Source organism: Aplidium turbinatum, chromosome 4 (genome assembly GCF_918807975.1).
Source record: "Aplidium turbinatum chromosome 4, kaAplTurb1.1, whole genome shotgun sequence".
Classification (NCBI taxonomy): domain Eukaryota; kingdom Metazoa; phylum Chordata; class Ascidiacea; order Aplousobranchia; family Polyclinidae; genus Aplidium; species Aplidium turbinatum.
The window spans coordinates 40,028,475-40,100,563 of record NC_137475.1 but is presented as its reverse complement, the minus strand read 5'-3'; the positions used below and the strand labels follow the sequence as shown (position 1 = coordinate 40,100,563).

Below are 72,089 nucleotides of genomic sequence, written 5' to 3'. Positions count from 1 at the left end.
TTGCGTTACCGATAGGCCATTTAACTGGATCATTCAACAACACAGGCAATTGTAGCCTAAATATATGAGCAAAAATAACGAAATCAAAATTTTGAAAATGTTTACATTTAATTTTGATAGGGTTCGTCATACAAAAATATGTTAAAAATTAGGAAACCACTGGTTTTGTCTGTTTGATTGGAAAGACACTTTAACATGCAGATATCCAATCCATGGACTTCTGTCCAATCTAACCACGAACCAATGAGATGCTACGTTATCTGTCCAATTGTGACCATTCCAGCATTCAGCCAGAGAACTAATTATTACTTTGAACTTTGTTTGGTAATTACAGAAGAAAAAGGAGCTGTAACAGAGGTGGGAATCAAACCCACGTCAATGTATTGAAAACCACCGCTCTAACCCAATGCGCCAAGTCAACCGATGCCAAGGCATTAATTTAATTTAGCTAGAATTTGCGTTTTTCCTTTATTCTTCCTAGACGCAACTTTGATGACGTCATGAACAGCGTAGCTTCTGATTGGTTCGTGGTTTATTAGAAATCTGCTTGTTAAAGTGCCTTAAAGTGCCTTCCTAAATTAAATCAATGCTTTGCCATCGGTTGACTTGGCGCATTGGGTTAGGGCGGTGGTAGTAATTACATTGACGTGGGTTTGATTCCCACCTCTGCTATAGCTCTTTCTTCTTCTGTAATTACCAAACAAAGTTCAAAGTAATAATTACACGCAAAAATAATGAAAAAGGCAATATAACGCAAGAGAACAACTGCACGCCCAGCAAGCTGATGCAAGAGAGAGGCAAGATAATTACGTGTAGGCTAATTCTCTAGCTGAATGCTGGAATGGTCACAATTGGACAGATAACGTAGCATCTCATTGGTTCGTGGTTGGATTGGACAGAAGTCCATGGATTGGATATCTGCATGTTAAAGTGCCTTCCGTTTGATTGGGGCTTGGATACAGTATAATCTAGAATAGGATACACGACATCTTTCTCCAACGACTTGAGCGATAGGCTTTTTTACAATAACAAAAATTGTCCACTGATATGAGTTGGTGACGAAATGTTTTTCACACAATTTTTAACAATTCCCGCTTTTTTTAACCTTTCCACGTGGCTAGGCCGCATTTTTCCATGGATGTGCACACTCCCAACGTGTTCCCACCCTACCCGCGGCATTGGAAACGGCGATCCTCCTCCCCACTTATCACATGAAAAGGAGTCATGTTGTAATAAACTTTTCTGTGCCATTGGCCATATCACTTTGTGTAAAAAATTCATGTCCTCCCAAAATGATTGATTCGTCACATCTGTCAGCAGTTCAATCATGTTTGGAATTGTTTTTGAACACCACATTCCAGCCATCATGGAGTGTTTTGAATGCGCTGGATGGTCTCTCATGATGTGAAAATGCTTCCCAGATTTTATCCATTCATCAACAGCAGCTTTTTCACGCAAGGATAAGCGCGAATCAATGTCTCTGGAGCAGGAACGCTCTGCGTCCACAACTCCTTGAAAGCGCCACGACATTTTGTTCATTACGGAGCCTGTCATGTCCACGAGCTCTACATTTGCTTCTTTTAATTGGTTGAGGATGTTTTGAGGAACAGTATCGTCATAATACACACGCATTGTCCATCCAGGGTATACTTTTTTGCATAATTTTACATTCACAAGTGCTCCATCCATGTACCGTAGATCAGAGCCGTACAGCGAGTAACAAATTATATTTTGAGCTTTTCGCACACTGTTGGATTCATATTTGTTCTTGCCATAGCCACCCAACCGCATTGCAATTGGCTGTTTGTAGGTGGCTTTGTCCCAATCGTTCCAAATGTAACTGGACGTGGGAAACAGTCCATTGATAAAAATCCCAAATCCAAAGCTCAACACACATATCTGTATAGGCAGAAAGAATTAAGTGATGGGAGAAGGATGGAATTACCTTAAGTTTCAAAAAAGAACACTGGTAGGCGGTAGCGTACAGATTAGGCCTATGTAGGCGGAAAAAAATGATTAAGTATAATAGCCAATTATAAAGTTTCACATCATATAGGACTGAAACAACATAAATTCTGAAACAACGAATGTCTAAAAGATACAAATCTGGAACAAAATTGAAGTCATTGGAAACCTGTTATAGGCAGGGGCGTTGACAGGGGGGTCCAGGTAGTACTTTTGGACCCGGGCCCGAAATATTTAAGGGGCCCGGATTTAAAAAAATCCCCGCGACTTCAAACATTATCAAGATCTTAATATAATCAGATCTAAAGGAATTGCCATCAAAGGTTAAAACAGCCATTTCAGCGGTCTAATGGTAAAGTACCGGGCTCCCTTGTGGGTACTGGGCTCACTTCAGCTTTCTTGTGGTAAAATAGCCACGAAGCAGTAAAATAAGAACTTAGTCTAAGATAGTTATAGTGATTTCCCTAACCAAGAATATTACCCGAAACACGAATTTCAAAATAAACAGGCTAATATTTGTTTAAACTGAAAAACTGAAATAGCCCAGATTAGAAGATTGCTTTCCCTATTTCTGCAGTAAAAATTAGACCAATACCCAGGGCCGGATTTAGCTGATGGAGGGCCCGGAGCACTTTTACATCGGGGGGCCCTCCGTGCAAAAAAAATTTTTGCGCCTTCGGCGCGAAAAACTACTTTTGCGTCTACAGTAGGCCTACCATTAATCCTGCACTGCACAGCATTTTGTAGAAACTTCAAAAGCTAAAAGAAAAAAATCACACAAAATCACATTTTTTCCACGTCGGGGGGCCCCTTCAAAAGGGGGGCCCGGGGAACCTGCACCCTCTACCCCCCCTAAATCCGGGCCTGCCAATACCAATTTTCAGATTGCAGCAATCAGCAAATGTTTGACTGAGGCCCAAACAACTCTCCCAAACCAATTTTCTGACTGTCTGCACTACCTTTGCTGTAAATTCTCTTCTGGTGAGCCTAGAATGACCAATGAAACATCAATGGAATCGGGAAGTAATACTCTCGCGCCATGTGACAAATAAAAATTCAAAAAAGCAACCGCTAGACAGAGATAGTAAGTTTTGCGGTTCAAGAATTGCGTTTTAAGATTGCGCAAGATTTGTTAAATGACGATGCTTAAACGACATCAATAAAAGTTTGTATACAAACTTTATATTCATAAGATTGTTGATGAAGGGGGCCCGAAAATAAATTGGTACCGGGCCCGAGAAATCCTGTCAACGGCCCTGGTTATAGGCTTTTAGACATTCGTTGTTTCAGAATTCCGTTTTTTCCGACTCTCTTTTCAATAAAAAGTGGAATAGTAAGTAGCCTAACAGGGCATTGTAGGCTACAATGTAGCCTACATTTACAATCATTTACTTTAAAATTCGATTATATTGCGCTAGGCTAATTGTCAATATAGCCTACACATGAGCCAACACAATATAGGCCACACATCAAAGAAGCTGAACATTAATAACATTGCTATTCGTAACAAAAAAAAACTACCGTTTTCTAACCACTTACCAGCACAAACGCTTTAAACAGGGGCTGCAACCATTTCAAGCGTTGTTGTCCAGCGTTTCTCATTTGTACGCTATATATAAACAGGTCAAAGTAATAAACATTCAGTCACAGTCGGTTATTCCAGATGCATTGGACTTAGGCTGAGGTGACCTGATTTTATTTTTTTAACTTAATTGTTTTTTCTGCTGTCAAAATTTTCCGATTTAACTTTGTGCGTAACTTTCTCAAAAAAGAATTTTGTAAACCTAGAGCCTATAGGTGTTTGAATAGTAGCCTCAGCTGAAAAACATAGGCATCGTAAATACGAAGGCCTTTTTTATTTCTTTGCAAGTGCCAAGAACAAAACTACCCTCTTGTTTTAAACCATTATGACTGACACAAAATATGAAAAAATGTTGAACTACGGTAATATTTTCAATGTCTCCAACAAAAAGTTAGTAAGCTAGGTCTATAAGCTAACACTAAAAAGATATTTTAAATTAAGTTTAGCCGAATATCGGTCCCATCCCAATAGACCAGTGGTTCCCAACCTGGGGTTCGCGGACCCCTTGGGGGTCCGTGAGAAAGCATTTGGGGGTCCGTGATTACCTTGATGAATTTTGAAAAAAAAAAACTTTGTTCTATATGCACGCATGGAGCACCAGCTATGCTCGGGAACAAACACGGATTTGCTGCTTAGTAAAAAACGAAGCTCCTCGCGTGGCTGTTACCCATTGCTTCTTGCACAGGTACGCCTTAGCAGCAAAAACTTTACCAGCAGGTCTCAAAGAAATTCTGACGCATTGCGTAAAAGTCGTTAATTTTATCCTGTCAAGAAGGAGGGTCAGATTACGGAGTAGCCTACTTTTGTATCATCCTGAGGTACGTTGGTTATCTAGAGAAGTTTTAAAACGACTGCAGCAGCTAAAAAATGAGTTATCAACTATTTTTAAGCAAAAGGAAGTCCCCTCTAAAAATTGTTCGAGCTTAAAAGTTTTCTATACGGCAATTACGGTATGGCCTACTTAGCCAATATTTTCGGTCACATTAACAATGTTAATCGTGGCATTCAAGGACCAGGTGTGACAATAATTGATGCAGCTGAAAAACTGAAAGCGTTTTTAGCCAAGTTGCCGGTTTGGAAACGCAGATTAGAAGCAGGTAATTAGGCTACGTTAACTTTCAATGTTAGAAGATCTTATCTTGATGGATGAAACTCAAAGAGAACGTACTCTTTTGATCTCCATGAGAGAAAAATTTTGCGCACACTTGAAACCCTGCAAATCTCATTTTAACGTTATTTTAATTTAGAACACCTGCCGAACGAAGTTGAAACATTGATTCGATTTCCTTTTCTTTTTGACTTGAACAACATTAGCGATGACGATCTCAGTAAAGATGACCTAATTCAGCGTTTCTTAACCGGGGGTGCTAGCACCCCTTGGGGGTGCTGAAGTAGACTGTAGGGGGTGCTAAATGCATGCAGTATAATATAAAAAAAATTCCATTTTACTTTTCAGCATTGTTTCGTCTTTCTGCCAGCATCGGCAGTGGTCATATCCAGTGGCGTAGCCAAGGGGGTGGGGGGTTTGGGGGTTACAACCCTCCCCCCGTTGGCACGCGTGTGACGTCACGATATTGAGAAAGATGCTTTCAGTCTAAAAAAAAATTGCCTAATTTTAAACAAAACTGCATTAAAAAAGCGAGTTTTGCCAATACCAAGCATTCGAACATCTCAGCCAGGAATTAGCAACAAGAAAACATATAAAGACTTAGCTTTATTTCCGAAAAATGCCGAAGAAAACATGATCTTATCCTTTTGCTATGCTACCGAACAGCACCATTTTACAGAACATTCATACCCACATTTTTGTTGAAAATGCTCTCAGAATGCATCAAATTCAAAGTAGTTTTTCAAAATTTTCTGGGGGAGGTCCCCCGGACCTCCTGCCGCTGGGTCGTCAAACCCCCCCCCCCCCCATTCAAAATTCCTGGCTACGCTACTGGTCATATCAATGATTGCTGTTTCGAAGTAGCCTACCGTCCTTGGTTTGTTGTTATTGTAGTCATCTCCCAGTCAAGTACGCAACTTGATCCTGAGTAGTTTGTGCGAACTTACCTGGTGGCAGGCGCGGATCTAGGAGTTTTTTTCGGGGGGGGCCAGAAAATTTGAAAATCAATTAAAAAGAAAGAAAAAGATAAAACACATATGAACAATGATACTACGACATATAGCCCAGATATGATATAAAATAGACATTAATTAAAACAGCTATTTTCATCAATTGTGAATGTTCAAAAAATAAATTTTGCTTCAATAAAAATTGCTAAGCATGCAAAGTAAACTTGAAATCTGGTTTAAAACTCTGCATGTAGTATCCATGACCAATTGGATATATTTTATGTTTGCAAGCATAGCATGCTTGCAAAGCTATAGCATAGCAAGCATAGCATGCTTGCAAGCTATACGGTAATTGATTGAAATTATAATGAAGACTAAAAACTATAAAACAGCCATTCCAGTGGCGTAGCCAGAAATTTTGAAAGGATTTTTTTATGACGTCAGGCGGGCGAAGCCCACCGGCGTGTTCGTCTAAGACGACACCCAGCAGCGGGGGGTCTGGGGGGGCCCCCCAGAAAATTTTGAATATTTACTTTGAATTTGGTGCATTCTGAGAGCATTTTCAACAAAAATGTGGGTATGAATATTCCTATAAAATGGTGCTGTCCGGTGGAATAGCAAAAGGATAAGGTCATGTTTTCTTCGGCATTTTTCGGAAATAAAGCTAAGTCTCTATGTTTTCTTGTTGCTAATTCCTGGCTGAGATATTTGAATGTGTGGTACGGTATTGGCAAAACTCGCTCTTTTAATGCAGTTTCGTTTAAAGTTAATTAAACTTTGTTTTAGAGACATAAAGATACTGAAAACATCATTTTCAATATCGTGACGTCACACGCGTGCCAAAGGGGGGGGGGTTGAAACCCCCCAACTCCCTTCCTGGCTACGCCACTGAGCCATTCAAGGTTTCAGATTGTTTCAACTGACGCCATTTGGTTCAGCGTTGGTTTCAGCTCCAACAAATGTTGCTATTAAAATGTATTTGAAGTTGTATGAAAGAAAAAATAACGGAGTCTGATCGATGGATAATTTCAACCATAATAACAAAAAAACTATCCCCCCCGGGATAAGTTAAGTCCGCCGTGGGACTAACATCAGCTGTTTAGAAGCATATCAAACCATTTGATGCGGAAACATACTATTTCAACAATTCCTCACAAAAGTTCGGGGGGGGCCCGGGCCCCCCCCCATAAATCCGCGCCTGCCTGGTGGGTGCTTTGTTGTAATATTACTGCTCGCTTCTAGCAACCACCATGGCAAAATACGTTCCCACAAATCACTCCTATCCAGAGTGGATACAGCAGCCCTTCTTGGCAGACATGAGTGATGATAATAGACTAAAGGAGGAGCTGATTGACATGCAGGTGAATCAGATTTGTCGGACAAAATTTCGTCCTTCCGCTTGCTGATTTCTGGTGTGATCAGTTGACAGCATATCCTGCATTGGCACGAGCAGCATTGGAATCGATCTTTCCAATTCTGACTACCTAACTGTGTGAAAAAGCGTTCTCCACCATGCTCCAAATCAAAATAATTGACAGGAACCGCCTTCAACATGGGTTGCTCCACGTCCACGATATGAGAGTGGCTTTGACCAACACTTAGCCTCGAATAGAGCAATTGGTCACACATAAGCAACAACAGAAATCACATTGATACATGTGTAACTAGTTACCCAGCTGAGTAACTTAAGTATGCTTAAGTTTTTCCATGGTCTTTCACTATTCTCGGGTTTTCCTATTTCTTTATCACCAATGACGACAGTAGTTTTGAAGAATAAACAAAACGATTAGTTTGTATATCGCTTTCTTTTCAATAATGCAGACCAAAGTTTAATGGCGGCGCCGAAATTTTGACATGCTTCTTGATCACTTGCGGTATATTTTGTATTTTTTGTCGCCTAACAAACTGTGCTGTTGTTTTAAGAGAGTTGATTCTCTTACATATGGTTATAATTGAATTTTTGTTGATGAATGAAAGCCAAATACCAAATCCTGAATCAACTTGGTTAAAACAACTGCAGAGTTTGTTAAACAACAAGAGACTTCATTACAAAATATATCGCCAGCGATCTAAAGGCATGTCAAAATTTCGGCCTCTACTAAACTTTTGGTTGGCACTGTAGTAGCCTAGTCGTATGCCAACGATAGTTAGGGGGTGCTAGACTGTTGAGGCCTGTTTACAGGGGTACTAGAGTCAGAAAAGGCTAATTGATTTGAGATCAAAAGAGTTATTACGCATTGAGTTTCATTCAAAAACTGTGGATGAACTTTGGTGCTCACAACTGCAAACCTACCCATTCTTGGCAAAGCAAGCGATTATTGTTTTGTTACCGTTCATAACCACTTAACCTTTGTGAGGCAGGATTCTCAGGTCTTGTTACAATAAAAACAACATCGAAATCGCCTGGACAGAGGACGTTGAAGATGACATGCGTGTTGCATTGTCAAAAACTCAACCACAGTTCAGTCGTTTAGTTCAGGAAAGGCAACAACAGCCCTCTTATTAAATTTGCTTACGTTGAAAAAGTTTCGGCATGGCACGTTGGGTCACCTTAATATTCAAATACTGCTGACACTTCTTGAACAATCCATTCATTTTCTTATTTGAGCAACTGTTTAACCTGATATTTGCCGCAGGAGTCACAGCGGCAATACAATATTATGACACCGCACAGTAGCTGAGTAGCATAATTATTACAATAGTCAATAGCACTATGATTGAACTGACTCGTGTGAAGATAAATTTCTTTGCAATAGTCAATAGTATGTTAATTGAGTTTCAGGCAAAATTTAGGTAGGGGTCCGCAGAATTAATAATTTGTCTAAAGGGTTCGTGACAACAAAAAGGTTGGGAACCCCTGCAATAGACCTATGGTATCTAAAAATCTCCGCCGAAAATTTGCGTTGCCCTTCTTAATATATCCGTGTATGCTACCTGGGTAGCTTACTTGTCACAGATCTTCACCAGTTAGGCGTTGCAAGCCTTGCAAAAACTAAGTTACAAAACTTCCTGCGTAATCGCACGAAAACGGTAGCCTAGGCCTAGATTATATCAATATCTGTCAATTAGATCGTATGCATTCTATCATCATGTTTTTGCTAGAAAAAAGATGGCATAGATGTGCGAAAGATGCTTTTTGCATTGTTATGTTTTTTTGGACAGCTCAAGAACAAAAAGCCTGTTTTCTCATGTCGCAGATCATATAAAAAAAATCATCTCCTTAGCATTCCAAAGCTTTGCATTCTTTAAATAGCTAAGTGTAGCCTACACTATCCTATTTACATGGTTTATTTCGGTACCGAGCCGTTACAATTAGTAAGTAGGCTAACTTAGATTATAGCCTATGGCCCTAAACCGTCACAACCTCCAGATCACATTCGTCGTGATCACAAAACGTATGAATCACGTTTCAAAAATGTCAATTTACAGTTGATGTATCGCGTACTGTGGGCCTACTACAACTGGATTACTTTGTGTTCAAATTTTATAAAAACTGATCAAAAAACGTGACCACCCAAAGCGTGACCCCAAAACGTTTTTTTTTTGCTATGTAATTCCATCCAGTTTAACAAAAGTAGGCTATATTTCTGACCATCACAGAAAAAATAAATAACAAGTCTAGGCCTAGGCTACATGCCAAAAGTTATTTCAAGAAAACGTCATTCAAGTCTATTTTGGGGCACACAAAGTTTTGTGAGCTGACCGATAACTACATAAAAATAGCCTACGTTGATATCGAGATATTGCAGAACACTGGGCTAGGCAAATGCGTGACAAAACGGACATGCGAGGCAAAACAAACATTTACTTTTTTGACAAAACTACAAATAAAAATAACATTTTTTTTCTTTATCTTCTAAAATAACTTAAATGAATGTGGGGTTCCGGTACCACACAAAAAAAAATTCTGAAACTTTCGTGCCACACTCGGCGACAAAGAAGTTGAAATAGCTGTCTCAGACTCTCAGCAGCCTACTTTATTAAAAAAACTAGTCTGCTAATTCTATTTAAGTGTTGTTTTTGTTTAATTTCTGCTTCTCTTTTAGTTTTGAACATTGGTGGATAATGGATCACTATCCTTAAAAAATGAGCTTTCTACATATTTTGGTTTTGCTTATAATTATAGACTTTTTTAGGTCGACCTAAGAATTGGTTATCATACCTGACTGTTTTTATTCGTGAGTAGCCTATTCATTCTAACAAGTTTAGAAAAAATCACTTGATCTTGTCGACTAATTAACCAAATGTGCTTCGAGGCAAAGCGATCATATGTTAAGTTTATATCCAGTTGCGTGCGCAAAGGGGGAAGAGTGGGGATTAATCTACCCATTGAGCTTACCGTCCTGGACAAGACGTCAAAACTGCATCCATTCTGTAGCTTACCGTCCTGGACAAGACGTCAAAACTGCATCCATTCTACAGTCACTCGTTTAACTACAGTCACGTGACGTTGCAACAACTTTTTATGCTCGTGTTTATGTTTTATGCTCGTGTTCGTGGTTAGCGCGTTGGGCTCGCAGTCGAGAGCCTGCATGTTCGACTCCAGCCATCCGCACTTGCTGTTGTTTCTCTGGGCAAGAAACTTTACGGTAATTGCCTCTACCCAGTGATCAATTTGGAGTAATGGGTAGTACCAAATTTAAGTCATAGCCTAAGTTGAGTAGACAACCGGAAACAGACATTGCAGTCGGCTGCAGCGTGGGTCAGGTGTAGGCTACGTCGGAAGGCGTACACCGATGCATAGCGCTCAAGTCCCCTTTCCCGCAATGCAGGATAAAGATATAAAAAACAAACAAACAAACAAGAGCTTGATACCGGTATTTGAAATTTTTGTATTGTTTAGCCTATGGCTTATCATGGCTTTATTTAAATGCGTCATGCTGTAATTTTCTTAGGTTTTATCTAAATCAAGTTTTGTAAACACGTAGCCTATTTGTGTTGTGATAGGCCTACAGCAATTAGCCTAAACTCTAAAGGCTACCCCAAAAACTACCTGCGACGAAACAAAAAAAAGTAAAAACATCAAAATTTATAAATTTTTTGCTTGTTTTTGTTGTTTGTTATTTCACATAGGCCTACAAAAACATTTCAACAACAACCGAAACTTTACTCTGTCAATCTCGAAATGACAGGCCTGTGTCAGTAGTTCAAAGCCTCTACAAACAACCTACGGTCTACAAGTAGGCTATATGCAACACTGCCAGGATTAAACTGAAAGTTTTTTCAATCCCACCAAAAGCTTTTTCAATCCCAGAGTAAATATCCTCACCATGGATCTTCACAAGCAGTCGATCAATCAATAAACTTAGCAGGGGTCTAGATAAAAGTAAAAGAGATACAGATAGCCTATCGTAGCCTATAATAGAACAGCATTTCTTAAACTGGGGTAAATTTCCTCGTTTTGGGGGGTAGGCTGTAGGCCTATGAGCTACGGTACCAATCAAAATATCCACATCAGGCTGATGGAACAGAAAAATTGTGCCAGCTAGCTGTAGGTATTGGTATTGTAGATATCATTTCACCGCTTGACGCAGATAACTGGAGGTGATCTCATTCAAACCTTGAAGGATGACATCATTAGCTATCTTCAAAACTTGCGGGAAGAATTTGAACGATATTTTTCCGAGATAAATAGCCTAATGCCTAGGCTACTGGCAGCATTTTGATAAAATCAACGAGAAATCCTTTTATAAGTTATGTAATGTAAAAGATGTTCCTCAAGCAATCCAAGAAAAATTTATAGAATTAACAAACGATTCTTTTGCAAAAGATGAGTTTCACACTTGCAACCTAGAAAAGTTTTGGGTTAAAATATAAAATTGCTATCCAAGGATAGGTATTCAAGCTCTGAATATTCTTACGTTTTCTTCAACTTACCTATGCGGCTTCTCTGCATTGCTTGCTATCAAATCTAAACCACGAAACCAACTTCATGTTGAATCCGATATTTGTTGTAATGTGCATTAGCCTAGCTACTAGTTTACCAGACATTGAACAACTTGTTGCCAAAAAGCAAGGGCAGCCGTCGCATTGAATATAACTGATGTAATTTGTTACTTTCGTTTTTTAATAAATGAGCATCATTTTATATATTGGGGGTAAATCTGATATTCATCTTTGTTAAAAGTGTAAAGCATACAAAAAAGATTAAGAACCACTGTAATAGAATATAATAGATACAATTTTAGACATGTTTTTTATGATTATGTAGGCTACCAATGGGTCTGTTGTAAATTTTTTATGTTATGTAAACAATTTTATTTTTGCTGCATTCTGTGTAAAAAAAACTGTGTCTGTTTTAAATACAAGCATCGTTCTCAATAACCTCCATGCAATTCCTTTCAATATCAAAATGCTTCCAATATTTTTGTTACGCATCAACAATCAGACGTTGGCATGGTAATATTTTATCTTGCACCATAGATTCTTCTCTGTTTGAAGCATCATTGCTTTTTTTTGTAAACTTCAACAGTAAGATGACTCGTGGCGGTGTGAAGTCATCTAAGTCATCTCGTACACGTAGTGTGACGAAGGCAGTAAGCTCATCTCATGTAAGTGTTTAAATAAATGTGTCAAGAGCAGCAATATAAACAGAACAATGTGTTTAAAATGCATTGAGAACGGATTATAATTTCCTTTCGCATGATTTTATTTTCAATTATCAAATTAAAAGATCGAAAGTTATGTGTTATGTTTTACTCTGTTATTTTGGTTATCTTATTATTTTGAAGTCAGTTCAACTGTTAAATGAACTGTAAAACAAAGCAATCCGTAGTTACAAGGAGAACAACAGTGCAGGAAAACGCAAATAAATAAAACCAATATATTTCAATCGTTCATGTACAAAAAAGGTCGAGAATGTTTATACTGTTTCTTAAAGTTATCTGCTTTTATATTTTGTAGTTTTTAGACTTTTTTGATGCTTACATTACTGTGAAGCTAGCTGTTGAGTTTTTTATATGTGTTGGTGCTTTTATCGATTTGAGATATTAGAAAAGTTTCGCATATCTCTGAGAAAAACCTGACAATAGTCACTTATGCATGTTTTTTAATATTTTTTAATATTATCAGCCCACAGCAAAATGTCATGAATAATAACACTTTGCTTTGGAATACTTTGCAGGAATTCTTCCATCCATTTCTGAAACACATCTTGCAAAACCATCATGTTCTTCAATCGTTAGCTGATTAATTGGTCAATTTCTACAGACAATTAAGCAAAGTGGTTCAAATGTTTGCAGTTGTGGAATTATTCTTTTTTGTTGAGCATTTCCTTCCATTCTCATAATCGCACATAGAACAGTTTGGTCCACTTCTTTGTTGACTTCAATCCTGTCACTTCAAGTGACGACGGTGGCTTGAAAACTTTTGCGTAATTAACGTATGATGATTTAGGAAACAAGTATGACTTGTTCAGGGATTCATAGTATTAGTATAGGGATCGCCAACTCGGCTAGATTTCTGACAAGCGGAGTGTAAAAGTGATGCCAGATATTTTTTTATTTTTAGAAAAACTAATTCTTTGACATTTTTAAAGAGTAATAGTCACCCAAAGCATGTCCATTTAAAACTAACCTGAAGTTTAAAGTTGCACAAGCTTGAGTTAAAGTAGTTTATAGTTGTGCTTTGCAATAAGAATGTGAATTTATACACAAAATTTAAATAAAACTTAGAAAGAGAGGTTAAATTTGCAAAAAATGATATCATATACAGTAGAATTCGCCTATAACGGCACCTCTAGGGGATTTGCAAAAACTGACGTTATAGCCGAATTGACGTTATAGACGAACTACTGCAAACTATTTCCAAAACTGTCTTTTGATTAAAGAAAGCTAGGTGTTGAAGAAAGAGATTGTTTGCAATGATGACCTCGGAATTTCATATTCTTTTGCAAGCTCTGATATGCTTGTAGCCTTACCGCTGTTGAATCGGCTAACAATTTCATATTTTTTCCAAAGAGGGAAATGTCTTCGTTTGTTTGGCATTTTGCTTCAGAGATCTCTTTCGACAACTGTAGGCTACTGTGTAACACTGCGGCTTCTAGTTTATACAGTACTGCACGTACAACTGTTGCTTTGAGAAATAGTTGTTCACGCGGGAAAAAAAAGTTAATTCAGTTCATTAGTTTATACATTACTGCATGTTACAACTGTTGCTTTGAGTTGGTTAAAGGTCAGCTGTAGAGCTGCTTTTTACACGTGATAGTTTTTCACGCGGGAAAAAAGTTAATTCAGTTAATTAAAGTCCCTGCTGCGAGCGACGTAGTAAAATAAAGGGAAGACATTTTGCAAGCAGCAGCGCCAGGGTTGTCGGTATTTTACCCGACCCAAAAAAACCCGGGTGGTTTTTTTTTAAAAAACCCACTTAAAAAAACCAAAAAAAAAACCATAAAAAAACCCAGAGCATCATATTTGTCCAGTTTTTATTAGAAAATTTAAAAAAATGAACAAAAACACTGCAAGGAACTTAAAACAAACTTTAAATTAGGACTTAAGGATGTGATTGTGAAGTAAATTTCCAAGAATAAACTGAAAACGCAGTGGATATTGTACAGTATACAAAATCAAGTAATGCCACTTTGTGTATACTACACTAAAGCTTATTTATGCAAGAAGGCCTTATAGTTAAACTGGTGAAAGTACTACTCTACTGTAGTCTGTATATATGATGTGAAATGCAATTTAGGAGGCTATTTACCAATTACAGATTCTGGATTCTAACGCATGGCTGTTTCAGAGCATTTGCCTAAGTGGCCATTGGCCACGCAATCACTCAATTGCTCATCCATTGCTATATATATAATATATTTATATAAATGATAAAAAATATTTAAACATGATGGCATAAATGCTCCTTGCCTTCAAATCTAAAGCAAATGATGCAATAATGTGATTTCTACCACGGTAGCATCAACTTGGTATAGAAATCAGTGGATGATGCAACATCCAACTTGATCTTGAAATTAATGGATGATGCAACATTCAAGCAACAACAACCCTAGTGCATTATTTTATTGAGTTATGCAAGCATGTACTGTGCGTGAAAGGCACTTCATTCGTAAAAAGTAGTTTAGAGGTGAAATAAGCATGAATCTACTTTTTTTTGCGTCTTTTTAAAAAAAAACCAATAAAACCCAAAAAAACCCAGGTTTTTTTAAAAAAACCCGGGCGGGTTGGGCTTTTTTAAAAAAATCCGGGTTTTTCTCAACCCTGAGCAGCGCTAACAGGATTAAAAGACTGACCGTTCGTGGTGAGGGTGATGGCTTAAAGTGACACTATAAACGAACAAAAGACGTCTGGGGACCAATAAAGGGTGCTGTTACATGCGAATTGACGTTATAGGCGATGCTGTTGTAGCCGAACTACAATGTACGTAAAAAATAGGAATTCTGCCGGGACCGAGCGAAATGTGACGTAATAGGCGAATTGACGTTATAAACGAAGCCGTTATAGGCGAATTCTACTGTACATAGTTTGATAAGTGAATAATAAATTGCTTTAGATTAGTTTTAAAATAGTTATTTAAGGGCAAGTTTTGGGCAACTACTAAATTTAATAATGCCAAAATAATACTTTTTCTAAAAATTTGAAAAAAGCTGGCAACACTTTTACACTCCGCTTGTCAGAAATCTAGCCGAGTTGGCGATCCCTATACAGTACTATGAATCCCTGGACTTGTTGTTGAGAAATCTCCTTGCCTTGCACAATTTCGATGTAATGTTCCAGTGTTGAATTCAGTATTTTACGTACATCATCCGACCATATGCCTCTTACCACGTTATCACATATCAGACTGTCGCGTTGATTGCCAAGCTTACAACAACCTGAGCTATCAAACAGAGATTGTTAACAAATGAATCAAAAGGTTCATCCAGTCCTTAACTTTGAGTGTTTCCTTATGACATTCAACGATGATGTTCTTTCTGAGCTCATAGAACTGCTTAAATTTATCCAGAATTGATTTGGGATTTTTTCTTTTGTCTTCTGTCAGTGTGCAATGTGCATGAATTATACATGTCATGCCCCTCTGATCCAATAGAGAGTAGCAAGTAACTGCATTTTTCAATGTTTGACTTCACAGAGAGAGGCTCGCTAATTGTTAACTCGGCCATCTGCCTCCACTTTTTTAATTTTCTGCAATATTTCCTTGTTAGAAGTTCATCTCTGACTTTATTGCTTGCATTGAATCCATCTCTGAAATCATGCACTGTTACACGAAATCCTTGATTTCTAACTATCTCTTGACAAACCGTCGTACACAAATAAATATCTTTATTTAAATCTCAATCTGTACTCAGACTTCAACATAAACTAACAATGTAAACTCCTACATGGCTGTGGCACTAGAACGATTGAACTTAGTATTGCAATTAGAATTGGAATGCAGCAACGCTGTCAGGAAAGTGTATTTAACAGCGGCCAATTATGAGGTCATGGAAAACGCATAAAGAAAAATGCAAAACACAGGTACAAACTTAAAGGGAAAGTTTTCGTAAAAATTAAAAGCTTAAAGGTATGTTTCCAATATTATAGTATCCAGAGATAGACATATGCTATTTTGAAACTAGCTAGAATATGCCAAAAGAGCGGCGTTCTTGCTACCTGTTGATTAAAGTAATACACTCTCTCTACTTGGAACAAAAGTAGCGTGTGCTCCTGCTACTTCTAGTCTTTTTTCTTGAGCTGACACTGGAAAGCTTTATTTAATTGCGGCACCTTGTGAAGTCAAAATAACCTTGAAAACAAGTGATAACAGGTTTCAGTAGCACTTGCACTACCATGTCAGCTTTGTAATGGAAAACACATTGTAGGTGATATTTTATTCTTATACATGTTTTCACGCCATTGTTTTAATCCAAAATCTCTTAAAAATTTTTTTTTCATTTTAAATTGAAAAGTGGTAGGTAGTGGAAATACATTGAAGCAAATGTAGCGCTTTACTGAGCATATTAGAAAAAAGTAGGGATGCTACTGCAGTTGCTATTCTAACAAAACAATGTTGCTATTGCTATCAAAAAAGTAGCAGCGCTACAAAAGTAGCTAGTAGCTACTACCCACCTCTAATAGTATCTGGTTCTTTAACAGTCTTGCATCTTCATGTGCTAGTCTAATAACTCCCTTTTTATATTTATTTGACTATTCAACTTCCTTAATTTTCACTTTTTTTATTTTCGTCACACAGACAAATTACATATTCACATAAAAGAAAACAATACAACAAGGCAATAAATAGCTAATCTAAGTGTTACAGTAAACAGACAATGTTTTTGTGAAGTGATTAAAATATTACGCACTTTGTATAATAAGAAGACATAAAGACTTTAACAGTTCAAATAATAGTTTAACTTTCTCTACTTTACATGCACAGTTTAGTCTAAATACCTGGAGCAAAGCAAGCAAATAATAAGTTTGCTCAAATAGTTTTAACAATTATACGTTTCTGTCAAGTTTGACATCAACTACTATTTCTAATCATTCAAGAATACTACTGTACTTGTTGTATGAGCAAAAGAATAAGCAATTGATTTTATGTTAAGTTGGTAGTTTTTCTGGAACAAACATTATGGTAAGTGCAATCGGCTATCAGTGTAGATTTTGTTTTAGTGTGCATGGATATGTGACAAACACATTCTCCAACTAATCTCTGGAATTAAAAATAACTTTTAATTTTAACTGATGTGTGTTTTCCATGCATATGATGGTGTGAGTGCTGGGCATGTTTTTTCCACTAGTACAGGGATGGCGAACCACTGACCCGCGGGTCACGAAGTGACCCATCACAGATTTTCAGTGACCCACTTGTCTTTTTTAAAATAATGAAATTTAAACAAATATTTCAACAAAGAATGAATGTTTCACTAAATATTTGTAATAAGGCCCCACCATATTTTAATCTAGTACCGTACCGAATTGCCATATAGCAGTCTGACACAACTTAATTTGTGGTAATGTTTTACAGCGATTTGTTGAATTGTTGGAAGAAGTACAACTTTTTTTAACTGAAAAAAATCAAAAATATCCAGAGTAGCGAAAGTACGTGGTTGAATGATTTAGATTTTTTCGCTGATTTCACAATGCATTACAATAAGTTAATACTAAATTGCAAGGCTGTGGAAATATTGTATTATCCATGTTTGGGCACATTAAAGCATTTGAGAAGAAACTCGCTACTTTTTCTGTAGACCTTGAACAAGGCCAGCTGAAATATTTTCCTCAGTTGTTGAAGCACTTTACCAGCACCAATTTAACTTATGAACAAAAGCAAACTGCACTCAACAAGTATGTTTTACTGACGAAAGAGGCCAAAAACGTAATGTCAGAAAGGTTTACCCAGTTCGAAAGCTAGATACTACATTGCAGTTCATTCTTTTCCCGCATGCAATTCAATTTGAAAATCTTGAACTATCAAACTTCAAATGGCTTCGTCTTTACAACTTGGAAATGGAAATGATAGACTTTTCAGAAAGTGCAGTTTGGAGAACAAAATTTGTAGACTTAAATCATCTCCTACAAAAAATTGAAATGAAAACGGATATGGATGGTTGTGACTTTCCTGCTGTTGAAACCATGCTGAAAATATAATTCTTACAGAGTGGAACTCCCTGCCAAATTCGTTTGAAACTATGAAAAGATTTGCGGTAGCTCTCAACGTTGTTTGGTTCTTCATATTCGTGTGAATTTTTATTTTCGCACATGAAATTTATACAATCAAGCACACGGAATCGTCTCAGCTCAGATATGAGTGCTGCATGTGTGAAGCTAAAAACTACGGATTACTAACCAAGGATAATAAGACTTGCAGAGAAGATGCAGCAGCAAGTTTCGCATTAACATGTAATTAAACGTATGACCCACTTTTGCTTTTTCAAGGATTAAGGTCTCTTTTGTGACCCATGCACTAAAAAAGGTTCGCCATCCCTGCACTAGTAGCTTCTGTGTCTGGAAGTTTGTTATATTTTGATGAAATGTTTTTGAGAAACATCTCTTGGAACATTAATTTGTGTCCCTTGAGTAGGTGGGATGTAGACGATGGCACTCCGTCGCAGAATTACCAAACCATAAGTTCATTTGCCAATAGTTTAACTCATTCATTAAAAACAAAAATAACACACTATGAACTGGAAACAAAAGAAGCACTTTGAAAACTTTGTGCATGGGTTCTGTTCTTAATAATGGATTTTCATTTTAACAGATTTTGAGTTTATGTTAATGGACATTATTTTTTACTTTTTCTTTTTTATTAATTTATTTGCGATTTATTTTATTGTTGAAAAATAAACACATTTTTATGTAATATAATCAGTTGAACAAATATTTTTGAACACCGTTTTTTGTTTTGAACCATTAAATATGTATTGTAGGCTATGTTATATAATAAAGTGCAGCGAAAAATAAAAATTTTTGAATTTCAAAAAAGAGCAGTTCAGGTTACAAAAAATTTGTTACATGACATATCTTATTTTTGAATAGTTCGGTTCCCCTAACCCTGTTTGTGCAACCTCGGGGGGTGTGAATCACGGAATGGCCCATTTCGGCGAGTCCAATTCGGCTAATCCGATTCAGCTAGTCCGATTCGGCGAGTTCCCTATTCGGCGAGTGCCCTATTCGGCGAGTTTTTGAAATTTTATTTTTGAAAAGGAATTATCGAGTACCGGAGCCTAACTGTTTTCACATCATTTTAACGTCGCTGAACATGCAGAAAGGAATAAAAATAAAATGTTTGAACTATTAAATTAAAATTCGTCATGTCAGTTCAGTTGTATTTATTTCTGACCATCATATCAAAAACAATACACGTCAACATAGCAAAGGTAGAAGCGACAAAACGCGAACGCTAAAACGTGCTTGAATTCGTCATGTCCGTTCAGTTGTTTTTAAGGTAGAAGCGACAAAGCGCGAACGTTAAAACGTGCTTGTGACCAAAGTAAGTTATTGAGTTGAAAGAAATTTGGCACGGTCGCAACACCTTCAGAAAAATTTAAGATGTGAAGTGAAAATAAAAAAAAAAAAATGTTACAAAAAAAAAATCATGTTTATATCTATAAGTTAGTACTTTTGATAGTTACAATGATTAGTTTGGATCAACAAATGTGTGGCCTACAGCTTGGATTGAAAGTAAACTATCGGGTACTGTAGCCTAGTTATCCCTACCAGCAAAAATTTGTTCCAAGAACCCAGTTAGCCTAACAGTTCATTTTTACATTGTAGTAACAGAATAAAAAGGCTAACCAAATGTGTGGCCTATCGTTTTAACGTCGCTGAACGTTGAAATCGTGTAGAAAAGAGAAGTTTGATGACTAGGATACGTTGCAAGCCTTAAAGCAGCCGGCGGCCATGGCCGCTAAGTAGTGCTTGAATGACCGCCTGTGCTACCTCCTCCGTCGGCCAAGTTTGGCCGCCGGTTTCTTCTAGCCAATTATTTAATTTCGCAATAGAATGATCGTGGATTAAATGTCGAAAATATGTAGTATCAAAGAGTGACGCAGAATTAGGTCAGCGCGTCATAGTCACTACTGTTGTATTGAATATATCCAGCTGCGATTACCAGCGCTGTAAGTCTTGTTTGCAATTCCCGATGTTTATTTTAACGAAGTGTTAATCCGAAGTGCTAATTTACATCGGCTGGCAATATTGTCGTTTTTATATCGATTCAATGTTGTCGGACATTGAATCGTTGTTAAAAAGGAGAACTAGGTTAGCTGACATCCGTGGGTAAAACACGTGTCTTCATAGTTGAGAACGCTGTGGGTTGGTGACTTCACACCCTCAATAGTGACATCATAACGGAATAAATGGTCAGGTTTTATGAAGGGCGGTATGCAGTTGAAACAATTTGCTGAGTTGCGAGCAGTTAAAACAATTTAGCGTCGTTAGATGGTCCCGCAATACCGGATTACAATCCCGATATTAAAGCATTTAATGCGTGGTACAACGATTCTATTGCAGGACGTCGCCCAGACTTCAACAATGCTAGGTAATCATTTTAACATGGTTGCAAGTTTAATGCTATTTACTTGTGCTATCGTTATTGTATTTTGGCCTCCAAGCACGCAGATTTGGCCGCCGAGAAGGAGCTCTCGGTAGGCCACGATGGCTGCCGGAAAAAAACACGAGTTTTAAGGCCTGCGTTGAAACTGAGAAACATTCACAGAAGCCCTTCGATACGTTGCATACTTTGCATTTTTAAGATAATGTATTCAGACGTTGAATCAATGTACAAATAAACTGTTAGGTTAAATGGGTTCTTGGAACAAATCGAAGGTTTCTGTGAATGTTTCCCAGTTTCAACGTATCCTAGTCAGCAAAGTTCTCTTTTCTACACGATTTCAACGTTTAGCGACGTTAAAACAATGTAAAAACGGTAATTTCTGCTGGTCGGGATAACTAGGCTATGCTACCCGATAATTTCCTTTCAATCCAAGCTGTAGGCCACACATTTGTTGATCCAAACTAATCATTTTAACTATTCAAAAGTACTAACTTATAGACATTAAACATGATTTTTTTTTTGTAACATTTTCTTTTTTTTATTTTCCCTTTATTTCTTAAATTTTTCTGAAGGTGTTGCAACCGTGCCAAATTTCTCTCAACTCAATAACTTACTTCGGTCACAAGCACATTTTAACGTTCGCGTTTTGTCGCTTCTACCTTTTTCTACATCTTTGCTATGTTGACGTGAATTGTTTTTGATATCATGATCAAAAATAAAAACAACTAAACTGACATGACGAATTCAAGCACGTTTTAACGTTCGCGTTTTGTCACTTCTACCTTTGCTATGTTGACGTGTATTGTTTTTCATATGATGGTCAGAAATAAAAACAACTCAACTGAACTAACATAACGAATTTTAATTTAATAGTTCAAAACTTCAAACATTTTATTTTTATTCCTTTCTGCACGATTTCAACGTTTAATCATGTAAAAACGGCAATTATAATTAGGCTACGGTACTCGATAATTCCCTTTCAAAAATAAAATTTCAAAAACTCGCCGAATAGGGCACTCGCCGAAAAAGGCTCTCGCCGAATCGGATTAGCCGAATCGGACTCGCCGAATTGGACTCGCCGAATCGGACTCGCTGAATAGTAGCAGACCCTGTGAATCAAAAGGGGGCAAATCCATAAAACTGATATAACTTGTAAACTTGAAAGTTGAGACCAGTTCTATGCATAGAGAATTTTTTGAGCTGTTGCCTGTATAAATATGTAGACGATGACTAGTATTTTAAATTTTGTGATTTTGCATGTTATTTGCACTGAGGATGTGCATTGTCATGGTGCGCAAAACGTCACTGAAGCAATAAATCAACCTATTTGTTGTTGCGTTTACTTTCACTTTCATCAGATGGACGTTGCAATAAGTGCTAAATACGATAATTGTCCTGATGAACAGTCCTGAAGCTTTTCAGTATTCAGCTGCTAAATTAGTTATTCAATTTGTAAAGCAAAATGGCATTTGCAAAGTCAAAAAGATTTCACTAACAGATAGATTACAAACTTTCTACTCATTCACTATATGAAACTCTACTGACTACGATCATCTCGTAGGATTTCATTACATTGTAACAGCCGTTAATATTGACATTAGAGTAGAAGCGATGCCAACCTGCACACTTGTGTGTATCATGCATCTTTTGTAAAATTTCAGGGGTTATATCAACACAAAAGAAGAAATAAAGCAGTGTCGTGTATTTTACAGATTGCTTTGCTGTGTTTTTGTGAAAAATTGAGATTTTTTCCAAATTATATAAAAATTATAGATTTTAGAGGAAAATTTCTTTTTAAAGCTGCTAGGAACATAATGTTTTTGATTCCATAGAGCCAAAAATTAGTTTTCAATCACTTGTATACAGTTCACAAGTTATACCAGTTTTATGGATTTGCCCCCTTTTGATCCACACTCCCCCAAGTTGCACAGACAGTGTTGGGGGCAACTACCCAAAAATAAGATATGACATGTTTTTAGGTCTAGGCCACCATTCTAGAACTACTCTTCTTTGAAATTCAACATTTTTTTATTTTTCACCGCATTTTATTATATAAGTATTTAGGTCAAAGGTGTCCCGAATAATAATGTTGTTTTTCGATAGCAGTAAAAGTGCTAAAATGGCAACAGCTTCCAACTTGTTAGAGCTTGTAAAATGATGAATACCGGTACATTTCATGTGGTGATAATTAATTGGATTAAACTTTATTAATGTTGTTAGTAACAATTTGTGACGTAGCAATTAGTGAAAAAAGAATTTGTTGTAGTAGCTGAAAACCTGTAGTAACAACTCACTTTTATTGCACCATAAGTTTGCTCCGAGCTCGCTTTTGCTTATTTTGAAAGTTTGTTTTTACAAAACTTTATATGGAATCCTTCACAGCCGCCAAAATCTGCAAATAGATCCGGTAAATCAACTCCAACAAAAAGGTCTCACAATGACGGACATCATCACCATCATCACCATGATGAAGAAGCGCTCAGATTAAAAGCTGAACAAGAAGAAAAAGATCGTTTAGCTGCTGAGGTTGGTGAAGATTTATGTGTCAAACTTCGAGACTTGTTTTGGAAAGTTTGTAAAACTTAATAGTAGTAAAGATTCGTTGGATGGTAAGATGTTTCACGCTTCGACGTTGATTTAAAAGAGGTTATCGTGGCAGTTGTATTCAGTCGCTTAAGGTTTTACTCTTCCTCTGGCTTTGTCGTGGACTGTTTGAAATTTCTCTGCAACTATAACTACCCAAAATAGTTTCAGTAGGCCTACCTAACATGTTCATGTTACTCGGTATCTGTACTGAAGTGCATCATTTCCACGGAAAATGTACAATTTACATCGTAGCTTAGATGCTTTGTATAGTTCGGCAACCACCTAACTCAAGCAAAACAAACGACAAAGTGCAAATTCAAATTATGTTTTCTAGGCCAAACATCAGTTGGAGTTGGAGCGTTTGGAGGCACTGAACAGCATCCGAGAAAAAGAGGAGCCAGAAACTGAAGAGGAGTTGGATCGGTTTCGGGAAGCGGTCGAGGAAGTGGAATATGAAAGAAGAGCCCATGCAGATGTTAGTGAGCTGACACTGATTGATTGATCAATGAGTTGCTTTTTGCAGCTGAATAATTTTACGTAATGCTCCTAATTACGTATTCGAGAAATTGCTGTGCCATGCTCGTGCTGTGCTTCGCAACTCAAACTTATGAAACCGATTTAAACTACATGGTTAAACATATCAAAGTTTACTCCGGATCCACCTTCACGTACCACAATCGTCGACACCCTGCGTCCATATCGATCTGTGCAAAGCGTCCACTCTTGTCAAGCTAACCTTGCTGCTTTCCTTCTTAACCTGCTATTACACGTTTTCTTTGGTCTTCCTTGTTTTCTACGATCCTCCACTTGCAACTCCAGCGCTCTTCTCAAAACATCATCTTCATCCCTTCTCCATACCACTTCACTCCATTCGCCTTCGTCAACTTATCAACATTCTTATTTAACCTACGCAAGTTCATAAGTTCCTCGGTATTTCTTTTGTCCATCAGTTTCACACCACACATTGCCTTCACTATAGCTCTCTCACTTCTTCTTAAATTCGCTAATTCGTTTTCCCGTAAGCACCTTGTCTTACTTCGGTACAGCATTTCAGATCTCACTTAATTAGTATAAATTCTTCCTCTCTTTTTCAACGAAAATCTTCTACCACATTCTCGACACTCCCCGAATTTCACCTAACCAAATCTTACTCTTGCATAGTTTAACATGAATAAATAAGTCAACGGGTCAGAAGCCTTTGGACTTCCATGGAGTTCTCATTGCGAAATCAAAGTAAAAAAGTCATTCTTTGTTTTATTTTTATTTTTTTTTGCACTTGTATATATTTTCTTTAATTAGCTCGGCTTGGCAATCAGCACTCTTTTTGCTGTGTTACTGATATTTATTGCAATACAATAACAATAATACAATATGCTAACGACGCATACAAGCTGCTGCAATAGCATCAGTTTGAAATTTCACCATTCCAAGTAAAAACCACAAACTTTATGTCTTGTTTGCAAAATTAACATTATGAGATTATTGTACAGTAATTGATCCTGAATTGTTGTTGTCATAGTGGAATCGCTTCATGCGCTGTGACGGCCGACCCGATCCTACGTCGGTGACTGAGATCAACACCTACATTGCTCTGTGCAAAGAGAAAGGGAGCGATGATGTTAACGTGGTTATGGAAGAAGCTCAACTGACTTTAATGGTAGGCAGAAACGCATTTGTAGAGGTCGAAACGTTTTGCTGGCATCGCGCGCTGTTGGTGCAGCTATTTCAGTGCTGCCGAGGAAAGATGGAATTAATGTCCCAGACAGCAAAATGTGTCATTTTTACATTCAGTAATAAAGACGGATTTTGCTGTCTCTGTGGTGTTATTACCTACTTGCGAATTTGAATAAGTGCAGTGATGGACGGACAGGAACGGCTTAATCACTACTCCGCAATTTTTCTGCTGTTGTAGACGGATTGCACAAGGCTTTTTGCTTGCCTAATTCATGCATGTTTGGTTGTTTACCAAAGCAGATTTTTGTTGGCAATCGTTCAGCTATAAGTATGCGGTCTTTTTTTTGAAATATTTTATACATCACTAAAAAATAGCTTGCAATTTTAAACTCTGTTTTAAATTTTAATTCTGAAATGGATTTTTCAAAATCTATGCTGCAACATATATCATAAAAACAACACATGCATGATTGATGCTACTGTATTATAATACTTTTACTTCTATTCATAGCTGATTGAGGAACTCAATTTCATTCTGCAAGACACCGGAGATACCCTATCTCCCGAGTCAGTTGCCACGTACAACCAGACCATTCATTCGCTTGAGGAGCTGCTCAAATGTCGAAACAATTCCGCTTCGCTGAAGATCCTCAACGTTGGTGTTCGATCAATTTGCATCTTTTTAAATGCTATTTGTTTATTATTAATTTTTAGTTGTTGTTCTATGACGTTGATGCTAACGCTTGTACAACTTTAAAACTCTTGGTTATCAACAGTTTCAACTGTAGTCTAGTTTTACAAAGTCATGAGTATTTGTCGAAATCATTTCAAGGATGTTTTAAAATCGTGCAAGCCATTTTAAGGTTTGTCATTGACCGGAATGGCCCTACTTTTCATATCGCTGCTGGTGCTTGCATGCTTGATGATAAAAAGGTAAATTAATTTGTTAAATTCTATTCATTTGTTCAAACAAAGTGGAGGCATAACTAATAACTATGGTTCATTGGCATTTTTTTATTTTGATTGAACGCTGAAGGAAGCCACACATGAAGCTGACTCTGAAACTGGGAACCTTCAAAAACTTGTCAAAGGAGAGAACGAAACGTTGATGGTTTGGTCGAATCTGAACAAAAATCCTCGATTCAAATCTTACGAATTTGAAAAGGAAAAATTTCAATTTGAACTTCCCAAAGTGCTGACAATGTCCGACATATCAGGTGTCATTTTACATTATGCGTACATTTGTCATCTTGTATTGTTTTCAGTTCGTCATTTCATTTCCATGGTAATAAGCCTTTTAGATAGACACACAATGAAATTTGAAAATATCTAACATGTTTATGCGCGTATGGTCTTCACGTTCAAATTAGGCATTTGCGAAAACTTGCAGTGAAACAAAAGTGTTACGCCTCAATTTTCAAGTTTCAGCAGCAGGCTAAACTATTCTGCATCTTTTGATTTTACCTTCACTCGCCTCACTCTGAAAGTAAACCCGTGTTTCTTTCCCTAGCTGGAGGATTTATTAAACTGTACCAACGACATGCTGAGTATTCATTATTTTGTATCTTACTCAGCGCCTTTGCTTTGAAGGAAACAAAACCGGTACACTTTTTAATGAGAAAATACGAACTGTTCTACGTTCTTGTAATTTTAGCTTTGCTATTGAGTTATAAATCACTTTTGCTTCGCTTTTCATTGAATTGAACTTGTTGTATTGCAGTTCGCATCTTACGCACAAAGTATGACCACTATTCCCATCATTCCAGCAGCTTTCTTCCCAAGGTCAAAAAAGTAGAAGAAGGTACATTAAACGCAGTTATCTACCGGAAATCTGTTAAAAACAAATTAAGAAATATTTTGCAGGTTAAAAAATTCAATGAACTCGTATTGATACTTTTTTTTGTTTATCAACCCAGACAGCAAAGCAACGATTGATTTGTTGTCTGACTGGGAAATAAAACTGTCTTTTTGGGAAGATTGACTGATTGATGTCAATAAATATTCTAAATTGCCACTATTGACATTTGCCTCTAGTTTATATAAAAGGAAAGCATTTTATTATCGTCCAATGTCCTTTGTTTAGACATGGAGTTCCTAGTAGTTTAGAGCATTTTCGGTTTCAGGCGTCAAGTTACAACGTTAAATTTCTTCAAATATTGCAAGAATTTACGTCTATGATGTGACAATGAAATATGGGCGACGATTAATCAGCTTTACTCACTGGATACTGGAAATTAAAAAAATGTTCTAAAAATGTACGAAACGAAGAACGAAATGTAATTTTCATCAATGAAATTGAAGCTCATACTCTACACTGACACTGTGGATATTGACAAAGTGCAAAATACATCGTGAAAACTGATGTAGCAAGTTTTTGAATTCGTCATCTTTTTCCACTATAAGTTAGGCGATAGGCTGGTGCGGTAGTTTTTAATTTGAACGTTGCCTTGAGTTGAAAAATACAGTGTAGAATATTTGCAGTTACAAATGCGTAGTTTCAACTCAAACAAAGTTACATTTCTGCAGCGCCAGCCACTGCAACAGAAGAAATCTCACTCGCGGATGAGCTAAAAGAACCGGAAGGTGCAGTAGATGAACCGGAAAAAGAGGAAATTGAAGATAACAAATCCACGGCTACTGGCGACGGAAGAAAAGTAATAGCTTATTTTACGAATTTCCTTTCGTCTATTTGCATTGTACCGTAGATATATTATCGATTTTTTGATTGACTAAATGACTAGTCAAGTCGTGAAGTAATTGTTCGCGGAAGCTGAAGTATGTCTGTTTTCGTTTTATCTGCCTGAAGCCCGAAGTTAAATCAGTGGTTTAGTCGATGTTTGGTAATAATATAGTGCCCGTTGAGGAGCATTTGAGTGTAATAAATCATTCCAAATCGACAGCTTTCCAGCACATGGAATCATCCAAAATAACTTCAAAACAAAAATAATGGCGACCACAAGTTATAGCATACGGCAACGAAGAAATAATAATATTGAAATCTTGCTTCGTTCAATCTGCAATTCATTTTTTAACAATAACTTGTAGCTTACCTGTTCGTATTCTGCTCAACTACGCAATAACAGTCATCCTTCATTGATGTATGATCTCATATGTGACGCAAACCGCATGTTGAATTACGTCGTTTTTGCAGAGTGCAATGAGCACTGTCTCGGGCAAGGATGAGATGGACGACACCATGGCTTCACCAAAACCCGCAGGTGATCTATAAGTTGTTGGCTTATATCGTATCCATGCTTACGTCAGGCAGTTGAAGATTTAGGTTACCGTACGTGGAAAGGAAGGCAAGGAATCCAACCTTCGTGTCCATCTTTAGGCACGCTTTTAAGTGTCTTGCCAAAGGCACAACCGCATGCTCTTATGCGGTGTCGAACCAGCGCGCTTTTAAGCGTCGAGCCAGGGCTCTCACCACTAGGCTATGTAGCTGACTAGGATTATTTGTTTGGTTGATTTGCGACCTTGCCCGTTTCCCACCAGTTTGTGTCTTTTTCTTCACTTACCTGAGTTAACCAGTTGCATACTTTCCATTAATATTTACTGCTTGTGCTCTGCACACCAATTTTACCGCTTAAAAATACGTATTTTTGTTTCCTTGTTACATAATCCAAAAATTTGTATACCAGTTTGTATAGACCTATGTAGCACAGTGGGATACACCCGGATGAAGGGTGTGCAAAGGATCATTTTCCTCAAACAATGTTTGTTATGTTACCTTAATATAAGTCAATCGTCATGGCCCATTATCAGGGTCTCACCAGTCCACTTTTGAGCCAAATTTAAGGCCAAAGTTTTTGCCAAATTTAAGGACAAAACTAAATGGGGAGGAAAGAGAAATGTTGTACACATATCTTCAGGGTTGCCACACGGCATAAAATCATAAAAAATCATAAAATCCTGCCAAAAACACCGTGCAGCATAAAAAACTCATAAAAATCATACTTCATCATAAAAAGTCATAAATTTTTGAAAAATTATGGTATATGATGCTCAATATTTTTTAAACTTTTGTTTGATTGTTTCAATTGCCAATTTGTTGTGAACACATTCTTTGCATGTTTGTTTATGTGCAACGACAACAACAGTGATGACTGCAGCTAACTGCATAGTTTAACCAATTGGTTATGGATATAATATGTCTGATTGTCGGTAGGCTTGGTCTGAGTTGTTGTTCGGCAGTTGATTTGATAACTATTTAACTAACTTGATTGTGAAAGGATACTTTTATCAGTATGTATTCAAGACTGATCATGTTTACCCAATTAGCACAGGAGCACAAGAATTGTAAACTTCCCAGAACCCCTTCTTGTCCTAATTCACACAACTGCACAATATCAATGAGTTCCTGGTATTTCGGTTCCTGTGCTAATTGGATGCAGCAAAATGATTCATTTTTGTGTATTTTAGGTTTCAGATGCTATTTAGAGTAAGGTAATGGGTAAAACTAAGTTTCAATCTTCCTGGAAGGGTACTTATCCATGGATTGAACATGTAAAGAATGATGTATACCAAGCATTTTGTAAGCAATGCTTAAAACGGTTTAGGATTGATGGCAGTGGTGTTGCACAAGTTAAATCTCACGCGAAGTGTCACAGACAAGAAGGCCATTCCACATCATTGCAACGCACTTTTGCTTTGGCTGGCAATAGCACAGTAGAACTTTCTGCAGCAAAGCCAGTAGTTCTTGCTTTGGAAGACGAAGTGGTTAATGCCGAGATTCTTCAGGCATTGCATTTTGTTCAGTATGATTACTCGTTTTCGAGTGCTAATCCTGATGGTAAGAGGTTTCAATTGATGTTTCCGGATTCAATAATTGCACAGAACTATGGACAAGCTAAAACAAAAATTAAATATAACATTCAGTTCGGCATTGCTCCTTTTCTTAAAGAAAAATTGGTTTATGACGTGCGTAACACACCTTTCTCTTTCAAATTTGATGAAACAACAACTTCTCAAGTCAAAAAGCAATATGACGGTTATGTGCAGTATTGGAGTAACAAACAAAATGAAATTGTTAATGCTTATTGTGGTTCATTGTTTCTGGGCCATTGCAACAGTGACCAGCTTCTGGAACACTTTGGACAGTTTATGCAAAGCCTTTCTTTAAACCCACAATTGCTTTTGAGCATTGGAATGGATGGGCCAAATGTAAATTTAAGTTTTGAAAGAAAACTAAAGGTGCATTTGGAAGAAACGTTGCAAACTACCATGCTTAACATTGGTACCTGCTCGCTCCATCCAGTTCACACAGCTTTTCGAAAAGGAGTTGTTAGTTTGTCGTTTGATATTGATACCTTTTTTCACAACTTGCATTTCTTTTTTAAGTTGTCCAGTGCAAGACGTGAGGACTATAATCGAATGGCAGATGTAACTGATATTGCAGCACGCTATATCAATCATCACACTGAAACTAGATGGTTATCGATGAAATATGTTGCAGTACGTATATTAGAACAATATACCAACCTAAAGCGGTATTTCTTAAACTTCCTTCCGAAACAGAAAAATTTTACATCTATCAAGAAAACCGCAAGGTATGAGAGCATTGCAAATGCTTTGAAAGATCCCCTAACTGAAGCATACATTGCATTTTGTGCTTTTGCTTCTACTGATTTTGAAGAGTTTTTACTTATATTTCAAAATGACCATCCAAAAATACATCTATTGTATCAGGGTATGTGCAGATTGGTGTCCAACATCATGCGGAAGTTCTTGAAGAAGAAAGTTATTACATCGGTTGATTCAGAAGACATTCAAGTGGATGTAAGAAACAAGGAAAACCAGAAAATGATCAACTTAATTGATGTAGGAACAAAAGGAAAGATGCTGTTGGCTGATCCATTGATTTCACAACAGGACAATTCAAAATTCAGAAATGATTGTTTGAAATTTTATATCATTGCAACCAATCATTTGCAGAATAAACTTCCTTTTGATAAACCATTGCTGAAACAGGCTCAGTACTTGCATCCTGAGAAGAGAAACGTATCAGGTGCATTGAATGCCATATCTAACTTGGCCATCTCTGTCAGCACTGTGCTAAACCAACGCCTTTCCGCTGTGTTTGGTTTGAAGGAGCCAATTACCATGAAGATAATCTGTGACGAAGTCCGAAGTCAATGGCAGGAGTATCAAACTGAAACCATTCCAAGCGATTGGTATGAAGCAGCCAAGCAACCTGAAAATGAACAACCTTCATCTTCTGAGCAAAACACTTATTGGCCACAAGCACTACAGTTCTGTGGCTTAGTTAGTACTAAACCAGTGTCTGAATACAAATGCATTGATCATTATTGGAATAAAGTTGGTACCATGGTTACCGACAACGGTCAGAAAAAGTACTCACAACTGGTGGCATTGGCAAAGTGTGTGTTATCGGTAAGTCATGGCAATGCCTACCCAGAGAGAGGGTTTTCAATTAACAAGCTGCTGCATGACAGTCATGGCACCAATCTTGATGAGGATACGATCATTGCATTGCGAATGGTAAAAGATGAGCTACATAGAGTTGGAGGTGAGTTAAACTTTCCATTGACAAAGAATCTTCGTATATCCATCAAACTTGCACGCTCAAAATACAGCACTGATCTAGAACAAAAAAGAGCTGCCCAGGAAAAAGAACATGCAAGAAGACATGCAGACATGCGTGCTGCTGTTGAAAGCGAAAAAATACAGTCCGAGATGCAAAAACTTGACAACGATATTGACATACGTGAAAACCAATTAATTGCTGCAAATGAAATTGTAGATGATGGCAACAACAAACTACAAACTGCTTTGCAAAGCCATACATTGGATAGGAATATTTTGCAATCTGCTCAATCAAAAATTGAAATTGGACTTGATCGTAAGCGTAAAATTGAATTGGAGATAACAGCACTGAAAGAAAAAAAGCTGAAGTTAACCACAAAAAAGTAGTCTATGTTATCTTAGCAATAACATTGCTTTAGAACTTTGTCCGATGGGTTCAACAATTTTGAAAAAATGTTTGACCTTATGCTTAGCACTTGCTGTGTTTCTAGCTGTTTTGATTTATCAATAGTATTATGTCAACAATATCAATTGGTGATTATTAAAATTATATCTTGCAGTGATTGCTTGCTGATTTAGCAATTAAACCACGAATAAGTTGCATGTAAACACAAAGCACTACTGTGTAATAATTCACAACGGTGCACCTGACAACGTTGTCGTAAATTATTACACAGTAGTGCTTTGTATTTACATGTAACTTATGTATATGTTATACTTGAAATTGTTGTTGTTTTATTGCCTATCAAATGCTGAGGTTGGGAACCTGGCGATTTGATGTGAATTGCTAATTATTATATTTGTACTTTGACCAGTACAGTGATAGCTTTCAGATAAAAGGAGTTCAGGCAATGACAATATAAAATAAGTCTTAGTTGGGTTTTCAGCTTCTGAGATACGGCTTTATTTCTTATCCTTGAACAAGGTCAATTGTCACTTCTGCGCTGGAGAAAGGGTTTGATTTGGATGCTTAACTTGTGTATGCTTAAACCCATCAATGTCAAATGATGTGAGAAAATAATTGAAACTTTTTGTGCACTGTAGGCAGTTTGGCGCAATCAAAACTTGTATCCACTGTTCAGTGTCCATTATAGTGAGTTGCCAGTGCCCGGTACTTCTGTAACTTTATTGCATGTTTTGCCTTATTTGCATTAACTTAATACAAGAAGGCTACATTCAATTATAAATAAGCTACAATGAGCTATATGCAATTTTACTTCGCATGAATGTCGGCGGTTAGCATAAAATTTTCATAAAGTTTGGAATAAAATCATAAAAAATAGGCATAAATTTTCACTCCATTTTGTCATAAATTCATAATAAAATGTAACTTTTTAAAGAGGCAACCCTGTATCTTCTTTGCATGAATCTTTTTTCTCCAGTCTTAAGGTAGTAAAGCTCTATCTTTTTCCACTCTTAATACAATAGTAAAAGCCACTTAACCCTGCACTGGCGAAGACGCCATGGTGATGTAATAATAGGCTACTGCTTTTGATCGGGTTTATTTCAACTTTCAGATCTCCTCCCCCAAATAAAATCGGACAAGATTGAGGAAGAGGGAGACCTTGAAGAAATCCTTGACCCGGATGTAGTCGATCTTCGGCAGTTTTCACCGCTAGGTGGCATCTACCACATCGACCTTCTTCAGACTCCTCCCCAACCTAAAGTCGTGCAAGGATGGACGTTGACTCAAGTACGAATAATGGGAACTTTCCAGTATTGCTTAAGTTTGTATTGTTTGCGAAGAAAGACTCCCAACTGTACTGTGGTTGTTTGTTTGCTGAAAGCGTTGTTCTAAAATTTAAAAGAATATAAAAAATAGTGTTATTTGGTTTATAATGTAGATAACCATCTATGATTCTGATTGTTTCCAAACACTCGAATAAATTTATTTATTTTTTCAGATCATAGATCAGCCGTTGACCACCGTTAAGTACCCAGTGGAAGGCCCCCCGGGAAAACCCTTGTCCCGTGCTCCCTCTGCGGCCCCTGATTTCCATGACGATGGGACAACCCCTTCTAGGCTGCACGTGGACTCCATGAACCCCCCAATTGGAATTACCATGAGATTGCCTGATGACGTCATATTCTTTGAAGAGCCCCAAGTTTCTATTTGGGACGAAAAAGGTCTGGAATTTTGGGGTTATTTTTATTTGGGTTAAAAATTGTGAGTTAACTTTTATTGATTAACGTTTCAAAATGTATTCTATAAAACCTACTTTCATTTCGGAAGCTTTTGTTTGTCGAAAAAAATTGTAGTTTTTCATTGTGTTCATATATTTAAAAATCTTTAGTTTTCTTTACAGGTTTCAAAAGTTTTCTTATCTTTCAGATAACCACTGGAAAACCACTGGGGTGACTGACATCAATTTTGACGATACCAAGCGACTCTTGTCTTTTAAAGCGACAGAATTTGGAATTTTTAGTCTATCCCAAGACACCCATCTCAACATGCCCTTCCAATCCTGGGAGTTGCGACCGAAAGGTCTTGATATGTCTGTGCTAACGATCACTGGAGCAATAGCAGAGGCAGAGATAGTAATAAAGGTGAGCATTTACTGAGTATTGGCAAGGAAATGAATTTTATGTGGTGATGGCAATTGTCTTTGTTTTAAACAAGAAATTGCAAATATGCAACAAGTAAGAAAATAATGCAGTTTCTGAATCAAGTATCAGTACAAAGTAGGCTACCACATAAAGATAACCCATAAAGAAAAGAGGAGATTGAAAGTGTTCTAGTCCTACTTTACTGTAACATAGCATCTTCATGTACAATTGTACAGGGTACAAACGCCTGACTTAGTTACATCATCCTTCCTAATCAAATTTGTAATTAATTTGTTTTGTACTCTTTACCTGAGTTCCATTTTGCGTTCCGTTTGCAGTATTTTTAGTTGTTTGTATTTCTGTAATGGTCGCCTGTCTCAAAATTGTCGCATTTCTGAAAGACAGTTTGTGAATTGGCACATGGCGACTTGCTGTTATTTAAGAGAAATCAACAAACATCTTGACATTCAACAAAATAATTGGAATTAAATATTTCAAAATTAATTCTGTCAATGTAGGGTTACATGAATTTATATGGTAGAACAGCGTGGTTCAACTTCTTTTCATCGCGGGCCAAAAACATTTTTTGTTTAATCTTGAGGGCCAATGTTTTTAAATAGCGATTCGTAGGCTTATTGCTGGCAAATTATACATTGCCTTTGGTTGGCATATATAGTTACTACTCTTTAAAACCTCTACAGCTTGTTTCACCCTAAAAGGAGATCATGTTTAACTTTATCTTTAGATTTTAATTTTAGACAATAGCGTTGGTATCCATAAGAATCGTAGTTGTGGCCATGCGAACGCAAGCGTAAAGAGCCTCGTTTCCAAGTTGAATTCGATTTTTGGTTTTAATATTGTTTATTGCCGAAAACGTACTGGCATGTACTTCCAAACTTCTAAACAGGTTCAGAACAGCATCTTTTAAAAGAGGAACCTTCTCCTTTGACACTAACTTCCAAAAGCTTGCAGGATTTTCCATTTTCTTTGACAGCAAAAACAGATCGTTCTGAAGTTCACTTAATTGGAGTTGAAGCTCTGGGGGCTGTGTACTAACTCTCACGTTTATGGGAAAAGTTTTTCAAAGTGATATTGTTATGCATTCACAAAGTTTTTTTGTCAATTACAATAACAAAGAAACAAAAATTGAAGTAATATTGCTAGATTAAAGCAAAGCTAACTATCAGTTTGCGGGCCAAAAAACGGAGCTCACGGGCTAAGTTTGGCCTGCGGGCCTGCAGTTGGACCACTCTGGTAGAATATGAAAACATCCGAACTGATGATATTTTTGATGTGTGTATGCCTTCTACACATCCATTTAAATTTTTAAACAATACTATTTATACTACAAAAAGTGCTCAATGCCAAGCAAACAGTCAAGCAGAGCGAATTAAATCAAATATAGTTATTAGTCTCTAAACCCTTGACAGCCTGTTTCAACGTAAAAGGAGGATCATCTTATTCAAATAGAATTCTATTTTAATAAGGACCTTCTGATGATCCCTCTTTTAGGGTGAAACAGGCAGTCAATTAAATTTTTATATACATGTCTCGAAATTTTACCAAAAATTTGATTTATTTTCGTAAAATTGTCTTAACATGAAATTCCTTTAACTTAAAATCTTGTTTCGCAGGGAACACAATGTAAATTGAATCCTCCGGCTGAAGATCCACCATTGCAAATGTCACACATATTCGGAAAGTGGATGTCTCCCGCTGCCTTGATAGACGCGATGAAGCAAGCAGGACTCAATTTGTTCCCTGCGGATGACGCAAGCAAATACGTCAGCATACATGAAAAGGTAACTTTTGATTCTTTCTTCTTCTTTTTTAAATGCTTTTTGATTTTTATCTAAAGGTTCTTGAACCCGGACGACTTTGGCAGCTGTGAACATCGTTCATATCGTGAATCTTGCTTTTTTGTGCTTGCTGTCTTTATCTTAGAGCTCCATTTCCACATCAAGTTGTTCATTCAATATCCTTCCTGTATTCTTCCATCTCTCTTCCGCCTCCCATGTTCGTTCATTCCGCTCCCCATCCTACCTAACATCCACTTGTTACTCTTATGTACTTGAAGTGTAGATGAAATAACGAATTAACTTCCTCTCGTCCAACGCAGGCATTAAGCGGTGTGTGGCGGTATTGTATTTTGTTGTTCAGCAAAATCGTTGTTTAATTAGTTTCTGAAGTTCAATTTGTTTTAGCTTCATGCGTTTTATACGTTATACGTTACGTTACGTTATACGTTTTATACGTTATACGTTTTATACGTTATACGTTTTATACGTTATACGTTTTATACGTTATACGTTTTATACGTTATACGTTTTATACGTTATACGTTTTATACGTTATACGTTTTATACGTTATACGTTTTATACGTTATACGTTTTATACGTTATACGTTTTATACGTTATACGTTTTATACGTTATACGTTTTATACGTTATACGTTTTATACGTTATACGTTTTATACGTTATACGTTTTATACGTTATACGTTTTATACGTTATACGTTTTATACGTTATACGTTTTATACGTTATACGTTTTATACGTTATACGTTTTATACGTTATACGTTTTATACGTTATACGTTTTATACGTTTTATACGTTATACGTTTTATACGTTATACGTTTTATACGTTATACGTTTTATACGTTATACGTTTTATACGTTATACGTTTTATACGTTATACGTTTTATACGTTATACGTTTTATACGTTATACGTTTTATACGTTATACGTTTTATACGTTATACGTTTTATACGTTATACGTTTTATACGTTATACGTTTTATACGTTATACGTTTTATACGTTATACGTTTTATACGTTATACGTTTTATACGTTATACGTTTTATACGTTATACGTTTTATACGTTATACGTTTTATACGTTATACGTTTTATACGTTATACGTTTTATACGTTATACGTTTTATACGTTATACGTTTTATACGTTATACGTTTTATACGTTATACGTTTTATACGTTATACGTTTTATACGTTTTATACGTTATACGTTTTATACGTTATACGTTTTATACGTTATACGTTTTATACGTTATACGTTTTATACGTTATACGTTTTATACGTTATACGTTTTATACGTTATACGTTTTATACGTTATACGTTTTATACGTTATACGTTTTATACGTTATACGTTTTATACGTTATACGTTTTATACGTTATACGTTTTATACGTTATACGTTTTATACGTTATACGTTTTATACGTTATACGTTTTATACGTTATACGTTTTATACGTTATACGTTTTATACGTTATACGTTTTATACGTTATACGTTTTATACGTTATACGTCATTGCTTTATGCGTTTTATACTACTCGGAGGCATAGGGTTCGTATCTGGTCTGGTACAAATCTTTATCAGCCGTGACACCAACCTGACCCGAGCAAGCGAAGAACTGAGACAACATAGCTGTCTAGAAAGATGTCGACTAATCAGTCGCCCAATAGATCAAACAATCTTTGATATTATCAGCCTTGACATTCAGACCTTGTTCTGTGTTGCGTGAATAAAAGATGGTACAGCTTTAAATGACATCAGTGATCCGTCCCCCAGTGCCACAAGCAGAGATCGTCACGTCCGGTTTGTCGTTCTTAAATTAACATATTTTTCCATCAGAACATCAATATCAACAAGATATACGAACAAATGGCTGCCCTGTCTACAGCGTTCGCGTTTTCATGGAGCAAATGGAATAATGACGCGCCAAAAGACCAGGTTGTTGTTCAGGTAAAGCAAACAGGATTTAGGACAAGATGCTAGTGTGGCAACTATCTGCCTTACGACTTTTACAACATTTTTTTGCTAAATGTATCATTATTTTAATATGTTACGTTTAATACTAAATTTGATTGATATTTTCTGTGCCCTGTGAAAGCTTTTTTGGAAACCATCATGGCAGTTTTTCTTACTTGCAAAGTCTACTGTGTGAAGACTACTGTGTGAAGTGTCCGCTTCTGGTAGAAGTATTTGCTGTTGTTTATATGACCTCTCATTCACCAAGTGTCGCTGATATGAAGAGTTGTCTTTGAAGTTCGCTAACCTTGTAGCCTACACATACGGAGAGGTGAACCATACTTTCTCTATCGTTCCGCTTTTTGTTAATGAGAGTTGTTATCCGTATGTTCCGTATCCGTTCATCAGTGTGCAATTCGGAACATTCAGTGATATTATATTATTGTTAATATGACGTCACAGGCAGCCCCATTCTTTGTCACCAACCACGACAACGACCTTGACAACGTTCCCGACGAAGATTGGTCGTCGTACGCAATCGGCAACGACCGCTGTTACAAACTAGCGTTGACAGAATTCGAGGACATCTACGACGGGGCCATCGCTGCCGACAGCTCGTACCATTGTGACGTCATCCACGCCATGCGTCTGACGTCATCGATTCGAGGTGACAAGGAAGGGAAGATGATGTCGAATTTGTGTGGCAGGTCATCAACAGCCGATCCGTTTTATATCAACGCAGTCTACACTCTCCTAAAAAACACCAAGTTAATCAGTTTTTCGTAGTAGGCTACTCCAATATTGTTACTTATTGATATAGATTTATTTTTCTATTACACTGTTGCTTTGTGCAAGATTGGTGGTTATTTCAACAGCCCTGTTGCTTGCTTGGGAATAGACATTTATTCCTACAACTCACATTCGTCAATTGCCACCCCATAAACTTTGGTCGTGAAAAACACGTGAAATTCTGAGGAAACTCGTGTAATACACGTATATTTCTCGTGTTTTTACAAGCCAATGTTTATGGGGCACGTTTCACATACGTGACTTGACGAAGCTTGCTTTTGAGACCTGTCTTCTATATTAAGCGTAGGGCGTCCTCTAGGCCTATAGTCTATATAGTATATACTCTAGTCTATAGTCTATGCAGTGGTTGGGAACCCTTTTGAGTAAGAGAGCCATTAAAGCTACATTTTTGGAAATACATTTCCGTGAGAGCCATAGGTTATACTGTAATGCTTTAACACTTAAAACAATTAACACGTGGTGGCACCGGTGAAGTTTTGAAAGTGGAAACGCGTCTTCTCGAGAGGAGAAAAACAGCGGGGGATTTGGGGGTCTCCCCACCAAAAAAAATGAAAAATTACAATTAATTTGGTGCATTCTGAGCGTATTTTCAGCTCTAAATTGTAATGAAAAGTTAAGATAAAACTTTTGCGGTTTGCACTTTAGAAGATTGGAGTTTTTTGCGAGCCAGATGCCGTCTTCAAAAGAGCCATATACGGCTCGCGTGCCATAGGTTCCCGACCCCTGGATAGTATGGAGACTTGTCCTTCATGGAGATATGTCCTCAGCCAGGGACAGGGCTCTAAGGTTTTACACTAAGACCCACATGGTCAAGTAGCTTAGGCTAGCATATGAGTATGCACATCGCACAAACTAGATCCATGCGCTGCACGACGCAGTTTGGATATAAATGTGAAGAGTTGGTTTGTGCAGGGAAATCAAGAACTGCTTATAGATGTCTCTGGGCATTGTGGTTCAAAATTGAAAGATTGCCAGAAGGTGGTGCATTGCTCGAAACTGCAGCACTTGGTTGAGCTCTCAAGAAGCTTGTAGTCAAAATGAAGTCAACTTTGCTGTGGTGAGATATAGCCTAGCCCACACAGATAGAAGGAATCAATTAGAAAGAAGAACGACTCAAGATCAAGCGGCACTTGTTCGGCTCTCGGGGTGTGCGCTTGGGATGGAGGTGGAGGGGACCTAATGGGTGGAATAATTACCCAGCAACAGCACTTCAACAATCGGCATACGTCACTCTGTCAATCTCAGCAACCGTCCCTGTGTCCAAAGTTTCTACGAGTGGGATATGCGAAACCACCAGAAATCACCTATCAAGGCTTTTTCAGTCCGCGAATAAAGATTCAAAACCAAACCAATGAAATTTTGGAAGTTTTTGACCAATCAAAGTAGAGGAATAGGCAGAAACAATTTTCAGCTTGATTCCAAATCAATTAGACCACTAACGAAGGAGTTTTAGGGCATAGGCTAGGCAGAATTTTTTTCTGGTGTCATGATGGTTTCCAAATGTTGCTTTTATCGCTGCATGGTGAAAAAGAAACGTTTTCAGGCTAAAGGTCCCTACGCATCTTGCATTGTCAAGCTCGTAGGCGTTGTTCAATAACAGAACCACTTAACACATTGGTGTAGGCTACAACGCATCCATTAGGCAGCCGCTTAAGGCACAGCCTGCAAGAAGACGCAGAAATATATTTTTCATGCAGTTATGTAACTTTTTGGCAAGGCAATTTTCTTTAAACTAAGATATTTTTGTGTTTCAAATATTGTCGCACGAACTGCAGGCCTTTGGGGAAAGAAGGTAAATATGGGCCAATTAAGCAAAAATTGCGATAGGTAGCTCTCACATATTCTTATTTTATCACGAAACCCGGCTTGCTGATAAAAACTCTAATATGGAAGAAGTAGCTAAAAAACCACGACTGAAAACTCAAAGCACCACCCTGCTGCATTCACACAAACAAAATTTCCATCAAACATTGCGTTTCTTTGTCGTCAAGGTTTTCTTTCAAGTTGTTGAGGAACCGTTAGGCTACCCCAAGCCCTTTTTAAATAGGCCAAACATAAGCAAGGGTGAACCATATCACCGTCGTCGTCGTGTGAGCGTCTGGGGCAGGGTCTATCCTTTTACCACCCCAGATTCACGACATTCCCGGACTACACTGGAAGGCTACTAGAGAGCAGCCAGTCTTTGGTTTAATCATCCTTGACACGCAGACCTTCAACTCCGTTAGGTGGCTTGAAGATTGAGCAGTCATTAATGCAGTCAGGTCTGTTCCTCGGCACCACATTCACAGGAGGAGGAAGAGGCCATTCTCCATTGATGCATGGTTGAGCGGAAAAGCCCGACGCCCGTACGGAGACGGTTGAGGCGCACCCATGCCTGTCTTGGTAGTGTCAGACCGATAGGGCGTGTGTCGGCGGCGGGGATGAACGAATAGAGTCTGGTGGCGGTTGACTTCCATTCAACTGGCCAATTGAAATTACCAACTTACCCTACTTTGCGAGATAATGAATGAGAAACCATTTTAATGCTTTGAAACCACAAATTTTGTAGGCTCATCTAGAAATACGGACTTGCATTTTCAAAGCCGTCGCAAGAGCTTGTTGCAATTTTGAAAAACATTGGTAGCCTACAAAAGTGTTTCGACTGCAATCTTATTAACTGTACTCAAGTCGGCCTATAAACTGACAGTTTTTGTTAAAGTATGAATTTATTAAGATAGGCCTACTTTTAGTGTTTTTGCTTCGTTCTTTATGCTAGCAGTTAACAGTTGTTGTTTTTGCATAGGTGTTTTTTTTCTTCTCATACTAGGCCTAACTTACTTTTGTAGGGCATGATATTTTTTGATGTTACAATGAAACTACAGAAATCCACTTTTTTGTTTACAGTTTTGCGAAACTTATGCTTATCTTGTTTGCAACGTAATGCCGATGCTTTACATTTGTCACATTAAAAACACGGGAAGCAGCTGACTCGATGACTAATATAGTCTTTCGCTGCTTTCTGTCTGTTGTTGAATATATTTGTACCGTATACTATTTCGCAGCAGACAAAATAAAAGATTTCTCTCTCTCTCTACAATCAAGCAGGCACATTGACGCCAATGAGTTGTAAAAATAGAGCTGTAAAAATAAAAAACTTTTAGAAAATATACTTCAACAATTTGCATGTTTGCTTAGCGAAGCTTTTCAAAGCTGAAACTATTGTGTAGCCTACGTTCTACAACGGTTCAAGATAGGCTGCCTAGGCGCCAAATCAGTGATTTAGACCAGAGGTCACCAACTGGCGGGCCGCATGCGGCATGCCACGCTGTATCGCTGCGACCCGCGGAAGGTATCAGCGTACAAGTATAACCAAAAATACTTTTCTTGAGGAGTTAAAGAGCACGAAGGCAAAAAATACCCTCGGGGAAGCATATTTTCGCTTTGCATACGATTCCACCGAACGACCAATCAGATTATAGCTTAGTTCTAGATGGGGTTGCTTAGTTATTCCAATGCGATGTTCAGCCACATTGTCCCAGTGGTTGATTAAAACGTCTGTTTTCGAATTTCTGTGAGCATAAGATTGCTTATTTTAAGTTTGCAAATATCATGTAAACACTAGTGTGCGTTTCACCGTTATTGTGTTTCACGAGCGGTGTTCCCTTTATGCGAGTTTTTGTTGGCAAAATAGGTCGGTGTGCCAACTCAATTTATAATAAATTAAATGATATGAGATGTTCTACTGGTGCAAATTAAGCTAAACTATCACAAGATGTATACAGTGACTATCTGCTTTTATTCCGACGTTTCGTCAATCAGACACGACTGACTTCTTCAGGGGGCAATTTATAATAAATTGGCAAAATATGGAACGCTTCAGGTTTTTGCGTGTCATCCTTGCGCAGGGGCCATGCTAATCTTCTCTGTATCGTTCCAATTTTAGTATATGTAGGCTACTGCCGAAGCAAGTACTGCAAAATGTTGTTAATCAACAAATTCTTGCCACGCTGAAAAGCACCGCAAGTGACAGTTGTCTAATAATGAACCAAGAAAAGACGGTTTTATAAACTCTCACAAAAAGGATGAAAAACCAACTCATTGCTTTTTTAGAGGGAAGACTGTTCGTGAATTACGATTTTTCGTTGATTTCCACAAGCGTTTGTTTCATGGTGCCTGGTGTCTTTTTCCTGTTATTGGAGCCTATTTTGGGGTCGTTGTCGCGCCTATCTGACCAGCGCCTAAAAGACGTGGAACCCTATTTTTCGCTGATATGTTTGCAGGTCACTATTGTTGCCTGTATTGCGATGTGTCAAACATTTCCTTGTTTGCTGAAATTGTAAATTGCAAGATATCATTTGTGAAGCGAAGTGACAACACCACTCTTGCTTGGCGATGAATATTCTGATGAAACCGCTCGCCTCGTTATAAGTGCGCAAAACAAGTGGCCTCGTTAATTAAACATTGTTAAAGAAGTCAAAAGTGTTGTTTACGGAGCTTGGCCTGGCAGTAGCGTTGTTCGACTAATTGTGTTGCTGCGGTATTCTAGATAAATATTAACAACATGTAACGCTGGATACTGGGTACGAAATGCGTTCTTTTCTAGCAAGAGTCAACCTACCTAAAATTTTATTAGTGCGGCCCGCCACAGCTCTTCTTAGTGCTAAAGTGGCCCGCATGCAAAAAAGGTTGATGACCTCTGATTTAGACATATATTTTTACACTAATCATACATCAAACAGTGTAACAAAAAACTGATTTGCTGTATGGATGGATGATGGCTTAAAGTAGCTACGACGAGAGCTGCTGAGTTGACATGACAAACAGGTCAAAAGCGTAGCCTAATTCAGGATCTCTGGACGAAAAAAAAGTTGTTTACTCTTTGCTAAAATGATGAATGTAAATCTTTTCTTCACATTGAAAGAGTTTGCCACCCTTAACGCTTTCTGGTCCAATTTTTAAAAGCAATTACTAAACATAGGGGCCACTAGTGGATTTCGGGAAGTGGCCGAGACGGTACTCTCACAGCCCTGGCTGTGAGCTTAGGATAGCCTACCACAATTTTACTTTCACAAGTGAGATACAAACACAAAATAGTTGTTAATAAGTCGTAATTCTTCAGGATTTCCAAGTATCATTTCATCGTAAAACTACTGTAGTTGATGTCAGTTTGTTTTAACACAAAATGTTGTCCAAGCGCAACAAAACTGGTTTTATGATTTATAACGGCACTGACAGGTTTTACAAGCAGCCTTTCCCACCTTTATATTTGTCTATGGTGATTTTCCCGCTATAATAAGCGTAGGCTATTACTAGAGGTGGATTGAGAAAATATTGTTTTGATCAACAAATACTTCCGTGAAACAATAGAATACACTGTTGGCTACGTAGGACTAGGAGAATCGAAACCACTTCGATATGTATCATAAAGTTTTTCAGTTGAGTCATTCACAAACGACTCAATTTTCAAGTTAAATGGTTCCGGATTATGTAGATTTGATCTAGAATCAGACAAAAACCGATCAACGTATTGCAAACCCAGCCAGTAAAAGCTTTAATTTTTTACATCGTTTCAACATCGCCGGGTGTCGTTTGAATGCTGACTAAGTAAAAGTTCTTTCTAATGTTTAATCTTTAAAATGAGTAGGCTACTGCAGTACCGGTACCGCTTTCAATTCAGATGTTTCCAAAAGAAGATAAGTTTATATACCTTTAAATATGATATTTGTATAGGCTACCGGTAAGCCTAATAAATGCAGTGCTTGATTGCAACCCAAACTCGTTCTTTTTGCAGGAGTTTAAAACTAAAATTCAACCATTGGTTGAGAACTCCTTAAATAAAAAAATATTTTACTTCAATTCAAGTTTATGGGCCTAAAAGATTGGCTTCCTTCGTTTACTCTATTTAATCTAAATCTTAAACCAACTAGCACGCGCATGAATACGACTAAAACGTATCTAACACCGCAAAACAAAATGATGCACTCTTTTCTGTTTAAACAAGATTTTTTTAAATTTGTAAAGCTCATCATGTCAACAATAATTGTTTCTATTCCCAAACCAGTAAAAGTGGTTGTATGTGCATTGATTCAACGTCTACAAACGTAAAAAAATAAATTACTTGCTACTCGATCTTAGGCAACAAAGCAATAATTGCTCTTTTACATCTGCAGACGTTGAATCAATAAAAAAGATTGCTTAGCAATCTGGGAAGCCACTTCCTCGCGTAGCTAAAATGTTTGACGCATGACGTTGTTACAACAAAAGCTGAATTCCTCGACGTCTACAGACGTTGAATCAACGCAAAATCAACATATTTTGCTACCTGAGAGGTAGCATATTTGTAGTTGGTTTGTGAATACCTTGTTATATCCGGTGATTGTGTTGGAGAGTTTCGGTGCAGAACATAAGACTACGTGAAATGCATTGTTAGATCACACCTTAATTAATATGGCGTTTGAAGCTAAGTCCTTTGTGATCACTGACTTTAATTAAAATTCCAAATCTTTTGTGCATTGAATACCGATTGATCCATAACTTAAACTAGAACTGTATTCCATCATATTCAGTTGGCGCTAAATGTAAAATTGCACAAAAATTCAAAGTCTTTGTAAAACGCTGTTATTTTCTGTCTGAGGGGCCAAAAGTCCTTTCCATCGGTTGTACAGTAAGCTTGACCAATTAAAATCTCCTTTAATGAAATCACCAACGATTTTCAAGACATACTTTGGAATTTTGGATCAAGCTTCGGAAAATCGATTTATACGAAAGCGTAGCATGGTGTTATGCGGACTACCTTGCCAGCTGTGTCACGCAAAAATGCTGTGTAAATATTCTCTGTAGCATTGACACAAGCACTGCACCAATAAAAGAACGGTAGCGAGAACAAAGCTGAGCTGCGACAAGGCATTGACATTAAAAAAAAGTACCTATCATCAAAATTTAATACTGTTTATTGCAACATTGGGATATCAAGTGTATTTTGAATCCGATTGGCTCATTATAGCGTATAACAATCATATACCGGTAGGCTACCTCGTTTTGTGAAATGGTATATACGCAGCACTTCATACTTTTAAGTCTGTCACTGGGTTAAAAGTTGTTTATTTTTCTCTGATTTGACTATTTTGAACTAAGGTGATACTGATGCGGCTTAAGCCTGAAGGAAAGAAGCGGACCGTAAACACATTTAGTTATTTAATTAGTAAAAACTACTACACAGGCGTTAGTCACAATTTCAATAAAGCGCAAAACAAAGTAAACTATTCGATCGATCGGTAAAAACATTCAATATTCACAAAAATTGAGACAAAGATATTTCTAGTCTCTGCAACTCAAATTGCACAAACAACACTCGACGTTCACATAACAGGGGTGGTCAATCAGGGAAATGCATGTTATGAACAGTAGCGTTTACAGGGGCGTACTTTTGGGGGTCTGCTACTATTCGGTGAGTCCGATTCGGTGAGTTCATAACCTCTAACCCCTAACCCTAAAACGGCAATGATAATTAGGCTACGGTACCCGATAATTAAAAAAAAAAATTGAAAAAATCCCCCGTTAAGGGATCGGACTCACCGAATCGGGCCATTCTGTACTTTTGGAGACTCAAGCCTAGGAAGATTTCAGGAGCCCAAAACCTCTTCCAGAGCATCCGGGAAGTTAAGGAAAACGTTGCATTAACTTTAGTGTCTTGATTTTGGGACCCGGAAATGGGATTGGTACCGGGCCCAAATTAGTCTCTCAACAGCCCTGGTCATAAATATCAACTTTAGCACAAAATTTCGAAAGTGGTTAAATCTTCGTTTAGGCCAATAATTTTAGCTTTCAGGGATTCTATCCAATTTTTGTTTCAAAAGTAGTTTCAATTTTTCGACAGCAAATGTGGCATGTTTGACCAACCCTGAGAAAATGAAATCCAGCGCATAAAGTCAAAAAAACAGAAACTGCTCATAAAGTAGCTGTTGGACCACAACAGCAAAGTTAATCAACGGAAAACAAGTGAAAAATAGTAAATAAAGACAAAAATTAAAGCCTCACAAAAAGCAGTCAACGTACGTACACTCAACGACTTAAAAATTGGTACGTTTGTGATCTTTACGAGTTCAAAATTACCGAACTTGTAACGTGCAAGCAAATATGAAAACGGAAAGTACAGTACAAATCATAGCATCTTTTCACAAATTGGGACTAGGTGGGCAAATTTGCAAAAAAGGGCACTTTTAGCGCTCAAATTATGTTAAAAAGGGCATTTTTCGTGCGTAAATGATGGGAAAAGGGCATTTTTTCCGAGCGTAAGACATGTAAAAATGTAGAGTTTGCAGGAAAATTGAGGGTAAAAAGACATAGCCTATTATACTTAGGCTAAACTTTTGAGACCTATAATTGATTCCTATATTCATCCTCGCCCACAATATTTTTATAAATAATAATGTAACAAAAATTTAATCTAGCAACATTTAGTTGCAGAGGTCTCTTGTACTAAAGTAAAAAGAAGCAACTATGATAATATATGACACACAACTGCTAAGATAGTGAGTCTTTGCAGAATTAGATGATTCCAAAGAGCTGGTATTTCATTTTGATGAAAGTCAGGCAACAAACTTCGGTAATTCAGACTTTTAAAATGTCACACCAAATTTGAGGTAGCCTACTCACAACACAAATTGATAATCTGCTTGAATGGAACATTAACGATAACTTAAGTAAGGTCAAACGTTAGGCTCAAAAGTTCTAGATGTATGCTGAAGCTTTCCATTTAGCTGTTCATTCTTTAACTGCCAAAGAAATAAAATACTTCAAAATGTGAAGAGTATCAAAAACGTTATACTTGATCACTTTTATAATCTAAAAAGTTTAATCGAAAAAAGCTGCAAAGTTTTCTTCCAACTGTTATGCCTAATAAAGTTATTTTTGAAATAAAAAATAGTGCAGAACCTGTTATGCAGCTTGTCCTGTCACTTTTCTTGTTCTTTTGTCATTGATGACTAAGGTTTGGGTAATGGGTACCTGGCTTATGTTTAGTCTTGCAAATCATTTTCAATGCCTTTTGAAAATTTAGATCATGCTGCAGGTTTGTCAAACTACAGAGCAGTCCGCTCATATTATACAATAACTATAATGAATAATTAGCAGCGAGACATCAACAAGCTGATAAAACATTATTGCTCAGTCCGGCATAACCTGCTATTTCTAATGCATCACTAGGCTACTAGGGCCCGCAAAAGTCAATAAAGTCAAAAAACTTTAAGGATCTCGTCTGTCCACTAATCAAAGAATAAAGTTGTTTTCAGCACGTACCGGACTGTTTCTAAGAAGTTTAGGCTACAAGACAAAATAAAGTCAAAATTTTCAATAAAATCAAAATTTGTCAAATTATGGCTTTTGACAAACTTTTTGTGTTTCTTGAGAGTAATTTTTGTCACAATCCTTGTAGAAGCATTGTAAATCAGGAACTGCGACACAATCCATATTAACCCATAAAAGCAGGAAATATGTCACAATGCCCACTTGGATAACTTTTATCGCAAATTGTCCACTGTTTATTCGTTGTTACGTATTTAATTATTCTTATAAAACACTTCCTCTTCACAACGTGATCCTTTCGAAGATCAACAGTTTGGATTTTGGGAATAGCCTAGTGACATTCTGTAATACAAAAATGCCTAAGTAAGCTACGTAAATCGTCTTCAGCAAAAGTTAGACAGATTTGTCGAGATTTTCCTGATGAATTTAATGCAACTCCCGCGGGGTGATTTAAGGTGCAATTTTTGCGAGTTTATAGTGAAGTGCGATAAAAAGTATTCTGTTGAAAGCCACAGGAAAAGTAAACGCCATCAAGCTGGATTGGAGCGACAACAAGCATCGCAATTAAGGCAAACTTTTATTAAACAAGCCCCTTTTATTGATCACGTTTGGGTCTGAAATCGACATAATATTATGTTTGGGTAATTGGTATCAATTCAAGGAAGAACTGCGACCACTACAAATAAGCAATTTCGTTAGGTCAAAGTAAAGTCAAAATTTGATAAAAATAAAGTCAAAAAAAATTTTTTTAGGTTAAAATAAAAATGGCCCTAATCATTACACATAGGCCTATCTAGAAAGAACAAGAAAATTCAGTTGCTTTAAGCCAGAACGAAGTAAATGAACAGAGTTAGAAAACGATATTTACTTAAAGGGAAACTGTACTCAATTTTAGCCCTAGCCAGTTAAAAATATAAAAATACAACGATTCCCTTCGTACCAAAACATATCATTTTTTGTTAAGAAGCAATTACCGAATCACTTTTATGAAAATTGGAAAGGACTACTTTGATGACATAGGGGTAGGGTTATACTCTCAAGTCAGCTTCCTGGCCGGTCTATAAGTCATTAATGGTAAAAGCTGTGAGAATCTCGAAGTAGTTGGGTTGGCAGGCAGGTTTCGTTCCTAAGAAATGATGTAGGCATCTAGTGATGCCACCCTATGTTGCTATAGCATAAACATATAAAAATAACTGCAATGAAATACAACGAATTCCCACGTTCGGTAGCGCTGATAAATCGCAGAAGTGAAGTGTTCCACAAGAATGTAGAAAAACTACAGATTTGCTGTTTTAAGATAAAACTAGGATCAAACTTAAACAAAAATTAAGTCTTAAAAATTGCCCACCTAGTTTCAAACTAGGGGGGCAAAGAAAGGGCTAGGGGGGCAAGCGAAGGGACTAGGTGGGCAATTGCCCACCTAGCTTATATGTGAAAAGATGCTATGGTACAAATAACGATACAAACAAGGTTCAAAACGAATGGTTCATACAGGTTTTAACAAAAGACATTTAAATCAGAATACTTGGATTCTTCGCAAGTAAATACTGTATGAAAATGCTTGCAATTGCATCTGCAACAATTGTTAGACTCATTGAGGCAAGGTTACACAACTTTATCAGAAAGTCCAGTCATTTACCATGCAATTTAAAGTCTTGCAGCAATTTGGAGTCTGCCATTGTAAGTTTACACTAGTGATTACCAACTTGGGGTTCGTGGAAAGTTGGAAATGGGTCGTGGATGCATTAGCGTCAGAAAAAAACTTGAGAAGCAAAATTAAAATATTTGTCAGTGACTTTGTAAATTTTTCACTCAACAGTCAGTGCCACCCTTAAACGTTAATGGATGTACGGACTCCTAATTCACTGAAAATCTATCACAGAATTGTGGAGTGAATTTATGATGCAAACTGCATATCAAATTCGGGAGTATCTCGAAACTAAACGAGAAATCAAATCTACAACTAGAAAAATTCTCTTCTTACATTTACAAACAAAGCTGGGCAAGAGTTGTACCAATAAAAATGCGCGGACTGTACAACTCGTGGCGATCTATATACACAGGCCATACCAATGTGCAAGCTTCTAATTTGACCGGAGGTCAGTCTTCTGCACAAGATAGAACTTGGAATCATCAGTAGTAGTTGACAGTTTGAGTAATAGTTGAAAAATATTGTGTTTGTGCAATTTTGGACTACTTTTTCGCTGCTGTTGCCATGTAAATATTGTACTAAATGTCAGCCCTTGTGCTGGAAATCAATAGAACATCATGTAACACTGGTAAATGGGAAATATTTGTCATTTCTTTTGAGTTATACCAGGACTTTTGCAGTGGTTTGATATTCACAGATCACACTTTAGGAATTTGGTTCCTTACAACTATCATATCAAAGAAAAATACCGGTATTGTACAAGTAACCTAGAGTCCAAAATCAAAATTACATCAAGCAAGTCAAGTCCTTATTGTAGGTTCACACGTTGGCAAGGCCTGTGTGTATAGATCGCTATGACACAAGAATACATTGTGACCAAATTTACGTTACTTTCGTGTTACGCAATAGAATTCCTGCGAAAATATGAGTAACTGTGCTAGTGGGCGTGTTGTATGACCGTCGATGTCATTCCAGTAACGAAACAGAGTTCCCACTCAACAACATATGCAACTTGTATTTCACCACTGTTGCCGGTGGTATAGAAACGAAAACAACCTTTGTTGCATTGACCACAAATTTGCAGTAATTAAATCGTATGGATTCCACCAATAATGTTAGCAAAATACTGCGTTTATGGAAACAGGTTGCCCCAACTACCAGGCGTAAGTTTCGAATTAAAATGGTCCATTTTTACCCAAGTTGCTTCAAAATAACTTAAAAAAGCGTTTGATACACAGTACATGATTTCAAATCTTTAACCACGCTGACAATGTCTTATGAAATAAAAGATAGCCTGAATATTAAAATAAAAAAATATACGATATTAGAAATTAGAGTATAGCTAGCGCTTCACACATACCGGCATTTGAAAATGCAAAGATTTCAAACACCACTTTACAAGCAACAGTTATCTCCATCAAGCGAGGCTGCAGGCCACATCTCAAATGCATGTGACTCTGCGAAACTGTTGTACTGGTAAAAAATAGAATGAACGAGAAACAACATCATTTGCCACTCTGATGACAAAAATCGCTGGAGCCTGTACCTCACAAAGACAAAACACAAAAAAGTTAGAAGCCAAAGCAAAACTGATGAAATAAAAAGTGCTAGGCCACAGAAAGAAAGGTTAATTGCGCATCTGCTTACAAATTATTGTGGTTTATTTGTTACAAATTCCTCATGTGAAACAATAAGTACCGTAATTGTCCAGTCTGGTACCTACTCTTCAAATAAAATTGGTTATAAATGATCCACAGAAGGAATTTAAGGCCCTTTCAAGCCCACTGAAAGACGAACCACGGTAGGCTATTAAATGTTTTTGAAAACGCAAATCTTATTGTTGTTTAGCAGCAGCATAGATAAAAATTCATTGAACCAATAAAATATGAAAAATTCGACGTCTTCTAGGATTTTGCACGTCATTAAATTTCTTATTTGACATATCATCTGAAAGGCAACCTTATCAAAACCTGTTTGGGCAATGGCCAATGGGCAAGCACTGTCAATACAGTTTCCACAAACTCTACCACTCGTCACTATTTTGACAGGAACTGTTTTGAACCGACAGGAACAGCAAGTACAATTCTAACAAACACAAATGTTAACAATGCAACAATCCAGACAGCAAATCAACCGTTCTTTTTTTACATTGATTAACGTCTGTCTGCACATTTGATGCACGGTTGATTTGATGTCTGGGAATGCTCATGATGGCTTTCGCTTACTGCGTTGGGGTTTCTAAGATTGCAGCTCCTAACTGCAGTTTGCAGGATACATTCTTCAATCAAAAGCCGTCAACAAAGCTCAGATATCATGGTAGAAATTTGAAATGGCTGCATGAGCGAAGGTGTTGATCATGGACCGATGTTAATAGAGATATGTAATTTGTATTATATTCGGCACTCTGCTCAACATGACATGACCAGTTAGCACCCATACAGATTAACAGAATGATTAGCCTTAATGCAAATTTATATATTTGACAATTGAAGGCGTGTTTCAAAACACTTCAGGCATATTCTGACACAAGATTATTTTTGTTTCAACATCCTATCGAGTGATTATGGTAAGCACATCAAGCAGGCTAAGGTGTTACAGGCAGATGCTGTTACAAGCTGAGTCAATCATGGTAAACGTTGCAAAATATTGTATGAGACTACGAGTCATTAAGTAACAAGCCAAAAATTTATCACTGTTGGTTGCGCCAATGCAATGGTTGCTTAATGCTTATGGTTATCTACTCTAATCAAAGCTAAAAAATGAAAAAAATTTCAAGATGGTGAAAAGAAATTTCCTGCATAGTTTAGCATAAACGCTGTGAACTTGGACTTGCATGGAAATTTTCCGCATACTCACGGCCCTATTTTGTATATATATATGACTGATATGCAGTCACCACCGGAAAAGTTAAAAAAATATTCACAGATCAGTCAATTAAGAACTTTGAAATTCAAGAAAATTCCTAGAATCCACACCACCCTTTTGGGACATGCAAAAAACACATAGGTACATACCAGAAACAAGCTGATCTTACAACAACAAGCTACAAATAACATGTCTGTTAGTAAAAATGACTTGGAAGCACAAACATTTTTCAGATAACCAAAAACGCCGATCAGTTAATTTCAAACTTTACAATGAAAATGTCAACAGATTCTCTTATGACATCCCAACAACATGAAAACGGCATTTCAAAGTGGAGCATGCGCAATTTCGCTATTAAAGTGACAATGAAGCAATTGCTTTGTTTATGGTAGTTTTTGAAGTTCTAAAATCATGCTTTGGTTTCACCTATACCATCAATGATATTGGTAGGTTGTAGTGCAGAAGCATCAAAATTAAAAAAAAGTTATCATGCTATAGGCCTAATGCAAGTGAATAACGAATTTTTCAAAAATACACATCTAGCTTGCAATACCATTTATTGAAACATTTGACATGTACTTATAGCTTCATAAGCATAATAATACAGCATTACACTTTGCAACATTCTTACTTCAGTTCTAATTTGGACAAAATTTTCTTTGCTTCATTCAGATATCACACCAAAATTTAACGATAAATATAAAACCAAGTATCACCTTTTTTGACCAATATGAAAGCCTCAAGATCTTCTCAATAGTGCGGTTTAATGCTATAGCCCCACAAGCGTCCAAAAATAACAATAGAATGTCCATTCTTTGGCCGAGTATCGCCATCAAGAATGAATGGTAATTGCAGTAAACTTGGTGCTTCAAGATTTTCGATCAACAACTTGGACATGTGTGAAGGGAAACCAACCATGCTTGCCATTGCACTCGCCTTCCCATTGTCCGTTTTTGTTCATTTTCGTCACTTTTATGATATTGCCAACCTGTGTGGACACAATGAGTTTTATGAGAGAGTGACTTCCACTCAAAAAGCACACAACCAGTTTGTCACCTTGATAAGCGGTGTGACAAAGTAAGAGGACAGAATGACAAGTCACTGCTTGGTGATAGGAAGGATATAGGTTGAACTCTAAGATGGACGTACAGTATCTCAGGAGAACATGATATACTGTAGCATGCTTGAAACTGAACACAGATACTGGTTTCTTTTTTTCTCGAATAATTTAAAAAGCACAATCATCTAAGCACGGTTAATAAAGGAAAAATTAAAAAGACATTGTATTATGAGAAAAATGCCATGGAGATGTGCTGCTAATGCAGTGCAAGGTGAACTTCCGCAAACGCTTCTTTTATAGGTTCAAAACAAGCCGATTGTAACATTTAAGACACAGATTTTGCAGGGTCTGCTACTATTCGGTGAGTCCGATTCAGTGAGTCCGATTCGGTGAGTCTGATTCGGTGAGTTCCTAACCTCTAACCCTAACCCTAAAGCGGCAATGATAATTAGGCTACGGTATATACCCAATAATTTTACAAAAAATTGAAAAAATCCCCCGTTAAGGGATCGGACTCACCAAATCGGACTCACCGAAACGGGCCATTCCGGATTTTGCAAGTGCTTGATAAATAATATAACAAATTTACTAGGCTAGGCCTATGATATAAAACTACCGATACATCTACCTCTAATGCAAGCGCGGTTGGGTCATAGGCATTAGGGACTCTTCTTGTTATTACTTCAGCATGCACAGGGTCATTTGAACTTGGTATGGACACAGGACGTTGATGCAGTTGCTAAAATATATGTAAACTGAAGTGATAAAAGGATAAGATTAAAGGTTATATTAATATATTATAATATCAAATGATGTTATCATACTCACAACAAACTTCTAATGCAATTGTTTTTTTTTATTTTAACCCCAGAGAAAAAATGTTGACCTACATTGGTTTGTATAAATAACAACAATAACATAATGGCATGTTACTATATAAATTTTATGATGCAATAAAACAGGTGCACTGTCCGAACAAACATCATGTGCAAACTTATTCAACTTTAATGATGAATAGGCAATAATATATTGCCACATACAATAGACACAATAAAAAGAATTATGCTTATATAATATACATAACCAAGATGTTCCAGTGCTTTTCAAAATAAAAATTCATTTAAAGGTTTTATTTTTAGCATATATCATATATACAATACATTAAGCAATCAAATCAAGTTTTTAGTAAACTGCAAACTATATAAACTTTCCTAAACTTAAGTAAATTATCTTTTCTGCAGTGCTTAAACCTGAACAAGCCAATTAAAATTTAAAACAATAGAAGGGTTATAACTAAGGTTTATAGTGAAAACTTGGCGACAATAAAATGTCTATAATCACAATTACGGCAATGCTTAATTTCTGAAAACTGATTAACTGAAGATGTCATATAAACTTAACTAAAATACACCTAAAACTGCTGTATACTATCTACTTAATCTAAAACTATTAAACCATAAATGCTATTAATACTACAAAAAGTGTTCAATGCCAAGTGAAAAGCCAAGCAGAGTAAGTTACATCAAATTCAAAATTAGTCACTAGTTCACTAAAAACCTTAATTCACATAGAATTTGAATAAGTTCCTTCTGATGATCCTATTGAGGCAAAACAGGCTGTTACTGTTTAAAAGGTATTTAGTCAACGACTAACTAATTTTGATGTACCGGTAATCTAAAACTACAATATAGGCTATTAAGTGAACAAAATCATTCAGGTTCAGAAACTTGTATATACAATTTGTTAATAAAGCTTTTGTCACCGTAAAGGGGGCTTTTTCAGCATCGTATTCTATTTGAATAAGGTACTGAAGAAGCCACCTTTATCAATAAATTATGCAAGTTTCCAAACCTGACTGATTTTGTTTACTTATTATGTGTAATTTTTCGGTTGCATACTAAACTAAGAATCCTTGTAGCTTACAACACATACAGCATGCACTATACAGAAAAGCATAAATTGCAATTGATGTGAAAAATACACAGGAAGCACATCCAAAAATAAAATCACTGAAAATAATTATAATTTATAATAAGTAAATGCTTACTTGATTGGCTCCCGGATGCTGATACTTTCCAGGGGTTGAATTTCTGTTGGAAACATGCATTTCAATATATGGAACCGGTATCTGGCCGATTTGGCCCTGAGCATTTCGTGCATTCCACCAATTTTCTTCAGGCTTTTCAATAACTTCCAAAATTTCACCTTTACTGAAGGGAAGATCATCACCATCATCACTTTTGAAGTCAAATAAAGCTCGAACCAAAAGTGGTAACTGTAATGAATTTTGTTTTGGTGGAAGGCCATCAACTTGGTCCCGACTAGAAGAAGGGCCATTTGGGGATGACTTGAAAGCAGGAGGATACGATTTATGATTATGTGTGGGAAGTGAGATGGATGGTTTTGGCATTTTTGGCACCGGTTCAATTAATGTTGTTGTATCCAAGTAATGAATTTTATAAAAGTCCAATAATTCTGGCATGGTATTAAATATTTGATCTCCAATTTTGAGCCGACTTTTCATGTTGTTGATAATGTAGTGGCTCACTTTACTATTTTCACTAACAGACAAAACATAATCCCCAGGACATGTAGTACTATCTCGAACTAAGAAAGAGCCATGTTTTTGTTTCAGTAAGCGATCCTGTGATTCTTTTCTTGACAAAACTCCGAAGTACCAAGAATCACGATCAGCAGAATTAAAATTAGAAGATGCCATCAATTATAAATCTACACGCAGTTAATAAATAAGAACAAGTGCCTAAACAATCAAGTTAATTAACATTAATATGTAAGAAAGGCCTTGTTTAACAAGAAACTAAAGTGAATATTAATTACTGTATATACAAAAAAAAATGAAAGTGTGCGATCTACAACAATGATCATTAGATCTTTTGTAATGTTTAAAACAAAAAACTCGATAGTCTCTAGAGCAGTGGTTCTCAACCGTTTTTGGACAACGACACAATAAAGAATTTAAGAATCTACCGCAGCACATTGACCTACTAGTAGCATAACCAGATCAAATTTACAATTTACAAAAAACTTATCAAGGCATTTTTTGGACTGGTCATTATGCAGAGTAGCCAGCACAAAATTTGGGGAGGTGCAAATGAGTAGGCACGAGGGTGGAGTAGGGCCTCCTCTAGAAATTTTTGAATCAAATGCCTTGAAATTGTGGACTCCAATAGTATGATAATTTCAGCCTAAATTAATGGTAAAACTTTGTCAAATAAGGCTGTAACAGAAGGTGAACATAGCTTATGCCAGTTTTTATTTATTTATTTATTTGCAATCAGACTCAAAGTCCATAGAATTCAAATTTTTTAACAGTCATCACACAAAATATCAGACTAACACAACATCAAGCAGGCTACATCAAACAACGTACAAAATACTGTTGTAGTGAATATAAAATGTAGAATTAAAATAGTAATCAGAAGACATAATATTACGCAAAAGTGGATTAATTGATCTTTTGCAACGTTCTACAAAGGCATAGCAATTTTTTCTTAATAGAGCATCAAATGTTAACATGTTGTTCTGTACCTGATACACTCTAGCACTGTCGCATCTCGACAACTTGTGGATAATTCTGTACGAGTCGTTGTAAGCAACTCATATGCGATTTAAAGTAGAAGTTTTATAGTTACACCATAGCTGCAAACCATACATTGGCATACAATATGATTGCTACGGTACATTACATTTTTAACTTCGGTAGAGCAATTTCCAAACTTGGACCTAAGCTAATTGGCAGCGACATAAAGAGATCGCACTTGCCTTTTAATATCCGCGTCATCACTGATGGTATCATCAATATAAATATTTCACTTATCTAACAAATTTAATTTGTGTATATATTGTACAGCCGCATGCATGGAGAAGTCAAAACTTTAAATTTGCAACATTGATGGACCAATCCAACAGTTTTGTTACAGTTGAAAATAATGTCATGTCTAGAAGCATAGGATTCCCAGACATCAATGAGTTTTTTTCGCACAAAATACAACACAGTAGGCTACCCTACTTATCAAATGTTCATTTAGATCTGAGGTGTACTGTACATTGTATAATGCATCTAAACAAACATTTGAAGTTTATCATAATGCTCTTTTCTAAACTAAATTAAAAGACATATTCAAAGACATACATAGCCTAACATTGAAATAAAAAAACATACGTACAAAGTTCATATGAATCAGTATTTGTCTACGTATTGTGATTTATTTACAAATGCTTCATCCATTCATCAGCATAACAAAAACTATCAAACAAGCAACAATATTTTATAAATAGATCAAACACAGAATTTGTCAAAAAGTCCATGCAGGTATTGGGACTAATGGTCTGGTCAGAGATTCCAAGTAGGCTAAAAAACTTATCATTTCATTGTTTCAAAAAAGAGATCAAAACGTTAATTTTACAAAGTTACAGTGCATCGTAAGTGATATGTTATGAAAACCAACTTGTCAGTTTCATAATCATGCAATACAACATGTTCAGTCGGAAACTTGATTAATCTCTGCTTGCTTCTTGGAATTTTGTGTTTAGGCCTTCATTATCTTTTTTTTGGTGCGTATGTTGAAGCGCGGTAACGTTTTATTTTATTTTTCTCTTGTAAGCTTATGTTGCTTGCATATTTCAAACATGTACCTATGTTCCTGTTACTGACTAATAAAACATTGATTGATGATCCCATTCCCTGGAGAAAACTGGAAGAGTTGAAAACTTTGTGCAAATGCAGTGTTGCCACTTAAAAATGTTATTGCCTTTCCAATCACCATTTAAAATCACAATGTGTGACTACACTTCGATGTCCCATAAACTATGAAGTTTGATTGATTGAATCTTTATCCTCGGACTGGGAAAGCTTCTTGCAGAGCTTAATCCTGACAGTTTCGCATACTTGTAAAGGCTTTGAATCACTGACGCAGGCCTGGGCACCGAGATTGAGAGAGTGAAGTTTCCGATTGTTGAAGTCATGTTGCCGGGGAATTATTCCATCCATTAGATGCCGCTGAATGGAGAGCAGTTCTTAACGTGCGTTGCTCAAGCGCACACCCCGAGAGTCGAACCAGCGCCGCTTGATCTTGAAGCTTCTTCGTTCCAGAAGTGACGTGCTAACCAACTGAGCTATCGGTGTTTGCTGGTAGTTGTGAAGATCATGTTTGACATGACCGAATCTTAGAATTAAATTAATCGGTTTTTCAACGTCTGGGAATAATTAACAAAATAAAATTTATTCCACAAAATCAAGATTTGATTTTGAATCTTTGGTCAATGAATATTCCAACGAAAGATTGCTTTCTTTTGCAATGAAACAACACGAATGCGAATAGAATTGATTTAAAACAAATTAAAATACTTCTATTGTAAATATTCCTACATTAACGACTTAAGTGGTTGTTGTTGCCTGTTGTCACGTAGGCTACCTATTATAGCCAATTTAAAGTTATCGTGCCAATACAAAAATGCGATCTCATAGCATGATACAAACACGATAGCGTCACAATTTCGATCAAAAATTGTTAATGGATATGTAATGCTATATAGGCTAATGGATATGTATATAGGCTATAACCAGAGATGTACGTACACGCCGTAGACATGCGGCGTACACTTTTTGTTTACGCTAACGCTTACAGCCACATTTTTTGGATAGTTGTCGCTTGAGGCTACGCCATAAAGTTTTTGTGGTTTTTTAGCGTATAGCGCAGGGCTACCGTACTCAACTGGCGGGAGGTCCAACTCAACCGAGGTCCGAATCTGGACCTTCTGGGTGTTGATGGTGGGCCTTGAGCTTTTGGAAGAATAACTTCATTGCCACGTTTCAGGGCTTCTTCAAACAGATTTTTACTGGGAAGAAGCAATTTTTATTGTGATTAATTCCAGTTGCTGGGGGGCTTCGACTTCCAGACTCCCAACACTTTCTCAGAAATCCAATTCGAGTTACATTTTACCTAAAAAAAGTGGTTTGGTACAGATAGTTTAACTTTTGTGGACCGCTAAAAATATTCAACTTGTCAAACTGGACCTTTGTTAAGATTAGTTGAGTAACCCTCCCGCACAGCAAACAATGTCGGCTGATCGTTGGCCAACGGTCGCGAACGTCGCGGTCGGCTTTTCGCCGCAAAACAACCATTTGCCTACTAACGTTATTTCTTTAACTGGACAAAGAATCAGTAAAAAAGGGTACAACATGTTATAATTTGGTGATATAAACCACATAAAACATTTTTTTTACCAAATATATATTGTGTAAAACTTGGTTGTGGACACAATGCTAAGACAATGGTGGGCCAACGTCGCATTTGTCGTCGTGGGCATTCAGTTGAAAACCAACCTCCAGCCACCGATTGTTTATTTTGATATTCCGGGTGAAATAATCTTACATAATGAAAAGTACCCATTACAATTCTGTGAATTGAAGCTTTTATAAATTTTTATTTCAACAAACGTCAATATCATAAATAGGTTGTTAACACAACGTTGAACCAACGAAGAACCAACGTCACGTACGTCACCGTGGGCATTCGGTTGTCAGCCAACCTTTTGAGAATAAATCTCAACTTTGGTGTTTCTGGCAAACGAATTAAGAGATATGGCAAGTATGTATCATAATTCTGTGAAATGAAGAATTTTTAAAGTTCATTTCAACAAAAATTTAATACGACTAATATAGTTGTTGACGCGACGTTGTGCCAATGGTGGACCCCACAGCGCGTTCGTCGCCGTGGGCATTCGGTTGTGAACCAACCTTTCTACAACAAATATCATTTTTCGTATTCACAACAAAATAATTCGAAGCATTGGCCAGTATATGTTACAATTTGACGAAATTAAAGTGAACAAAGGTTTATTCTAACAAAAACGCTATATAAAAAATAGTTTGTTGAAGCGACGTTGAGCCAATGGTGGGCCCCACAGCGCGTTCGTCGCCGTGGGCATTCGGTTGTGAATCAACCTTTCTACAACAAATATCATTTTTCGTATTCACAACAAAATAATTCGAAGTATTGGCCAGTATATGCTACAATTTGATGAAATTAAAGTGAACAAAGGTTTATTCTAACAAAAACGCTATGTAAAAAATAGTTTGTTGACGCGACGTTGAGCCAATGGTGGCCCCACGGCGCGTTCGTCGCCGTGGGCATTCGGTTGTGAACCAACCTTTCTACAACAAATATCATTTTTCGTATTCACAACAAAATAATTCGAAGTATTGGCCAGTATATGTTACAATGTGACGAAATTAAAGTGAACAAAGGTTTATTCTAACAAAAACGCTATATAAAAATAGTTTGTTGACGCGGCGTTTAGCCAATGGTGGCCCCACAGCGCGTTTGTCGCCGTGGGCATTCGGTTGTGAGCAAACCTTTTGCCAAAAAATCTTAATTTTATTTTATTTATTTATTTGCAATCAGACTCAAAGTCCATAGAATTCAAAATGCTTAGCCTACGCAATTGAATCAAATAGTTTTCAATTAGAGAAAACACAAGTCTCACGAAATAAAGTGTTACAATCACTCATACAAATAGCCTATATTAAAATGTTGCATGACCAAATGCTGCATAAATTTGATTAAAGAAATTCATCTTTTGATAAACGTTTTTACAGCTTTTCAATAGTTTATAAGTCAGTAAATCGGTTGGATATCGGAAATTTTTGAAAATGAAATATAAGCCGTCGCCAAAAATTCATATAAAAATAATATTTTGTTGAAAATACAACCAAGAAAACTCAAAATGCAAAAATTTTGTCTTGTTTGAGGATAAGGATTTTCGTTAGCCTACATCTGCTGTATTTAACGTTTGACTAGAATTAACTACATCAAAATAAAATAATTTAATTTGGACCAAAAAAATGATTTCATCATGTTTTTACAGTAACCGCAAATATCCCCCATAAAGTAGCCTACAAATGATCATATGAATGTTTGTGGTGGGCAAAACTATTTCTCAACCATTCAGACTTTCGAGTGTTCAATACAAATTACTTCCTTTAGCCACAAAACTTGTTGTTATCATCTCGTTTGCTTCGAATTTTCGAAGTATTTCGTTTCGACCTAAAAGTTTCTATTGAAAAGCAAAGTCCAATTTTTTCACATTCATCCAATGTTTGAAGACGTTGAATCAATGTAAAATACCTGATTTTGTTCGCCAGTGATTTAACCCAAATAGAATTGTGGTTTAATTAAATCCAAAGTTTGATTGAATTGAATTAAGTTTAACTACTAGATTCACCCGGACAACAGAGCAGAAATTGATTTTCATTGATTCAACGTTCACAGATGTTGATACAAAAGCATGCTTTGCTGGCTGGCAATAAACAGCTCTTTGTTAATTAGGTCATGCATTGGTGTTAATTAGGTCATCCTCTTCTTTTTTAATTTTTTTCCCATGCTGCCCTGCTTTCAAATTTATTCACAGTGAGTTGTGACGGCTTGAGGGCTTGTACGAATTACAAAGATAATATTGCGGTGCTTTGGTATGTCAGCAAGGTCCAACCAATGAAATTGCGAAAGATTTTAAGCCTACAAGCTCCAGCCTCGAATACTATCATTAGTCGCCTGGAAAAGCATTGGTGAGTTGAGTGTATACTAGGTACTGCATATCGCTGTTTTTATTGTTGTTAGCATTTTTGATAAAGCATGAGATGGTTCAATTAGTTCAATGTAGTAGCCTACTATAATTAATTATAATGCAATACCGATACATAATTATTCATAAATTTAGATTTTAGGACACACCTGGGTGTGTACTGTGCAGTGCATTGATTTTTGTGTTAGTTTCGATAATACTAAATAGCTTATCTCCTGTTTTTTCGATGAAGTCAACTTTTTGTAGCAAGCTTGCGCGGGGCGTTTTTTGTAAGGATTCTGAAAGTAACGAAAAGGTTCCAGATGCTTGTTTAATAGATCAATGAAAAGTCAATTCAATACCATTACTTATTTTAAGTCAGTTTGTTTTAAATGGACACTGGTAAGCAAAATGTTTCCTCCTACATTGATAAAAAAAGCTCACCCTCAATAATTTGTTTATTTTTATGTCGCCAGTTTTGTAGCTCAGACTACTGTCTTGTATCGCAATTTTGCAATTTTGGTACGATCTAATTGATTAAAAGCAATTAGTTTTAACATAAAATCTAAAAAAACACTAAATTATTGGGTCAAGTTTTTGTTAGGTCATTAAGGTCATTTTCACATTTTAAAGTAAATTGTTTTGAATATTCAGGTCGATGAAAACTTGCTCTATTTGTGAGAAATGATGCTGGATGATGGTGATGACGGATGATGATGAGGCTACATCAGATTTCGATAATCCTTTTTCACTACAAGCACAAGCATGGTCAGCTTAAGCATTTACCCCTTTACCTTATGTTTCTTTTTCAACAAACTTTCAGTTTTTAATGAATAATAACTACAGACAAAGCTTCTGTAGTTAATTTAATGCAAGGTTGCATGAAAAAGGTGTTTATTGCAGTGACGAAAAATCATAATTTTGTATTTGTAATAGAAGTAATTCGCAAAATCTTTGAAGAAATGATTTCAAAGTTTATTGTAGCAGGATAATTCTCATTTTCTTTTTCAGACTGTTGTAATCAATGTAATTCTGAGTTTATCCATGGGAGATACTTTCAGAACTTTTTCAGTGTGATTAGTTCATTGCTTTATGGGAAAAAGTTGCTTGTTAGAGTTAGTTACGTGGCTTCAGCAACCAACCTTTTCCACTAGACATATTGGTTTGGACCAGCTATTGGCAATTTATCCCAATGACATTATTATTTTTAGATGGAGTACGAAGAACCCATAACTTGTCCACAGCAACAAATTCAAATATCCATGCCGCTATTTCAGACTGGCTGAAATACGCAAGAGATGAGGACTGAGAAGTTTGAGAAGAGGAAGACAGGAAATTTGATTTAATTTGCCTCATGCCCTTTTCTAGACCGCTGTTATAATTAGCATGTTCTTTGTTTTTGCTGTGATGGTTAGAAATAAAAACAAACTTAACTGCCATCTGTCCTACTCTTTGCTTGTATGAGTGCCTTTTCTAGCAATGTTGTACCGAGTGGAATGCTAGTATGATAGGTGATAAGGTTTACTGCGAATTGAGGCCTCGATCCCACGTCTTCGTGGTCATCATTTTCAGCACAGATTAACTCGAAAAAAGTGAGTTAACAACACGCCACCATGTGGTCAAAGTTAAGAAACGTTTTCGGTTTGGTGAGGTCGTAATGTCTAACCCTTGTCAGAGCAAAACGTGAGCGTTTGGTCGTAGATTAGCAAATGATGGCCAACGCTAGGCCCACGAGTAACCAAATCGTTTTCGCCAGAGGGGATGATAGTAAATTGCGTCTTCCACGTCGACCCAACGAGAGCGTTTGGTCGTAGGTTGGCCAACAGTGCACTAACGTTGGTTCTACGATTAAACAACTCTTTTTTGCCACAGTGAGGATAGTTGTAAATTGCGTCGTAAATCCCACGTCGAACCAACGAAAGCGTTTGGTCGTCAGGTTGGCCAACAGTGCACCAAAGTTGGGTCTACGATTAGCCAAGCATTTTTTTTGCCACAGTGAGGATAGTTGTAAATTGCGTCATGGATTCCACGTCGAACCAACGAAAGCGTTTGGTCGTAGGTGGCAAATGGTCGGAAAAGGGTTGGCCAACAGTGCATCAACGTTGGGTCTACGATTAGCCAAGCCTTTTTTCGGCACAGTGAGGACAGTTGTAAATTGCGTCGTGGATTCCACGTCGAACCAACGAAAGCGTTTGGTCGTCAGGTTGGTCGCAGGTGGCAAATGGTCGGGAAAGGGTTGGCCAAAAGTGCATCAACGTTGGGTCTACGATTAGCCAAGCCTTTTTTCGGCACAGTGAGGACAGTTGTAAATTGCGTCGTGGATCCCACGTCGAACCAACGAAAGCGTTTGGTCGCAGGTTGGTCGCAGGTGGCAAATGGTCGGGAAAGGGTTGGCCAACAGTGTGCCACCGGGGGATCGACGTTTAACCAACCGATTTTTGTGACTGACGATTCGCCCAAGGTGGCCCGCTGGCCAAATTTGTTACGCGCCAACGTCGGAAACCAACGGAGGGCCCACGAGACGTTTCCGATGGTCTAACGTTGGACCAACGACACGTTGTTGTGCGGGCTGGTATAGCGTCAACTTGACGCTATACTAGGGCTACCATATGTCCTCTTTTAAGAGGATTTGTCCTCTTTTTTGAAGAAAAATAAATTGTCCTCCGAGGACACCCAAAAATGCTCAAGTGTCCTCTTTTTTACATTTTCAGTTTTTTGCTCATATTTTCAACAAGATTTCATTGTTATGTGACTTTTCGCAATTTCCAACCATTTCTGTACCAATGCAACATTCTGATTCAGGCCTATAGATTTTCAAAAAACCATTAACGTAGTCTACTATTTGATCTGCTGTTTTAAACAATCTTTGACGTTCATTGAAACATACTACATTGCTATGCGATTGTCTTAAGTAGCCAAATAGAGATCAGCGATGAGTGCGAGCGGAACTGCGAGTTCACTTGTGAGGAAATTTCCTCATTTGAGGAGATCTGATCAACAAATTTATGAAAAAGAAAAATTGGGACAAACTAAAAAAAAATTGTAAATATCAAAAAATGAATAAATCACAAAGAAATAAAACATTAAAAAAACTCTGAAACTGGCAAAAGAGTTTGACATAACTTATTTACATTTTAAGGTTCTCATTGTTTTACAATAAATTATTATTTTACGTATTGATTCAGCGCTTGTAAACGTTGCTGATTACCCACTTAATAGTTTGGCTAATTTGTCAAGTAAAGCAAATCGAAAAAATATTCTAAAGTGCACTATGCATAACATACAGCCTATTTGAAAATAAATCGTGGCATGGATACTTACAACTTATGTCGGTGCAAATGTAGAATGACTTTAATCTATGAAGCACCACAATGGCACAAGGAAAGAAATAGCCTTTTAGTTGAGTCTACTCTTAGCATCTCATTAACGGCCGTGTAGGCCTACAACTGCAATTAGCCTATATTTCGTGCAAGTCATTTTATGATTTCGTTAAAGCTGATCTTTTTTTTATAAAAAAGTTAAGGCATGGCTACCTGCAGATACTGCTTGATTTGTCACATTTTTATGACATTATTAGGCCTACAGCCCTACATCACATTTTTATTTTGTCGAACAAATCTAACAAATCGGCTTTCGAGAAACAAACAAACTTGCCTGTTTTTTTGGTGTCTGTTTTTTTTGCTGCATAGGTTTATAATTACCGGTATCCAAAAACATGTCAAAAAGTTTTCATACGAAACATTCTGCTTGTATTTTATCCGTTGGCAAAACTTGTTCTCTTTTTAGGCGATGAAAATATGGTAGGCCTACGCTATACCAAGGTCTACCCGTCAACGTATACTTTTTTATGTCTTTAGCTGTTGTTTGCATTCTTTTTTTTATCAAACTGCAAAATGTTGACGTCTTGCACTTGACGAAGATCTAAACAAACAAACACAAACATTCTTGTCTCTCTTTCAGATGCTTGTGTTTTTCGTGGAAAATCAAAATAAACCTTGTTTGTTTCGAGTGGTTTATACCGTGTGAATGGTTAGCACTTAGCAAATAAAATGAGTTTGCGCTAGTGACACCGCCAACTTTTTTTACAAGTTACGTTGACGTATAGGCCTACGCGTATGGTTTTTCGAACCATAGCATCTTTTCACATATAAACTAGGTGGGCAATTGCCCACCTAGTCCTTTTGCTTGCCCCCCTAGTCCTTTCTTTGCCCCCCTAGTTTGAAACTAGGTGGGCAATTTTTAAGACTTAACTTTTGTTTAAGTTAGATCCAAGTTAAAGAATGAACAGCTAAATAGAAAGCTTCAGCATAGCATTTAGAACTTATGAGCCTACCTTTGACCTTCACGGTACTTATAATATCCTTTAAAATATCCAGACACTTTAAAAGCTTCCATAAAAGATTTCGCCTTCGACGTAGATTCGTGGAAGACTTAGCCGCAGAACGACCAACATGGCGCAGTCTTATTTATAAAGGCGTAGAATCAGCTGAGAAACATCGTACGCTATTTGCTGTCAAAAAAACGAGAACATCGCAAGGCCCGAGCCTCAAACAACCCTGGCCCTATAGCCAACCATCCTTCCCATGTCCATCCTGCAATAGAAGCTTCACCGCAAAGATAGGCCTCATCAGTCATCTCCGCACTCATGTAGCCAGGGACGGAGGAACCACGTGGGCCTCATAGGCCTGGGCCCACCTACTTTTTTTTCTGGGTGGGCCTGGCCCACCCACTTTTGAAAGCCAAATATTTTTGAAAAGGTAGCGAAAGATTTGACCAAGATAACATGCCGTTTTTGTGATATAGAGAAAGTAATTTTAGCTGCAGCAAGGGTAGAGGATGCAGCAACTTTGTCTCTAAAATAAGGCACTTAAACCAGGCTAGGTGGGGATATTGATGTTAATTATCTCGAAAACGAAGTCAAGCTGTTAAAATAGATAAAACATTTGCATAAATCTATCAAAACTGATACAGTTTTATCTGGAAATCCCTATATTCAAAGCTACTGCAAAATGATCTTTTTAATTCTTTTTTAATGCTAGTGCAAAAAGTTGGATTGACTTTCACTGCTGGGCATTTGGGCCCACCTACTTTTAAAATGGTTCCTCCATTCCTGCATGTAGCCTACCAAAGCCTACACTAAAAAAAAGCTTGATCTCAGTCTCATTGGCCATCTTCGGAAACGAAAGGCGAACAACACTTATAATATTCTTAATGTTCCATTCAAGCAGATTGATTAGCAATTTGGGTTGTGAATAGGCTACCTCAAATTTTGTGTGAGATTCTAAATGTCTGAATTAAGTTTGTTTCCTGATTTTTATCAAAATAAAATACCAGCTCTTTAGAATCATCTAATTCTGCAAAGATTCAACTCATTATAATATCTTAGCGGTTGTGTTTCATTAATTATTGTCGTAGTTGTTTTTTTTACTTTAGTACAAGAGACCTCTGCAACCAAATGTTGCTAGATTAATTTTATTACATTATTATTTATAAAATATTGTGGGCGGAGATGAATATAGGAATCAATTAAGGGTCTCACAAGTTTAGTCTAGGTAGGCTATAATATTCCTTTTTACCCACAATTTGCCTGAGAAATCTACATTTTTAAGCTTATCCTACATGTTTTACGCTCGGGAAAAAAATCCCTTTTTTCCATCATTTATGCGAAAAGTGCCCTTTTTAACATAACTCTCGTGCTAAAAGTGCCCTTTTTTGAAAATTTGCCCACCTAGTCCCACTTTGTGAAAAGATGCTATGTTTCGAACGTTTGCGTTTACGCTGACGGCGTCAATATTTTTTGGATATTTGAGTTAGAAGTTTCTTCATGTTCAAATCTGTACAAAAATCTCCACCATTTTCTTGAATAAATCCCTAATTGTGGCAAACTTGACTTGAGTGACATTCTTACTAAGAATTTCTTAGTTTCAGCAGTTTCAGGTCAACTCTGAACGACTAACTAACGCGTAGAATCATTCCCAACAAATGTAAAACGATGGTCGTGACAACTGACACTCTCAAAAAATGTCACTACAATCTGCAATACTGGGAATCCGTGAGAAAAACTGGAATTCAAAGCTACACATAAAATTAAAAACATAGGTTAAAAAAGAAAGAAAATCCGCTAATTCAACAAGTTCGGTGACTTGTTAAATCTTAAAATTACCCGCAGTATCAACGCATTGGTTCATTTAGCAATTAAGCAATTAAATGCTTTGCTGAATTTTCAAGTCATGAAATGCTTTGCTGCAATTTAACAGATACTTTAGATAAAAACATGTTGCTCAGTCAACCAAAACGTAACTGGCTTTCTACTGTGATATGAACTGTGACCAAAATTATATAATTCATCTTAGATATTATACAAAAAACATAGAGGAGCAGGATGCGAGGAATAAATTGCATAACACGCCGTTGTCATACACTTTTTTCAAATACGTCTTTGACTTTATGTAATTTGTTTTTCTTATAGTGAGCAGCTGACTCAATGACTAACCTGTGTCTCTTCTTCCTGTTGTGCTGCATTTGTAACCACAGCGTAGGCCGTAGGCTACAGTACGGTATGTTGGAGTCGAAGTAGAGATTGTGAACACTATCTTACTTTTGGATATATTTGCAGATATAAGATCATCGAAGTACAACTTTTGTTATTTTGTAATAAATGAGTTTTCTTTGATTTTTCTGTTGGAAATATTCCCAACACAGCCAGTAAAGTTTAAAAGATTGTTGCACAATGGCTCTGGCTCCCTTGCAAAAGTTTGCTTTCAGTGTTGGCCATATTCTGAACGATTTATGTGCTACAATGTGGTTCAGTTATCTCCTAATATTTTTACATAAGGTGAGTCCTCTTGTAGTAAATTTTATTAAGTTTTTTGTTTTGATTTATTTTTTGACAATATCATATACCGGTAGCCTATACATTTTTATATGAGAAAAAATTTTCTAACGGCATTTTACAATGATGCATTATATAGTTATGGGCACTATACATATTTGCATTGCTATCTCGTACAACCTGGTACTGTGCAAGCAAATTACTGTGGTATTTGCATTCTTTTTTATAATTTTTGTACTTATCACCGTAGTATTTTATAAGGTGTTACCGGTATCACACCATTTAATTTTGTGGGGGTCAAACCAGCATACCGAAAAAGTAAGGCAAAAAATAGAGTCAGGACAAGACTATGTTTGCAAACAATCATAAAATGCTAATTCTTATAATAATTGTATCACTGTTTATCACTACGGTATTTAAACTGTTCTGTTGATCTTAGCGCTATTCGGCTAATTGTAGTTATTTTCATAGCAAATTTGCAAAAATGCAATTTTTTTATTGCGGAGCAAATTCTAGTTAAGTGATCATTTTAAAATTGTCAACTTCAGGATTACGATTGTCAATCATGGCACATTGCAGAACACACTAAGTTCAAACTACACTTATTTAACTTCCATAATCATTATTGTTTTAGGTATTACTGTTCAGCAATAATATGGCAGGTTATCTTTTGCTAGTTGGACAAATTGCTGATGGTTTAGCAACACCGTTTGTTGGTTATGAATCTGATAAATCAAGCATATATTGCAGATATGGTCGTCGGAAGTCATGGCATTTAATTGGTATGTACGTGTGCTATGCTGGTTTCATTTCTAAGTTATTGATAACTTAATTGTATTTTCACTTGAACATTATAAATTGGAGCCTTTTCTACAAATACAATGACATCATGTCTTAAATCAAACAAAATATAATGGTTATTTTTGTGTTGCAGGAACTGTTTGTGTGACTCTCACATTTCCTCTTTTATTTTTGAGATGTGTGGGATGCACTGAAAATACAGAAGATTATGCTCAGTTTATATATTATGCCCCATTAGTAGTTATCTTTCAATTTGGTTGGGCATCTACGCAGATAAATCACCTTGCTCTGATTCCAGATATCACAAACAATGTAGAAAAGGACAATGTGGACTTAAATTCTTACAGGTAAAGTTTAAAAAACTGCTTGGTTTGGATGATTTTCTGGATTTGTATTTCCTAGCCCAGCAATATGCAACCTTTTTTAGGAATTGATCATGAACTATTTGATTCAATGACACATTCAATTGACACATTTTTTTACATGTTGTGCTCCTATAATTATCTTTTATGAAGGTTAATTTATGGTATGTTGTCAGATATTATTAATTGCTATTAGTTGTGAAAGTGTAGATGTTAACCTAATTTGACAGCAACTGCATTATGTATTACACTGGTCTACGTGATTTTTGCTGTATGAACTTTGAGAACTGATTTAGGGTAATTTTGGGGTGCTGAATCCGAATCTGACCTTAGATTTATCCTATCACGTCAGGTTTGTGAGATATGATAACATCAAATTGTTACTATTGTCAAAAGTGGAAAATTTGACGTTGCGTTTATCACACATACACGTTGTGCTATATCCAGAAATCCAGGCCATGTGGTGCATAAATATAGCTGAAATACACCCACAAACTATAATTTTGATACCAATTTGTTTTCTAAGCAACATTATTAACAAGACAGTAATAACAAGCTAAACGGGAGGCTAAAAGTATAACTGACCCCCTCCCTCGTCAATGTTTTGCATGAAACCACAAAGATTTAAGCAGGCCTATGACAATGCTTGTCCAGTAACCTTATTTAGGCTGCTTTGGCCTGTCTAAGACTACCTTTCGCTATAGCACTGCATAGTGCATATGCTGGTAGTAAACGCAACGCCAAATCTTTCACTTTTGGCAAATAAAGCATTTTTGTTATCATATCTAAAAAATCTGATGTGATAGTGAAAATCTGAGTTCAGATTCGGATTCAGCACCCCAAAATTACTTTAAATCAGTTTTCAAAGTTCAAACAGCAGAAAAAAAATCTTTTTTTGTAGACCAGTGTTATATATACATCAGAAAGATGAAAAAGTACCTTGTTGCTTACAACATGTAATATATTATTACAGTATTATTATCATAGTATTTTTTCATAAATTAAAATTGTTAAACTGGGTTTTGTGACAACATGCCAATAAACTAGGCTTACACCGCCTAACCATTATGGTTTATTTCTTTATCAACTTCACAGGTTTATGCTTATAAATATTTCTTTTTAGGTATGGGTTTACTGTAATCAGCAGTATTGCTGTATATACTATTGCTTGGCTTGTGTTGGACATACCAGGGTCATCACAATCTGGAAATAATGTTCTGTCACCAGCTGATGCTTGTTCTTTCAGGGTAAGATTGCTTCAAGTTGTTACTAGATAAGTTAAATGTTGCAATGTTAAGCATCACATAACAATTGAACTGAGTTTAGTTGCTCATATTCATCAAACCTGTGTTGTGTTTTGATACGACAAACATTTGGAGGTCTTATCTTTGGTGTCAAAGTATTAAACGGTTGTATTTAAAAAGATCCACAATACTTTAATAATTTTCTTAGTGTGATCAAATTCACCAGCTGTGGAAAACATTGCTGACAGAAATGATATCTTTTCGCTTTACCACTGCCTGATTTTTTATTACAGCAAATGTTTTCAGTTTTGTAATTTGCACTAAACTCACTCGCTGCTCAGATTATACTGCTTGCAAAAGTTGGTCAAGAAACTACCCATGTGATCAGAAAGGGGTTAAATGCTTCTACAAACTTGCTATATTATTTGCAGAACCTTGTTCTTACTGTGGTCGGAATTGGTGTTGTATTCTCCTTAATATTCCATGTTATTTTAAAGGAGAAGCCTCGACCTTTTCTTGGTATGGCTATCAACAATGAAAGAGGTTACATAACATAAGATGTATGAAACAAATACATAGATAGTTATGACACCAGTCACCTGAACTGTAATTTGTGTCTATGTAGGTAGTCGATTCTGTTCCTTGTTATAATATGTTACAGCGCTAAAAATTAATTTTTGGACTAAATTGAATTAGTTTACGTCAGTTGAAGTGAAGAAAAAAGTAGCGCGTAAACTAAAAGTAGCGGTTGCGCGCTACTTTTATCAACTGGTAGTGGTAGTGCCCATCTCTGCCATTGTCTATGTCTTGAAAGTCAATTTTTTCCTTGCCTACTGCTGTGATGTATCATCGGAACATTTCTGTTAAACACTC

The 72,089-nt window shown here is 36.8% G+C and overlaps 4 protein-coding genes and 1 pseudogene across 6 annotated transcripts in view; 3 read left to right on the top strand and 2 right to left on the bottom strand.

Moving 5' to 3' along the window:
- Positions 1-12,051: 12,051 nt before the first annotated feature.
- LOC145768154 (dynein axonemal intermediate chain 7 homolog) lies at positions 12,052-38,580 on the top strand. 2 transcript variants are annotated; one of them, XM_082579624.1, is made up of 15 exons: positions 12,052-12,156; positions 22,976-23,119; positions 23,514-23,654; positions 24,699-24,836; positions 25,365-25,508; positions 25,890-26,070; positions 26,574-26,654; positions 27,380-27,507; positions 28,005-28,071; positions 32,917-33,092; positions 33,304-33,526; positions 33,732-33,946; positions 35,581-35,748; positions 37,610-37,720; positions 38,189-38,580. In XM_082579624.1, the coding sequence occupies exons 1-15, from the start codon at positions 12,082-12,084 to the stop codon at positions 38,510-38,512; spliced, it is 2,316 nt and encodes a 771-aa protein (XP_082435750.1). In that variant the 5' UTR covers positions 12,052-12,081; the 3' UTR covers positions 38,513-38,580. The 2 variants fall into 2 exon arrangements, with proteins under 2 accessions (XP_082435750.1, XP_082435751.1); XM_082579625.1 differs by lacking the exon at positions 12,052-12,156 and adding an exon at positions 16,998-17,170.
- On the top strand, positions 29,239-31,981 carry LOC145768153 (uncharacterized). The gene has a single exon (XM_082579623.1). It carries the CDS (start codon positions 29,303-29,305, stop codon positions 31,784-31,786), a length of 2,484 nt encoding a protein of 827 aa, XP_082435749.1. The 5' UTR covers positions 29,239-29,302; the 3' UTR covers positions 31,787-31,981.
- Positions 38,581-42,375: 3,795 nt separating the features above from the next.
- LOC145769758 (U6 spliceosomal RNA) lies at positions 42,376-42,472 on the bottom strand (annotated as a pseudogene).
- A 10,396-nt stretch (positions 42,473-52,868) lies between these two features.
- Positions 52,869-56,113, bottom strand: LOC145769439 (crk-like protein). Its single transcript, XM_082581080.1, has 3 exons — positions 55,442-56,113; positions 54,023-54,133; positions 52,869-53,322 (listed from the first exon to the last, which is right to left on the bottom strand). Exons 1-3 carry the CDS (start codon positions 56,111-56,113, stop codon positions 53,203-53,205), a joined length of 903 nt encoding a protein of 300 aa, XP_082437206.1. The 3' UTR covers positions 52,869-53,202.
- Positions 56,114-68,707: 12,594 nt separating this feature from the next.
- Positions 68,708-72,089, top strand: part of LOC145769264 (major facilitator superfamily domain-containing protein 12-like) — an 11,884-nt gene continuing 8,502 nt past the window's right edge. For both annotated transcript variants that reach the window (XM_082580846.1, XM_082580847.1), the window contains exons 1-5: positions 68,708-68,812; positions 69,444-69,591; positions 69,744-69,957; positions 71,096-71,219; positions 71,648-71,759. In XM_082580846.1, the coding sequence (XP_082436972.1) occupies positions 68,708-68,812; positions 69,444-69,591; positions 69,744-69,957; positions 71,096-71,219; positions 71,648-71,759 (703 nt within the window). The remainder of the gene's footprint in view (positions 68,813-69,443; positions 69,592-69,743; positions 69,958-71,095; positions 71,220-71,647; positions 71,760-72,089) is intronic.

Bases quoted from the DNA above. Each gene is read 5' to 3' on its own strand.
- LOC145768154 (XM_082579624.1), top strand. From the start codon at position 12,082: ATGACTCGTGGCGGTGTGAAGTCATCTAAGTCATCTCGTACACGTAGT. The intron at 28,072-32,916 runs GTGATCTATAAG...TTCAACTTTCAG, and splicing joins GGCTTCACCAAAACCCGCAG to ATCTCCTCCCCCAAATAAAA. The intron at 33,093-33,303 runs GTACGAATAATG...TTATTTTTTCAG, and splicing joins AAGGATGGACGTTGACTCAA to ATCATAGATCAGCCGTTGAC.
- LOC145768153 (XM_082579623.1), top strand. From the start codon at position 29,303: ATGGGTAAAACTAAGTTTCAATCTTCCTGGAAGGGTACTTATCCATGG.
- LOC145769439 (XM_082581080.1), bottom strand. From the start codon at position 56,113: ATGGCATCTTCTAATTTTAATTCTGCTGATCGTGATTCTTGGTACTTC. The intron at 54,134-55,441 runs GTAAGCATTTAC...CATATATTTTAG, and splicing joins AGCATCCGGGAGCCAATCAA to CAACTGCATCAACGTCCTGT. The intron at 53,323-54,022 runs GTAGATGTATCG...GTGTCCACACAG, and splicing joins CAACCGCGCTTGCATTAGAG to GTTGGCAATATCATAAAAGT.